At 43.7% G+C, this 60,948-nt stretch overlaps 4 protein-coding genes across 5 annotated transcripts; 2 read left to right on the forward strand and 2 right to left on the reverse strand.

The window, feature by feature from the left end:
• The first annotated feature begins 11,539 nt into the window (after window positions 1–11,539).
• fam20cb (FAM20C golgi associated secretory pathway kinase b) lies at window positions 11,540–40,184 on the forward strand. Its single transcript, XM_027032020.3, has 10 exons — window positions 11,540–12,875; window positions 13,914–14,089; window positions 16,332–16,410; window positions 33,517–33,609; window positions 35,556–35,671; window positions 36,492–36,672; window positions 37,233–37,342; window positions 37,457–37,538; window positions 37,682–37,741; window positions 38,165–40,184. Exons 1-10 carry the CDS (start codon window positions 12,346–12,348, stop codon window positions 38,427–38,429), a joined length of 1,692 nt encoding a protein of 563 aa, XP_026887821.2. The 5' UTR covers window positions 11,540–12,345; the 3' UTR covers window positions 38,430–40,184.
• A 1,477-nt stretch (window positions 40,185–41,661) lies between these two features.
• Window positions 41,662–44,822, forward strand: foxl3 (forkhead box L3). The gene is made up of 3 exons (XM_027032011.3): window positions 41,662–42,007; window positions 42,428–42,596; window positions 42,984–44,822. The coding sequence occupies exons 1-3, from the start codon at window positions 41,901–41,903 to the stop codon at window positions 43,404–43,406; spliced, it is 699 nt and encodes a 232-aa protein (XP_026887812.2). The 5' UTR covers window positions 41,662–41,900; the 3' UTR covers window positions 43,407–44,822.
• A 2,124-nt stretch (window positions 44,823–46,946) lies between these two features.
• On the reverse strand, window positions 46,947–57,553 carry tom1l2b (target of myb1 like 2 membrane trafficking protein b). Of its 2 annotated transcripts, XM_027032014.3 has the most exons (15): window positions 57,421–57,553; window positions 56,411–56,495; window positions 55,901–55,979; window positions 55,648–55,797; window positions 54,802–54,936; window positions 54,484–54,648; window positions 54,264–54,380; window positions 53,887–54,020; window positions 53,756–53,804; window positions 52,426–52,591; window positions 52,209–52,326; window positions 51,833–51,908; window positions 51,292–51,351; window positions 50,748–50,784; window positions 46,947–50,415 (listed from the first exon to the last, which is right to left on the reverse strand). In XM_027032014.3, exons 1-15 carry the CDS (start codon window positions 57,470–57,472, stop codon window positions 50,261–50,263), a joined length of 1,578 nt encoding a protein of 525 aa, XP_026887815.2. In that variant the 5' UTR covers window positions 57,473–57,553; the 3' UTR covers window positions 46,947–50,260. The 2 variants fall into 2 exon arrangements, with proteins under 2 accessions (XP_026887815.2, XP_081553738.1); XM_081697612.1 differs by lacking the exon at window positions 51,292–51,351 and having other exon boundaries at window positions 57,421–57,494.
• atpaf2 (ATP synthase mitochondrial F1 complex assembly factor 2) lies at window positions 57,421–60,463 on the reverse strand. The gene is made up of 8 exons (XM_027032018.3): window positions 60,004–60,463; window positions 59,847–59,891; window positions 59,575–59,723; window positions 59,391–59,488; window positions 59,095–59,175; window positions 58,899–59,011; window positions 58,508–58,623; window positions 57,421–58,170 (listed from the first exon to the last, which is right to left on the reverse strand). Exons 1-8 carry the CDS (start codon window positions 60,128–60,130, stop codon window positions 58,033–58,035), a joined length of 867 nt encoding a protein of 288 aa, XP_026887819.2. The 5' UTR covers window positions 60,131–60,463; the 3' UTR covers window positions 57,421–58,032.
• Between the last annotated feature and the right edge of the window lie 485 nt (window positions 60,464–60,948).

The following is a 60,948-nucleotide window of genomic DNA, read 5'->3' on the forward strand; positions in this document are numbered from 1 at the left end:
ATGGTTTAGTGTATATTGTCTGTATGTATTTAAACCAACGTTTGTGTGTGCTGTGTTGTCAGTCATTAAACCTAAACCTGTATACGTATGTGTATCGCTGCTTGTTAGTGTTTGTGTTTCACAATGTTTTATGAACTTTGTTTATACCGTTTGTGAGTGCCCATGTCTTCCGTGTTTCTCAATAAATGTCTATCACCGTCGAGGGAGTCTGAACGTTCTGCTCCTTGCCCTGTGGCACTCGGGCCGTTACAACTGTGAGTTTTACTATTATTATTTAAGGTGCTGAACTTGATTATATTTAACTTGAATGTACAGAAACAGAAATCATACATAGTACATATATGGATCTCAGAACAGGAACCAAATTTATGAAAGAAAAATGTATCCCAGATTTAGGATATTTTGACCCCATAATAATACAGATTTATTGTTTTGATTGATAAAATTATTTTCACTATTAAATACAGCTGAATGTATCATTTTAAATTCGATACTAAAGTGAACATATCACTAGCCTTATTATAAACTCATCATGGGGACCCACTCAGGAGGATAGCTCATAATTATGAACAAGAGCACATCCTTTTTAACGATAACCATCCCGTCAGTATCTTTGAATGCAGATGTGAGGTTACTAGGAAACCAAAGCTCTTTTCTGGTCTGGCACTGACAGTAAGCGTAAATGAGTTATAGATCCATTTCCTCTCTCTACACCAAATCACTGCAAGGTAATTGGGACGCTGGACCATAAAGAAGGAAACAGAAGTCATTGGTTCTTGCAAACTGGACAGTCCCCGCCCCCTGAACACTCCCCCCTGTTCTGAGACTAATACAGATATTATTTCAGCCTTGGTCCCATATTCTTCTCAATGAAATTATGATGTCCTCTACTCCAGCTCGGCTGAGTGAGAGAGAGAGGCGAAGATATGATGTGAAAGCTTTATTGATGTCTACAATTACTGGCCAGGCTCAGCTGTAGGCTTGGGTGGTGGTTAGAGGGCTTACGCAAGCTTTGGCACAACCCTGGACCAGCAGGGGAGAAGGATCATAACTTCCACTGCCAGCCTCATCTGATGGATGATTGGTGCAGATATCTCCAGAGCCCTCGCTACTCTGAGGGCCTCCTGCAATCCCGGGCCAAGCTGCACCTTCAGCACACCCAGGGTGACATCTTAGGACCTAGTCCACGCTAACGGGTAAACTGGAGAGTGGCGTTTCTGTGTTTTGCTACACTAGTGTTTTCATTCCCATTGAATGCCATTGTCCCATTAGTTCCCTATTCACGAGAAAAACACAGACACGAAGAAAAAGGTGAATGGTCTGACCTATGACTTCTATGTCATTCTTCATGTCCTTCAAAAGCTTCTGCTTCTTTGCCCGGACAGATAACAAAGTAATTTTTAAAATAAGGTCACATGACAGCTTTACATCTGTAGAGGTCACATGGCAAACTTTACAGCTTTTTCTAAAAGCTGCATTTTCGTTTATGCCACGTTTGTTTTACTACAACACCAAAGCTGCGTTTTCAGAATTACCCACTTTGTAGTTTATGTGTAGACACTTATCAAACTCCTGTTAGCAGTGTTACAATCAACACTATTTTGGCTATGTCCGCCATTGCACACAATCATGTAAACAAATGCTAAAATGTCACACACTTTGACATCAGATAAAGGAGACAACAGAGTACACTCTTTACGTTAAAAGGCTAAATGTTCCCCATCTACATGACAACACTATAACCGGCGTTTCTGAATGTATTCACCCTGGTAGGACTTTTGCAAAACGCAAAGGCAGTTTGCGTGTGGATGCATAGAAAAAACGCATAGGAAAAGCTATGTTTTTAAAAATAGCCGTGAATGTGTAAAAAGGCCTTAGGGTGGTGGTTTTAGCAGCTGCTGAGGTTCAGCTAAGCTATACATTAACCACTATCAGATACAGAGAGGACTGAGTGTCCAATGTCTTTTGAGCAAGTGCATAATAACATAATACCACTTTTGTGTGTGTTTTTACAGGAATGTAGCCGTCCTTGGGTAGTAAGCTCTGATTGCATTGTAGAAATAAAAAAAATAAAATAATAATAATAATAATAATAAATAAATAATTGAACATATTCATCTTAACTGCTCAGATCCCACCAGCTGTCCAAATGATCTGCTCTGAACTAGCAAACATGATAATTTCATATAGAGGATGTTTGCCATTTTTTTAACCTAAAACCTAAAATAATAATAATAATAATAATAAAATATATCTGCCCTTTCACGATTGGAGCTTCCCTATGTATGGAAAAGTGACCCCAGAATGCATAAAATTAGGTGAGCAAGTTTCCCTTGGATCATGTTCAATGTGAATGCACATTACAATGGGAAAATCGAGCACGGTTATTGGTATTCCAGCCAGGGCTGGTATTTGGAAAACTTTTGTGGAGAATGTGCAAAGAATGGTGAGACTACACAGAGAACAGTGTGATCAAGGAAAACCATCTAGCAAAAGGAGATCCTATCGACATAAACAACTCAATGAAAGGGGTCAGAGGGGGCTATCAAGAAGCATTCTGATGAACAGGTGATGCACAGTCAAGCAAACTGGGCAGAAAGTGGGCATAGATGTGCAAAAATTGGAGAAGTGGGAAAACAATGCCCGGTCAGGAGAATCGATATTTCTGTCACACCATGCTGATGTGAAGGTCAGGATTTGACACAAACAGTATTAATCAATGAGCCCTTCCTGTCAGGGGTCAACAGGTCAGGCTAGAGGAGGTGGAGTAAAGGTGGGGAGAATCTTCAGCATCTTCATCTTCATCTTCTTCACATTTATATAGTGCCTTTCTCAAACTCTTGGCACACCCTGGGTCCTCTGATACCTGTGGAGGCATGTTTGGAGAGTAGAGCTTATCTAAGCATTGTGGCTGACCAAGTTCTTCCCGTCATGGCAGCCGTTTACCCTCTGACAGAAGGTTACAGGACAGTGCGCCATGCTACGCGGGTGAGTTTTCCTTGCGTCCCTGGCCTTCACAGTCACAAGGCTTTACCTATACCTCTTTTACTGAAGTTCATATATACTGCATATATGTGTGTGTGTGTGTGTGTGTGCGCGTGCATATGGTAGGTCTTAATATCATATTTAAATGATGGAATTACTCAGGATTGCTGCAGTACATCTCATCTAAGCTTCTACACATTCCAAAGCTGTCAGTGATGTTCTGCTACCCATGATTACAGATAATGGACAACAGCGATTTTAATAAAGCATGGATTTAAAAAATACTGGACCTATCCTTTACGATTATATTAACTTAACCAATTACTTATGGCCCTCTGATCTTTAAAGAAGGACTCCAGAAACCTACAATGGGTTGTGATTTCTTTATGGTTTATGGAAAATACCCACAGTAAAGCTGACAATCTGCACTATAATGCCGCAGTTGTTGTTTCATTTCAAATCCAGTGTACCGAAATACAGTTAAAATAACAAGTTACTGTACAGTGTACCTAATGTTTCCCCCACAAGCTGGATAGAGTATATTTTGCTGAAAAACAAGTAAACAATGACATTTTCAAGGGCATGAGACCTTTAGTTTGTCATGTGATTTTGTAAAGGAAAAATGTTTATACGTGCGCCCTCATACTTGGGCTTGACACAGTGTCCCTCTGTTCTCTGGAAGAGTAAATATTTGCTCTATACCTTTTGGCCACACATTCGTTGAGCAGGCTGGCATACCTACTTCCTTTAGTGCTCATCTAATGATGTGGAAAAGAGAAGGAGTTTGTAGGGGTAGAGCCTAGTTAAAAAGCTCAGATTTTCCCCTGTGTAATTAAGACCAACCGATGTGTGTGTGTGTGTGTGTGTGTGTGTGTGTGTGTGTGTGTGTGTGTGTGTGTGTGTGTGTGTGTGTGTGTGCACGCATGTATGTGTGGATGCATTCTTGTTCCATTTGGGGACTGGTTGTCCCCACATAGATAGAATAACTGAGGCTAAGGTTATGGTTCATGTTGTGGTCATGGTTAGGTTTTAATGTTAGGATTATACTTACAGATTTGGGATTAGCAAATGTTCTTTATACATGAATGTACATCCCCATAAAGATAGATAAACATAACGCTGTGTGTGTGTGTGTGTGTGTGTGTGTGTGTGCGTGTGTGTGTGCGTGCGTGTGTAAGTGCGTGCGTGCATGCATGCGTGTGTGTGTGTGTGTGTGTGTGTGTGTGTGTGTGTGTGTGTGTGTGTGTGTGCGCACCTTTTCTCCTACAGTCATAATTGGACTATGATATTCTCTACCTTTAGGTGTGCAGTGTAATGAAGGGTCTTGTTAGGGCATGGTAAGGCGAGGTAAGACAAGGTGAAATCTCAGTGAAGAAGGGTGGGGCTGCACAGGACTTCTGAGAACTCATTTCTGCTCTGCGGTGCTGAAAACAGATTAAAAAATGGACAAAGAATGTTGTGACTATTTTACTGCCCTGCGAGGTAACACTCTAATTGAGTTTCTTCAGGGGACTGTCAGTGCTGGACTGCCTGTGTGGACAGTGTGACCTTTTTGGTCTTAACCCTTAGACAATTGCATTGTTGCTATATTAAAAGGAAAAGGTGTCTGATTCATGCAAATGGATGTGAAATAGACTTGCTGAAGAACGTTAGCTTTCTCTCGCATTGTTGAGGGTGTTCCAGCTGGAGAATATTAAACACAAGCATTGGTGCTGGTGTGAAGTTTGCCATCAGGAGGGACGCTTGACTTTGTGCAGTACAGCAAGCGATTAGCAAGTTCCATCCTCATCCCTTCCTCTTTCATGATGTGCCATGTTTTCAGAGTTTCTGGTTTTGCCCACTACCGTTTGCTTACAGCAAAGAGCTGTGACTCCGTGCCTTAATCACGACCTGCTCATCAGTTACACATCTCACAATGGCACAGGAGAAAGAAAGCTGCTCTGTTGTTTTAAGATGATCTGTGCTTGGCATCCACCAATGTCAATTATGTTTATGATTTTGTTGGTTCGTTAAAGGAATGAAACAAGAAATATTTTATTTGTCTTAAATTAAATTCCAACAAGAAGATAATCAAAGCTGTGGAAAAAAAAGACCGGAACCAATAATCAGAACAGACATTCATGTTGCATTTAAGTCCCGACTGTTTAGTATAGAATCTAGACTCTGAAAATCCTTACATTCCTTACAAGACAGCATAAACACTGAGTTGTCTTACCTGTGTAGTAATTGTGTGAACAGGGTTGATGTTTTTTTTGAAAGCTTATTTTGTAAAAGGCTGGATAACTTTCCTCTTTTCAACAGTGCTTTTGGGCTCACCCACATCAGCGCGGGCTCAGAGAAACAGGTCAGCATGACTCAGGCTAACCCAACATTTCTCATGACACTTGATAAGGCAGGCCGATGAGATGGGCCTACTGTCTGGGTTCAAAAAAACTTTTGTGCCGGGGGAAACCAGCAATGCCTCTTTGTTTAGCCCCAGGGAAAGCACCTAGCAGTGCAGGCAGAAAAGGTCAGCCGCCTGAAAGATGAAGGGAAACCTGGCTGACACCCTGTCGAAAGAAACCTGCTTTGTGATCTTAAGGTCATCAGAAGCTGAGAACTGCTTTTTGGCCATATGTATGAACGGTTTGCTCTTTTCCTGTGGTATCAACACATGCCTTTATTCAGAGGGAACACCCTGTCTTTTTTTGAGCAGGATAATGGATACACCCTCCCATTTGTGGATCTCTCTATCTGACTTCTAATTAATTCATGCTCCACTCGCACACTTATGGCAATAATAGGCAGAGGTGCTATATATAACTTCTTAAATATGCGTACAACTATTAGAACTATTAATTCGCCGCTGGAAAAAGACTTTCTTGGGTTTCCTGTTTTAAACAATTCACAGGCTTGCTGTAGACTTTAACAAGAAACCACTGTGTACCACAGATTTAGTCACAGGCCTTTGTGAGCTGTGTTAAAGTGACAAAAAAGCTGACATGCTGAGTCTAGCCCTTTCACTGAAACTTTTTAAAGGGGAACTATATTCTCCTGGTTTTTTTTCCTCTTCTTTTTTTGTTTGTGTTTGTCACATGGTCATGTACTGACGTGGTGGACGGGATTCGTCTCACCCGGGTGCGAGCAGGCCCCCACCGACGCAGCCCCTAACGATGGGTCACAGCGGCATCACACACAGGCATCCAACTGGTGGTAATGAAGGCCTTATGAAATGACTGCCTGCCACAGCTGAACCTAATAACCAACCGAGGCCACAAGGAGATAACTTTTTTTTTTTTTTGGGGGGGGGGGGGGGGGGGTGCTGTTGAATCATGAATCATGAGCAATGCAGGAATGAGGCAAAGATCTTAATAGCTGAGAAACTGGCACAGCGCAGGGATGTGCTGTTGGGGAGCTCTGGGTGGAACTCGACATCGCGTGTGCAAATAGCTATGCGCGATAATGACACTCTTCATTATCAGTGTGCAGCCTACAAAAAAGCTTAGAAGGAATTGCTGGAAATAACTTGAAATCTTCAGAGGTACCGATCGAGACTTATTTGGCTTGTGATTGATAAACACTGTAACGCCCCAGCTGCACGACTCAACTCCCGTGATGTCTTTCAGCTCTTTCGAAGTATTCCAAATCCCACAGCTCTGATTTCGTTAGAGAGGAGAGCGAGACAGTATTTCTGCAGCCTATTAAATGCAAAAAAACTCCAAGGGAGTGACCTTCCACCCAGAGCTGATTACTGACTCATCAGTGCGCTGAAATAGCAGGTGGTGGCAGATAAGACATTGAGGAGCCCCCACGCGCTGTAAGCTCAGACAGGAAGCCGCTCGACCTGATCATCTATGCTTGCTCATGCTATTGTGCTCAAGGAAAATGTGTGTGTATGCGCGTTTGTGTGTGTATATATATATTATGATCTTCTGCTGGGTGATTGTTATTGCTCTGAATGTTTTCCTGTAACCAGCAAGAGCAATTGGTCATTGAGTGATGATGATCCAGTAAAAGCACATAAGACCAGATGCATCATCAGACCTTCGTGTAAATAAGATCGCTGTTTATGTTGGTTTGATAAGCAGATTCGCTTCTCGAAACAAAAATCACTCTCATTGGCCCGAGCTGGTTCAGCCACACTCTTCCTTCAAAACAAGCCAAACCTCCTTGGCTGTCATTTTCAGGTTTGAATATATATATATAGCTCTTGAGTGAAATAACAAACTGCGGCGTGGATGACTGTTATTTAGGCATGGCAAGGGGGTCGTTACTATAATCAGTGCTGACCAGTCATCCCCAGAGATGCACATTAAAACCCACACACTGAAATAAACATAAGTCTAACGCAATGATCTGCACTAGAACCTTTCCACAGTTAGACCTCCCGCTCATTAAAGCTGTCCGCCTGGGGCTAATTATAGCATACTATAAGGCCTACGGGCTGAGTGGGCCGCAGCGTCTTATCGAGACACAAACATTGCACTTACTGTTTATACGACCCCTCGCATTTTGACGCTTGCTTGTCCAAACATATAGACTGTGGCATGTGGAAGGGTAGTTGCCAAACCACCGCTAAAAATGATAAAGGGTGAGAGAGGAACAGAGACAGAAAGAGGCGAAACACATCTTTTACAATGCAACCGCTGTGGCTTATTTTAGTTCTGGCCGCATGCACGCACGTGCGTGTGTGCACGTGTGTGTGTGTTTCATATGCCCAACCGCACTATCCCTCACATCCTGGTATGAATGTGCCCTTTTTTATATCAGTTAGATGGGACTGGTAAGTATACAGAAGGTGACTGCACATTGTTTGTTTGAGCCTTTATGCCAGCACTGACAGAAGAAACAGAGGCCACTTAAGTGTCAGTAGAAACTGCTACACATAGCCAGGTTTGGCATGTGCTACACAATTGTGCTACACAATTGCTAAACAATTGAGGGCCAATTTTGTCTCTAAACTAAAGCTTCTTCAGTGACATCAAAGAGGCAGAAAGGCGCCATGCGCAGTAAGGTCCAATCCCAGCAGTAATGTCCAAACCCAACAGTAAGGTCCAATCCCAGCAGTAAGGTCCAATCCCAGCAGTAAGGTCCAGTCCCAACAGTAGGTCCAATCCCAACAGTAAGGTCCAATCCCAGCCTTTTCAGTATTCTCTGCCTTTTTTCAACCCGGGTGTTGCTGATTTTGGCCTTTAATCTCAAAACCTCCACATTGCACTATTTTCTCATTAGATAATAAAAGCAGCATTTAGGGGATTACAGTGGAAAGCCGTGACTTAATTTCTAGGTTTAATTCAGTAACCGAACCTACACCACTCTGTCACCACCCGTGCATAGTGCAGCATGAATTTCTGGCCTTAATAATAAATAGATATGTCATAATAAATAGATATGTCAACCAATACTTTCACGCTCTCCCCTTATCTGTGTTTGTATCTCCATTTCCATCTCCAGGATAATCCCCTATCTTTGTCCACAGAACTGTATCTAATAGTGCTCCATAATACCTTGCAGAGACATACGGTAGTGGTCATAAATCTATTCTGGTTTATTTACAACCTCTGCTGTAGTCAGCGCTTTGAAAGGAGCAAATTCTCTGGTGCCTTTGCCATCTGTGGGCCTCTGAGATTGCTGCCATTTGGCTGGCCAACACCACGGAACATGGAACAGAGCAGGCCCAGTGGAACAGACCAGTACCGGTGGAACAGAGCAATACCAGCAGAACAATATAGGCCCAGCTGAAGAGTACCGAACTGGGGGATGACTGCACACCCAGGCTGGACTACAGGACAGGTGCTCAGAGGCCAGGCTGCTGCTAGGCAAACATGAATGAGCATTGCACTAGGAGCAAGGGTTTCTGTCTGGACTTCAGCTCTTTCCAGAGAAAGGTGGCGGTTATGCTAGCAGCAACGTTTGGTTTCTCAGGCAGAAAGAATAAATAGAAGGTTTATTAACACTGGGCAGGAAACAAGAGCTGGCATTGTATTCCTGGATGGTGAAACCTAACACTGTTGTAGATCAGTGGTCATTTATCAGGGCTGTCTTCAGGTGATCACCCTACCTACAAGCATGACATTGTGTCGGTGTGGCCTGCATCTTCACCAAACAACAAAGCCTCTCAAGACACCTGAAGCAAATGCACCACATTATTGTCCTCTGATTGAAGCTTTTCAGCATTCAAGAAAATGGAAACCTCAAGAAAATGGTAACTAGACATTGTGTTGACATTAGATCAGAATAATGCACATCATGCATAGCACTGTATGCTCAAATATTTTTACATTTATGAGTACAATATTTGCTGTTGCTGCAAATTATAAATATTATAGCAAGAGCTGCTTTCCAAAATGCCTCTAATGAAGTTTAATCTGTGCTATTTTCAGTATTCAGTCACTGCTACTGATTCTATAACAGCTGGGCTTTTGTTGGACAGGGTCATGGGTTGTCATCATTCTTTTCATAAATTTAACTTGTCATAATTTTTTTGTATAGTTGCAGCTGGTTTCTAGTACAATGCGCAAAAAAAAGGCAGTAGTGATATATATATATATATATGTGTGTGTGTATGTGTGTGTGTGTGTGTATGTATGTGTGTGTGTGTGTGTGTGTGTGTGTGTGTGTGTGTGTGTGTGTGTGTAAATATATATAAACACATACATACATACATATATACATACAGTACTGTGCAAATGTTTTAGGCAGGTGTGAAAAAATGCTGTAAACTAAGAATCCTTTCAAACATACAAATAATAATTGTTTATTTTTTTTATTTACAAAGTGCAAAGTGAGCAAACAGAAGAAAAACCTAAATCGAATCAATATTTGGTGTTACTACCTTTTGACTTCAAACCAGCATCAATTTGAATAGGTACACTTGCACAAAGTCAAGGATTTTGTAGGATTATAGTCAGGTGTATGATCAACGAATTATACCAAATAGGTGCTAATGATCACCAATTTCAGGATGGTAGACTCAGTGGTCGGCCAAGGAAACTTAATGTAGCAGATGAAAAACATGTCAAGCTTATTTCCCTTCAAAATCAGAAGATGTCCAGCAGTGCCATCAGCTCAGAACAGGCAGAAACCAGTGAGACCCAGGTACACCTATCTACTGTCTGGAGAAGTCTGGCCAGAAATGGTCTTCATGGAAGAGTTACAGCCAAAAAGCCATACCTTGGACATAGAAACAAGGTCAAGCGACTCAACTATGCATGAAAAAATAGCATCTGGGTGCAGAAAAATGGCAGCAGGTGTTCTGGATTGATGAGTTAAAATTTGAAATATTTGGCTGTAGTAGATGGCAGTTTGTTCGCCGAAGGGCTGGAGAGTGCTACAATAATGAATGTCCGCAGGCAACAGTGAAGTATGGTGGCGGTTTCTTGCAAGTTTGGAGCTGCATTTCTGCAAATGGAGTTGGAGATTTGGTCAGGATTAATGGTGTCCTCAATGCTGAGAAATACAGGCACAAATACAGATACTTATCCATCATGCAATACCATCAGGGAGGCGTATCAATGGCCCCAAATTTATTCTGCAGCAGGACAACGACCCCAAACATACAGCCAATGTCATTAAGAACTATCTTCATCTTAAAGAAGAACAAGAAGTCCTGGAAGTGATGGTATGGCCCCCACAGAGCCTTGATCTCAACATCATCCAGTCTGTCTCAGATTACATGAAGAGACAGAAGGATTTGAGGAAACCTACATCCACAGAAGATCTGTGGTTAGTTCTCCAAGATGTTTGGAACAACCTACCAGCTGTGTTCCTTCAAAAACTGTGCAAGTGTACCTAATTGAATAGAATTGATGCTGTTTTGAAGGCAAAGGTGGTCACACCAAATATTGATTTGATTTAGATTTCTCTTCTGTTTGTTCACTTCATTTTGTTAATTGATGAAAATAAACTATTAACACTTCCATTTATGAAAGGATTCTTAGTTTACAGCATTTTTTCACACCTGCCTAAAACTTTTCCACAGTGTGTGTGTGTGTGTGTGTGTGTGTGTGTGTGTGTGTAAGGGTATATGTTTTATATGCTTCTTTTTAAAACTTTAACTTTTCCTTTACATATATTTGTCCTAAATTAATTATTTTTTATATTAGCATATATGTGAGAGGTGCTTTTAACCTTCCAAATCCATGACAATGTACCAATATAGATTATACAGTTGATCATTATATTTGAAAAAAAAAAACAAACAAACAAAAAAACATCTTTTGCATATGCGCTTCTTTCATCTGCAGTTTGAAACCGTTTTACAGAAAGGACACGGTGCGGATGAGGGAGTCAGTCCAGCCACAGTATTCTCTAAATAGGATCGTCCTTTCCATCTGAAGGAGACATGCGAGAAACACCCTTGAACATGCACCTTTCCAGAAGAGGACGGATGCGAGACGCCCTCTTCTTGCACAATTTGGAGTTGCTGAAATGAAGAACCTTCGTCTGTATGAGTGCTGTTGTCGAAGCGTTTGCCAGTGCACAGAGCCAATCCCGTGTCCGTGACGCTGGAGCGAGGTTGGATTCAGAAGCTCTGCACCGCTACATCACACTTAACACACCCACCCAGCGCGCACGAGAGACCAGGCGCGTCTCCGGGCGCGTGTCAAGGTAACGTGGTTGTCATCGGACGGACACCCCTTAAGATCGCCAGCGCGGCTTTGCTTGTCGACGGCACGCCGAACCGACAGTCCTAAAATGTGAAACTTCCTTTACGCTCGGGGAGAGACGCAGCACTATCGTGTAACGTGCTGGGGTTGATTTTCGGCTCGCAAAGGCTTGAACGACGTCGCTCGGTTTTGGATGAAAAGAGCGACCCAACTCCGGGCAGCGCACGACAGAGACGACGCTCCTGCGCTACACAGGCGGAGGGACAACTGGCAACTACAAACGTGTCCTCCGTAAGCATCTTTAGAGGAACTGGGGTGTCGCGCATTGCAAAACATAGATCGCAAGAAAATGGACCGTTGCGTCTTCCGTGGATAATTTCTTGGTCTCTTGATACGTTTCAAAACTTCTCGATAACTGATGTACGGTAACATATTACTGTAGCCCATCGCTAGCCTAAAGCCCTCCGTCAGTGTCTCAGCTTACCGTGTCTCTCATTTCACCTGGCCGCTTTGCAGGAGTTGAGATGTTTTTCGCTCACCAGAGGGCTGGATTATTTTTGAAGGGATGTGTTGTTGAAATGGAACTGCTTTCTTGAGAAATTGCACACACACACTTAAACTGGCGCATGAAAACGGCGTCGTTCCGTGCGTACCGCTCCTGAGATTGGGCGCTCGCGTTGTGTACACCGTGTGCGATGTAGTGCGGGTGCTCACTTTTGTGCTGGTTCTTCCAAACAAATCTTCCGGTTTTATAGAACAGGATACCATAAAGATGATTCTCTTTCGAAAATTCCGTGTCTTAATTCTGATGGTGTTTCTTATTGCGTGCTCAATGCACATTATGATAGACTTGTTACCAAAGCTGGAACGGCGAAGCAACAGCGCTTGTTCTTGCTCTCACACACCCAGCGAGGAACCGCAGAACTGGGGTAAACATCGACCCAGGGCGGCATTAGAGACGGGTTGGCCTAATAAGCACACTCTCAGAATACTTCAAGACTTTAGCAACGAGCCCAGCTCGAATCTGTCCTCTCACTCCCTGGAAAAGATCTCCACTGCGGGGGGAAAAGCAGAGACGCTGAAAAGACTGGAGCGCTACGCAACGAAAGGAAATGACAAGAACCAAGTCATGCAGGAAGCCAGCCTCAGCAGGAACGGAGCTGACAAGGGCTCCAGGCTTCTGGCTCTGTTTGAACATCCTTTGTATAAGAGACCTTTGCCTACCCTGACTGACGAAGACACGTTATTCAACGTCAACACTGACATAAGATTTGACCCTAAAGCTGCTGACAACCAAGAATGGTCAGTCTCTCCCTCTCTCTCTCTCTCTCTCTCTCTCTCTCTCTCTCTCTTTCTCTCTCTCCTCTCTCTCTCTGTGTGTGTGTGTCTCTCTCTCTCTCTCTCTCTCTCTCTCTCTCTCTCTCTCTCTCTCTCTCTCTCTATATATATAAAACGTGTGTGTTTTAAGATTTTCTGTCAGCACAAACTGTTATGCCTGTTACAGTTGAAATATTTTGTGATTAATGCTAAATGCATGTATAACTATTTAGAAGTATGTATAGGCTAAATATTTTATAATTATCTGTAGTTTCTGTAATGGAGTAAATTAACTTAAATTAAGTTTTCAAAAAATAAATAAATCAAGTGTAATAAAGTATATATTATAATATAAGTACTATTTGACAATGTATTCCTAATAACACTGTCTACTATGATTACAGCATTCCAAGGATGACATGACAAAAATTAAGTGAAAACATTTTGTAAAACAAAATTAAGACAAAAGATTAACCAAAGGTTTTACAAGACTTGCCGCTCAGCTGGTAAAATGATAAGCTCTTAATTACTATGGCCTATCACTTAGTTTGAAAGTTTGACAGCTATGCTTAATTCAACTTTGAAGTGCTGTAGATTGTATGGTTTATCAGCATGTATTAAATGTGTGTGTGTGTGTGTGTGTGTATGTATGTCTGTTTCTGTGTTTGTTTGTGTGTGTGTATGTGGGTGTGTATGTATTTGTGTGTGTGTGCGTGTGTTTGTGTGTGTGTTTGTGTGTGTGCGTGTGTGTTTCTGTGTGTTTGTGTGTGTGTGTGTATGTATGTCTGTTTCTGTGTTTGTTTGTGTGTGTGTATGCGGGTGTGTATGTGTGTATGTATTTGTGTGTGTGTGCGTGTGTTTGTGTGTGTGTTTGTGTGTGTGCGCATGTGTTTCTGTGTGTGTGTGTGTGTGTGTGTGTGTGTATGTATGTGTGTATGTGTGTGTGCGTGCGTGCATGCGTGTGTGTGTGTGTGCGCCCTTGTGTGTGTGTGCGTGTGTGTGTGTGATGGGCTCATTCCACAGGCACGGAGAGGAGAAGGATGGAGAGAACGCTCCTACAGGAGGGCTCTCCTCTGACTCCTACCCCAACTGGCTGCGCTTCCACATCGGGATCAACCGCTACGAGCTGTACTCCAGACACAGCCCTGTCATCGATGCCATGCTTAAGGACCTGCTTACCCAGAGAATCACCAGTGTCGGTGAGTCACGCCCGATGCCGCATGTCTCTCTGTGACTTCAGGTGTGCTGCGAAAATACACAGTGGCATTGGAGCTTGACGTGTATTAGAAATGGGAATTTTTAACAATTATTTTTGTTTTAGTTGATCAGACATTGCTGAGATTTGCTTTATTTTCCATGTGGTTTTTGATGTCTGCAGATGTTCGTCAGTTATTGGGTTCCTTTATTTTAAATACCAAAGCCAAGCCATAAAACCCACAAAATCTAAACCTAGTACCCAGTAATGTCTTCTATAACCCAACCATGACTGTTGGGGTGCAGTGTGTATGGAGCCCACAAATGCTCTTGATTAGAACAGTTTATTGTTCACTACTTTATAGTACCCACAAAAAATATTGTAAAGCAATTAAATGAGCACAGTCAGACACAGGCAACCTGGCACTGTGGGAAACTGTAGCCATGTTCTTAATCAGACGCCATTTAGGTTTAATAGCCTGATGGTCCTATACAGTTACAAGAAATATAAATAAATGGAACCTTATTAAACAAACAACAAAAACAACATTTCAATTGTTTGTTTTATTATTTTTTATTGAAAATATGATTTTAAGATTTGATGTGATTGTCATTGATGGAAAAAGAGTGAACCTCCAGTAAAATATTACCTTTTAGAAGAGGGTTTGTCCTGTCATATAAAAGCACACATTTTTGGTTAGATGTTTTTCATGACAGAATTCTGTGGCAGTATGTATAATATGCTACAGTATGGCCCAATCAAGAGATTTTAGTGGAACAAATTTATTGAAGCTGATAAGACTGGAATGAGTTACATAAATATTTGGACTCCCATCAATCCACAGTCAAGCAGATAGTTTGGAAGAAAATGGAAGATGCTACTTGTGAACTGTGTCTAGGAGTGTGCATTCTGCAGAAATCGCTTCATATGCATGCTGTAGAATTCGTAAACAAGTGACAAAGTTCCCTAGAGTGACAGCTCAGGAACTGCAGGCGCCCATTTAATCTGTGTTCATGCGTCTACTCTAAGAAAAACACTGAAGAAGAGTCCTATTCAATTAGACTTTTTCACAGAGGAAATCACTGCTGTCCAAAATACAAACTTGGCTTGTCAAGTTTGCTAAAGTTCATCTTTGTGTTCCATATTACCACTGTAGTGATGTTCGGCGTGGACAGATTTATCAAAGCCAAATGTCTTGGTAAATATTCACAGTATTGCATTGGTAGGCCCTGCATCTAATATGCTGCATATCATCAAACATCAAGACCTCATCCCAGTTGTGAAGCTCTATGGAGGGACGGATGGTTCAGGGCTGCTCTGCTTCCTCAGGCCCTGGGTATCTGGCTGGCAATCATGCAGAGACAGATGTTCTCTGCACTAGATGATAAAAGTCTACAGCAGATTGTGCACAATGTCTGTCTGTGATGTAAAACACTAAAGATGTCGGGCCATGCATCATGACCTAAAACAGGTGTAAGCCAACAGCAGACGAGCTGAAACAGAAGAAATCTGGATTTTACAACGGCCGTGACAGGGTCTTACACCGCAGTCCTGTAATGTGCTGTGGAGGTGAGCTGACGCGGGCCGTTCAATCAAGACATCCCTAAATTATACATTCCCTAAATTATACAGTTCTGTGTAGAGTAATATGCCAGAATACCTCATATGTGCTGTAAAGGACTGAGTAGCAGACAGAGAAAGCTGAACTGGTTTACGTTATTTCTGGTAAAGTAAGTAACACTAGTAATATGGTTCCTAACATAAGGGTTCACATATTTTTTCCATCAGTGACCTTGGTTTTGTAAATCATTTTATTCAACAAAGATATGACACTAAAGTCATGTGTGCTCATGGGTAGATAAATTTAGTACTGATAACCAAATAAATGTTTTTTTTTTAAAGTACAGTTCAATCAGAAGTTTGGCTAATTCCTTTTCCTGCAGCTATATACTGAATGAGTCCATTTTTGTGAATAACCTATATGTGGTTGATTTCTGTGAAGCCATATGGGCTGTTCACTCCCAAAAGTGCAGTACGTACCTCCAAAAACACGCGTGTTGCTTCTCTGTCCCCTACCCCATGTCATCTGACATGAGTTATGCAGATTGCTGCTGCTGACTGCACCAATCAGCATGGAGGTTCACATGCATTTACATGCTAGGTGCATGTGCAGGAGTGCGCGCCACTGCTGAGAGCCGTGCGAGGCTTTTCTTGCTCTGGTTTCACGGCTCCTGTTTTCTTTGCAGCCATGAAATCCGGAGGCACCCAGCTGAAACTCATCTTGACCTTCCAGAACTACGGCCAGGCCCTCTTCAAACCCATGAAGTAAGTACCTTGGAAACTCCAGGCGCTGTGCACGCGGGCCTCCGGGTCTTCGGCGCAATTTCTAAATGCCACTCATGCGGCACAGCGTTTTTGCTCGCAAGAAATAGTCGATGCCGGTGTGTTTATCAGATGGCTTAGGACACACCAGACTGGTGGATTTTATGTTATTTTATGTTAGCCAGAAAGCCAATGTTAGAGTAGCCAGTGTGGCTTCGTTTGACATGGAGTTGTTACTTTCATGAGGCAGTGTGTGAGTTATACTCTTTGGGTTAAACAAATGCTTCTCACTGTTGGCAGACTAGCTCAGTCTGGTTTATCCTGCCACTCCAAATCTTTTTTGTCCCATAAAAAATGGTGTGACTGTTGTTCTGGGACGTATAATTATAGCCTTGTGGCTTCATTTATTTTGAATACATCTTTATAATACCCAGTCATATAATACAAAATGTGCTTGGATCTGGGCCGTTAATAGAGGATTTATGGTTGCCATCGCAGTGGATTACAGAGAGTGCTTGTTTTTAATCATAAATATAAGCTACAATGGGAGGGTCGCTGCTTGTAGATCTGACATCTCCCTCTGGGCAATAATAGTAGCCTCCATATCATTTTCAGAAGCTATATGTGGCAGCCACTAAATCATCTCTGTGTCGGATCCAGTGCCATGCTGCTTGTCTTTCTGCGATTGCTTGCACACAGTAGACAGTGCAGGTGGCCCTGGCCGGGGAACCAAGCATTGTTGTTGCCTTCCCTCACGCTGGTGTTGTCTCGCTGCATGTCTCGTATCTGGCGGTGTTTACTGCGCAGCTCCGTTTGGTTCCGGTGGGCCCAGCAGTATTGTGTGCCTGGCGTCCGCCTGGCTACCCGTCGGTGGTGTTAATGCACTGGCTCTTCGGGTTGAATGGACTAGTGTAACAATAGAGAATGGTGAATGAACATGTGAATGGATGCGTAGGGAGCACAGCGGTTCCGTGTACGTGGCTCGCCTGCCGTTTACACTCATGCACTCGGTGCACTCGCCCTTCTTCTCGGACATTCTGATATTTTCAGCCGAGACCACATTTCGGACAATGTTTGCGTGCTTTCCAAATGTATTCAGTTTGAAGCAAAACAGATGTGAAAAACAAACTGCAGCCTCCCATCTAAACATGGTTGTTACCAGTGAACTGGATTCATTCACCAGTTCAGTATGAATACACAGCAGGTTGCGTGTTGCATGCTGCAGTCTGAACATACAAGTGTCTGGGACCTGTGTGCTTCCATGGACGGAGGGTGGGACTTGTGCGTGGGAGGTATTTAGGACACATGAGAACAATGCTATTAGAGAGAAGGGTTCTGCATGCGCTCCATTCCTGCTATAATTAGCTTTGGCAAGCAAGACTCGCTCCCTGCTTTATTTTTAAGATGTGTAATTCCAAGATAACTCTGTCAAACATCTCCAAATGCACATTTTTGCATGCTTGGTTCAAAAGTTCAAGATGTTTTGCTTTAACTCAAGGGTCAGAGTGCAACTCTAGTGGGTGAGTCAGCTTGTTGTTGGACTCAGTATGGGCAGTGTGTCATTGCTTTTTTTTTTAATGACCACAGAGATGACCAGGCAGGGCCCCTGTCATTTCTGAATATCCTGTTTCTTGGTTAATTGAATCCAGAATTCTAACAACATGACCAAGGCACAGCCTACAGTTTGAAAAAGAAACATTGTGACCTCATGAGACCTCTGTACCACATTTCTTCAACCCTTCCGGTACAGCTAAGCCTCATTGCTACATATGTGGTTTAGTGAATCAAGTTTCCAGAAGATGATTCATGTCTGCGAGCCCATCTCTGCCGATGATAGTTCTTACCAATAGAGCTCGCTCTCAAGTAATTTCATAGTGAGCAGAAACTCCCCGGAAAGACATTAAGCTGTAGTGCTATTGTGTGGAATAGGTTCCTACAGGATCTATTTTTAGTTCTGATATTTTACTAGCAAAACAGGCCTGTCTAAAAAAACTTCTCATGCACGAAACGCTCTAACATAGACATACCTTTCGATAAACAGACAGAGCTGCAATTATAGAATTTTTCTCTTATGCCTGTGTTTTTCACATCTCTGAGATGCCAGATGACCAGCACACATCTTCAGCGTAACTCGCTTTCAGTTTGTCTGTGCACGAATCACGTCCTGCTCGGGCTTCGTCGAGCAATAATCGGTCAAAATTGCGCTTGATATTTGGTCACGGAGCCGCGCACGGCAGCCCGATTGGCGTTGACTGCGGACAAGAAGCAGCCGGCAGATTCCAGCCTGTTATCTCCCTCCAGCGGGAGCGCCATTGATGTCAGTCCTTTATGCGCCAGACTACAACAGCTCTGCCGGCTCTCGGAGGAGGCCGAGCGCTTCACCAGCGCTGACAATGATTCATACGTAATTAGCGCCTCCGCAGACGCACAACAAGAGATTTTGGACAAACACACTGCCACTGATTGCACCATTTTGACGAGTTGGTCTCAGTGTAGTGCTGCTTCTATGACAGCTGTAGCAAATCTCATAAAAGACTCCTCACAGAATAATGGGTTGTGCTCAGGTGTGTGCTGGTTTCACAGAAACAGGCCTGCGGATTTGGTTATCTGTAAGCCTGTTGGATTTGGCGTGTAAACAAAGTCCAGGCTGTCTAATACAGGCTGTAATTTAAAACTGAATAAGAAGCTTTCTGCTCAGATTGAGTCGAGCTGGAGCTGGTCATTGGCGTTGCTGCAGGGTCTTAGAGGCCTGGCCATTTTGGTGGCGCGCCTCTGCCAGCAGCCATTTCAGGCTGAGCTTTTGACAGAAAACACAATATTGTACGTGACATGCTGCAATAAGCTCAATGTATAAAATACCTCCCAGCCAGCAATAAGACTTTCCCACCAACTTCACCCCGTACAACCCAGGTGGGACTCGGTGAACATAGTCGGAATGTCTCGGTAGCGTGGATTTGTCTCACTGCTTGAATAGCTGCGTAGCTTCAGGTGAAGAACAGAAGGCATGAGTGGAACAAAAGGCTTTGTGCCGGGTTGCAGTCTTGGAGACGTGCGCTTGGCTAACGTGCTTCATAATGAATCAGGGTAAGAATGTCAGCTGAGCTGCAGAGTTATGTGCATTCCAGAGGTTAATAATGTGCGCAGGGACCACAGATTCCCTCCAGGAACTTTTTACGAGACACAGCCTTAAGGGCAAATTTGAGTGCTCCCTTAAATGTCATATACTGCATGACTTGATATGATAAGTTCTATCTGTAATTTCTTTGTTTACTGCTTACCTTGTCTGCAGCCGAAATTGGAATTTCGGGAGACGTTTGGGAGTCTTTCTCTGTCCTATAAACACAGTCAAAACTGTGTATAGTTTTACAAGGATGTGACAATGACATGTGAACCCTACACTGACGTGTGTTAGTGTCACCCTGAAACAAAGAGTCTGATCAAATCTGACACAGAATGCATGCCAGTGGAAACAGATTTGTATTATAACCTGTAGTTACTGTCAAGAGCATTCCTTGGGGAATAATCAGATGATAATCAGAAGCTAAAAATACTGCGCACATAATTGTTAAAATCTTTGATTGTCAGTCTTAATTATAACAGAGCAAGCGTGAGCTACAAGGGCATTTTTTCTCCCTCCACAGTGGGAAAAACTCCCTAATTGGCTCTTCATGTTTCAAGGTATTTGAAACATTGCACCGAACACGACTGATAATTGGTGAGCGACAGAAAGTGCAGCACCATAACTCTGTCAGCCACCGTCAGCGGGGAAAGCCACTAATGGCCCTGAACCAGGCTTTGGGAACATCTGGTGTGCAGCTTAGCTATAAGTGGGCACGGCTCTGTCCTTGCCTCTTCATTCCAGCCGCTGGATGGCTACCTGATTTGCCGCAGCAGCTGAACACATCTGATGAGGACGAGGACCGCTCCCCTCAGTGTGCGGCGCATTTTATTCTGCCCCACCCCCACTGCCCTTTGGGTCCGAGTTACTGAAAGGCTGTGTAGTCAAAGCAGATGACATATATGGTCTCTCCCCATCTTTGTTTGTCTTCTTTCTGTATTTGCCCTTTTAATTTCTCTCTCTGTCTTGCTCTCTCTCTCTCTCTCTCTCTCTCTCTCTCTCTCTCTCTCTCTCTCTCTCTCTCTCTCTGTGTGTGTTTGCTTTACTTTCACCTTCACCTTTCCCCCGTGCCCTGACTGAATTTCACAAGTTCACTACCGATATCTGTGTGTGATCAGTTGTTGCAGGGGAAGTTGCATCGCATAGTGTTTTCCTCCCATGCTGACACCCATCTGTTCCCTGTGCCCTGTTTTTCAGGCTTTACATACCCGATGGTTAATGAAAATCTCTTTTGTGTGGAGGATTGAAAGGATAAAGGCACCAGAGAAAGTAACATATGTCCTCTCTGTCGACTTGAAAAGAGATTAACATGTGATAGAGATGAGGCTAAAAACCTGTCCCTGAGTTTGCTGCTGCGTCTCTGCCAGAACTCAGGCCCGCGGGCTAAGAGTAACGGAGCGCAACAAGCTCACAGCAAAGTCATCGATCTGTTTGTTCAGGAAGGCAGAGCTGAGCAGAAGTGAGAAAACATTCGCCTGTTTGCTTTTACAGCATATGCAAATATGAGCTTTGGAATCTAATTTGCGGTTAAAGTAGGGCCCGAGTTTGGTGCCTAATCTCAAATCATGCAAAATAATGTGCATGTATTATATCAGGCACCACAATAGCCCTGCCAGACAGCTGCAGTATGGGGGGGGGGGGGGGGATGTGCACGTTTCACACAATTCCAGTGCAGCCTGCCGTGCACACCTTTACAGTGGCCTCAACCCAAGACCCTTTCAAAGAAGAAGTCAACCTCAACATCCCCATCTTTAATCCCCACCTAAATGAAAAAATACAGCCCAACCAAGACATGTAAGGGGCTTTTTTTTTTCACAGGGTCAGAAAGCCACTTTGTGAGTTAGAACTTGTCCTCAATTTTCTTATTGAATTGTTCTGAGCAGGGCGCGGTGCTTACTGTGCCCGAGAGAGTGGTTTGGTTTTGATCATATGAGAGATAGCATGTTTTTGTTAACCACAGACATTTTGTTTCCTACTGTAGACTGAGTTATAAACATTTGGAGTCATGAAGGGAGCTATTCAAGCAGGATTACAGTGCTTCAGGTACCTGCCGCCTCAGAAAAGCAAGTGCAAACACTCTTCAACACGTGCGCCCTTGTGTTCGCGTATTCAGATTCGGGAATGCTGAAGGCAGTGTTATGTAAAGATTTGCTGGTGTTACTTTTATACTGAATGACACACCCCATCCACATCACTTTCACTGCCACAATCAACCTAAGAGCTATTACGGCGATAGCGCTCAGATGGCCCTGGCCTAGAAAACGTTCCCAAATGATCTGCCGTTAAAGGACGGGAGCTGCCGTCGTAAAAGACATCGTCGACGATCCCACTTCACTTTCAAATAACCCCGAACATGATTTCTTCTGCTGATAAATTTCTTGAAGCATGCTTTCTGCTCCCTCCGTTGCGTATGGCTGCACCCGGGCGAAATCCTGAGTTCTTTCTGAAAGCATAGACGTTTCAGTCTGATAGAAAACAGCCCGTACGAGCAGAGTGGACCAAAAGCAGCAGCATAAATCTTCTTGATCCTTCAGGACGTGAGGCTAAGAGCCGCGCGCACGGCGTGTTGCTGGGCCGGGCAGCGAGGTGGCCTTGGGCTGCAGCTTCCAGAGCTCCAGGACTATGGGATTTCAGATGCTGCTTTCAGCACTCTGTTCCTCTACCCAGTCTTTTCTTCCATAATCTAGTAAAAGATAAACAAAGGCAAGCAGTCCTTGCCAAACTCTTCAGCCTGACTTATTTTTTCACAGGGAAGACTCGGAGCTTGGAGCCTCGCAAACAGGCTGTTTTTTCTTCTTCTTCTCCCTGTTCTTTGTGTTTCCACTTGGAACGTTATAAAAAGAGCTTATGCGCATAGCTGGAAAATGTGAACACTTCAGGCGGCACCAGTGCCAAGGGTGTAGTTGATCTGCCCTTTTTCCTCTTTGCAAAGTTTTTTTTCTTTTTTTTTTGCCCCAGCAATAAGGCATCACAGACTGTTCTCATAAATGTTTAACGGTATTGATAGCGCCGTTGCTCTCTCAGAGCGGATGCTTGCCGTCTCCCACCGCGTTCCGCTGCCACATTCTGCGTGCCGCTCTGTCACGCGGCCGTTGGCGTTCACTGTGGGCAGACCGCGAGAGAGGCTCTGTCCCAGCATCTCAGATTAGACCTGGGACCAAACCGACATGCAGCTGCTGTCTGCTCACTGGAGTGGGCCAGAGCTTTTGTGGATACGGCTGGTTTTCCGTCTGCTGCTGCCGCGGAATTGTGGAATAGGAGGGGCCTGATCTGGGATCAGTATCTGCCTGCTCTGATTCTGAGCACTGATTTTGAACAGTCCAGGATAAGCCACCTCAGCATAGTGTGAAAGTGCTGTGTTTTCCCAGCAGCCCCGGGGTTTTGCGGCGGCGCGCGTGCTAATATCAGGCATGCCTCTGTCTCTCTCTCGCTTTGGATGCACTTCTTCTACTACCCACCTGCTTGTTTAACAGATTTCATAACCACAGACTCGTTGAGTTTTCTACCAAGTAATGTATGAAGCAACATTTCCAGATTATGGTATCAGTGAATTATTGATATGAAAACACAGTGTATTGCTCTGTGTCACAGGAAATGTTGCTGTTATGTTAAAAGAATTTCCTGTAGTGCTATTTTATTGACCATGAGAGAAAACACTAGGATGTGTTTTTAGAACAGAATTTCACGTTACCTTAAATTATTTCAATGATTGAGACACTGCTTTTGCAATTAAGCATGGGGAAAATGAGAAAACATCTTGGCTACAGGTCAGGTCTTGCCAACAACAGCCAGACCAGACCCAAGCAGTATAATTACTCTAAGTGTTCCTGCAGTAAATCTGAATCCAGACATGAAAGAATTTAGTGAACATCTTTAATTATGCACACAGTGGAGACCAAATAAGTACTGTAGGACTGGGAGCTGCTTTATATAGAAAGAAGCTTTACATCTGGGAAATGTTTGATTTTTGGGAATTGGTAGCAACTAGCAAGTAATGATATCTGTGTACATCAAGAGGCACCACCAAAGTACAAACCTCAAAAATAACTCACTCAAAAGGCCCTGCTGGAAGTACAAATGACAACATGAGAGATCGAAGAGTCTCTCGTTATTTGAATGTGAAATTTAGCATTATGCCAGCTACCTGCGCTACCTGTTCTACCTGTGCTAAACATAACAGTCTATGTAAATGTTGTAGCTCTGGTCGAGCAGTGTGTTCGCAATGCCGGCACGCTTTATGTACACAGGCTAGCGATGGGCTGATCATTAGAGACAGTTAATGCAGGCAGCACCAGGAGATGTGATTGATGGGCACTTAGAGCAGAGCCCCTCTGCAGCCAATGTGTGTGTCGTTGGGGGTTTCCACGGTTGCTTCACGGGTCAGCCGGCGTTTACGCTGCGCGGGCAGAAATCTGATCGTTGTCCTCCTCTTTTTTTTTTGTTGCTCCCAAGTGCCTGGGGCTTGTCTGACGTTGGACAGAGGAGGCTTTGTGCTGCCGCTGTATTGTGCTGTTGGCCACTGTCTCCCATGTAATCGGGTCTTTATCTGCAGGAAATTCATACGATTGTTGGGGGGGGGGGATGTATTACCTTACAAGAGCAGCGGGGAATCGAAGGTCTTTAGGAGGTGAATTGAAGCACTATAGGAGAGGTGGAGGGTATGTGCTGTACCGTGGGAATTTGTGCATGGTTGGAAATACCAGAGTCATTATGAACAGAAGCACTGGACCACTGAACTACACTGTCAGCTGAGAGAGAGAGCGCGATGTTAAAAAGAAGCACTCATACTAGGGAGCATTTCTGTTTTAACATACTGGTATCTTATGTTAAAAATGTATGAATGATGATTATATTTTCTTTTTAAATGGATTCAATAATATATTTTTGCTTGAGCATCAAAGATAACACCTTGTTTTAATTCGTCTCCCCACTAGCAACATGAACAGTTTAAGTGGGCAGGTATTGCAGACATCAGGAAGGAAATCATGTAGCCAGGGAATGATATATTCCTGGAGGTGGTAATAACCTCATGGAACAGTGTGCCATGCAAGTGTTTTTGTAAGGGAGGGATACAGCAGGGATAGTGAAAACACTATATGCCATACTGCTATGAGGATATACCATCAAGTCTGGCAGGTCAAGGGCTGCATTCTCACATCGGAGTCTTCACCCCATCGGAGAACATCGTATGAGAGAGCAGCTCGCCCTAGCTCGCCTGAAGGAAGCGACGTTCCCCTCCTGGGCGGATGTTTCTTTCATCTTCATGGCTTCACCCACTCCCGGTGGGGCACAGACCATGGAACCAAAGCAGCTTCCAGCAGAGCGATGCATCACGGCCTCCCAGCGGAGAGGAAATGCCCGACGCTTTCCGCATGTCCGCAGCTGCCAACGCATGGCGCCGGCCGGACCTAGGTGACCTTTCAGTCATGGTGGAACCTCAGCAGGATGAGTGCCATGCTCAGAGCCCATTGTAGTGTATCAGCGATATTATATTTCTGTCACGCTCTGAAGGGCAAGCATTGTTTGATTGTGTCATTTATCAGTATCAAATACTTACAGATCCCACTATCATATCCGAATTTTTTTTTCTCCTCTGCGTAGTGGAACTGGGAACACGGCCTGTGCACGGCTCTTCCGTGGGCAGCACTCTCCTCAGAGCCTCGACCTGGCGGAACCCGCTGGGGTGGTAGACCTCCACAGCACGCACCAATCCCGTGTGAGCTCTGATCTCTCCACTCTGCCCCGACCAACTCCCTGTCTGACCTTCCCCGTGCCAAATGTGCCACTTTGCTGCGAATCTCCGTCCACCTTCCTGCGCTCCCTCCCGTTCACTTGTTTACCTGACCTGACCAGTCTTTGGATCCTGTCCATTAAGTCACACCAAGCTGCTCTGTAATATGAAGGAATGGCGTACCCCATGGCACCTTGACATTCTGACTGGCCCAGGTCGGCTGCTATGTTTGCTGCTTGGCTGCGGAATGCACTGGAATGGCACAAATTATGCAGTTTTTATTAGACGCTGGGCTTATCCTATTAAGGTAGGGGCCGAGACGGACTCGGGATATGAACGTGTGTAAAGGGAAAAAAGCTCTCGGAATGCCAAGTGGAGCTAATCCCTGCCCTCACAAAAGATAGGACACACTTTCCTCAAACATTCTCAAACACGTCATTCCAATATCACTCCAGTAATATTCCCAGGGTGCTCTCTAGATGCTTCATAATGCTGGTGTACAGGAAAATTGGATATTTCCCATCCTTGTACCGTCTGTGTACACTGGTGACACAACTGGACTGTAGGTATTCAGTCAATGTCGTAAGTCCTGGGAGAGCATACGCGCATACACACACACACACACACACACACACACACACACACATACATATCCTTGTATGGTTAGCCTGTGGACACTGGTGACAACTGGACTGTAGGTATTCAGTCAATGACGTAACTCCTGGGAGCACATGCGCACACACACACTGGTGACTATTGCTTATGGGAACACCACACACACACACACACACACACAGCCTTATGACCATCAGAGGGGTGGGATGCCAGACATTCCTAGTTTTGCCTTCTGTCCTTCTCCAAGGAGGGCCATATTGAAATAGAGGATGTAATCATTGAAAGCCTGCTCCCGAGCGGTCCAAACACACGTCATTGCTCAGCTTTGCCCTCCCAGCCCTGTGCCTTCCTCCTGCATTGCTTCAGTAGATGAAGATAGCTTAATGCTAAACCTGGAGATTCGCCTCAGAAAAAAAACAAACAAACAAAAAACAAACAAACAAAGGCTTATCGTTCAGGTAGTTCCCCTGCTGCTGTGTAAAGATGCGTGAGCTTTGTTTCAGCATTAGCAGTGATTTCAGAAGGCGTCAGCTGTTTGTGTGCACACCCCTCTTCCCCCAAGAGCTGCTGCTTCTGTTAGCATTAGCGTTAGCATTAGCTTTCTGAGCAGTTCTGCTTCTGCTTAACCCCTGCTGATAGATAAACGCTGTTTTGCTGTCTGAGGGGAAGCAGAGGCTGAGGAGAGACTATTAAGGTAGCCTACGTGCACTGAGTGCAGAATTCAAAATGGAAGATTCAGCCCTGCTAATTAGCAGTAATTGCTGTATAGGCAAAGCAATTTGCTTGTTTTTTGCTTTACCACTGTAAGTCGCCCTTTTTAAAGGCAAGGCTCTTAAATGGTCCTCAGAACTATGTAGTCTGAATGAGAAACGGTTCATATTTTTGTAATAGCTTCCAAACAGCAATCAAAAAGCATCCAAACACAAACAGCACTTTGGTGGGTCACGGTAACTGTGGCTATTACCTGTAAAATAGAGAAAATTGAGAGGAAATATGTACATTTTATCCTCAAAACCCAATCACACAGGTTTTAGGACTGCGTTGTGGGAGGTCCTGGAGCGTCACCTCAAGCTTGCTGTGTGCCTGCCAAAGGTTGCCGAGCATCAGACACTGCCTGATCGGGAATAGATCCTGTGGAGGCTGTTGCTATTTATAAAACAATCGACATCTATTTCTAAAGCAATCGAGAAAGGACGACTGGAGAGTGGAAAGGCCTTGTCTGACAGCTGATCAATGAGCCGTACCCATCGGTCCCTTGGCCCCGGTCTAATTGACAAAGGCGGCAGTTTTCTTTGTGCTGCAGTGGAGAGGTTGAGATGAAGTGGTCAAGTCAAATTATGCAGAAGTGTGTGAGTCTAAGCTTAAGCCCAAATGTGTGCAAACACGAAGCCAGGTTATTTAAAGCACGCTGGGTGCACTATCCTATTGTAGTAGCTTCTTGTTTCTGGTTGCTTTGTGTGCATTCTTCATTCAGTCAGAGGCTTGATTGATATTCGGTTAATGAGCCTTAATGACGTAGATTGGAAGAAATCATGGTTTCCCAGGATTGAATCCGTTCATCACAACCTTGCTCTTTTGATGTGTTTCTTGGCTACTACATGACTGCAGTCTATTTCAGGTCAGTCTTCCCTGACACTGAAAATGCCTTCTTGTTCAGAAAAATCAGTAAAACTCAAAGACAAGTATTGACTGTCCTAAACAGTCAGAGTGAATAATCTTGTCACCTCTCACCTCAGAGCGTTTTAGTCCCTCTTACACACCTGAGGCATCAGGTCAACATTCAGGCTCAAAGAATCCATGTGGTTAACCATATTTTAATTTTAAAAAAGCTTAAAAAAAAGATATTAAGCTACCATACTAATTCTCAAAAAAGGGCAAGATGCACATCCATATTTGTTTTTCTTTTTTTAAGAGTAAATGTGATTACTTTAAGAGAAGAACCAGTTTTTTTCACCGTTAATTCTCCATTGTCAGGAAGTCCAAGGCAGTACATGACATATGTTCCATACTAGGCTATTAAAATATTTTGGTATGGGTGTGGACATTGAGGTTCCAGTGATGAATTACAATCGCCACCCAAAATTGCCTGTGAGAGTGGGAGCAACCCAGCCCACATGGGGAGGGGCCACAGCGTCGTGCCCAGGCCAGGTAGGGGTGCGCCTGCCTCCCACCAGAGAGGCGGAGCCTTTTTTTTCTCTTTTTTTTTTTTTTGAGAAAATTTTAATTAAATGGAACAACTTCATTTGTCACAAAGGGAATAAAGAGAAATTATTACAAATTTCCAAGACAGAACAATTTTTCAGAACTAGCAAGAGGTTTGGTGATTGCCATCACCCGTGGGGGGTATCTGAGGGGATGTTCATACCCAGCCTCTACGGAAATTACCGCTACTTGTAATTCCAGGTGAAACTCCTTATTCGTTTATGAATGAAACTGAAGCAAACAAACTTGACCAAGTGGCTGACTTGTCTTAGAGTAAGCAGTCAATGTGTGTGCTAGTCCCAGAAACTCATGTTCTTAGGGCACACTGACACCTGAGGAAGAAGAGTAAATGGGGGGGGGGGGGGTACCAGTCAAGCCCAGTGCTCCAAGTGAACTCCAGTGCTTGATAAAGACCAGTGCGCCAGTGAACTCCAGTAGTTGAGTGAGACCAGTGATCTAGTGAACTCCAGTAGTCGAGTGAGACCAGTGCTCCAGTGAACTCCAGTAGTCGAGTGAGACCAGTGCTCCAGTGAACTCCAGTAGTCGAGTGAGACCAGTGCTCCAGTGAACTCCAGTAGAGTGAGACCAGTGCTCCAGTGAAACCCATGTGAAACCTGGTGCTCCAGTGAAACAAGTAACCTGACATGGACTGTCATGCTGTACGTGAGATCCCAGATGTGTTGTCGGATTGAGCCGAGTGCTGTGAAAACTGTCAGAGGTTATGAGAAAATGATGGATTCCTCGTCATGGTCTTTTGATCTGGCTGGCATATTTACAGGATGCCATTACCAGTGCAGGGGTCTGTGATAGATTAATGCAGCAGGATGTTTCAGCTGGTTTCATGTAAAGGAAGGAATCTGGGCGTTCTGAGTAGGGTAGGGTTGCGGCTGAACTGTCAGGCCTCTGTCATCTTGAGAGGGCCTCTTTAACACTGACGCCTCCTTCCTCTGATAGCAAGGGGAAATCGAACACGGCCTTTCCCACCTGATGCTCGTCACCGAGGCACATGTTCTGTTAACTGGATACTTTACTGTCCGCGCAGTCCGTCTACAGCTCAGCGAAAGCCATAGCCTGCAGAAGAGAGCACGCAATCTCGGAGCACGCAATCGCTTGTAACCCACCCCAGTATTGTCATGTTCGCACCAAGCCATTTCTCCCACACGTGCTGATTTAAAGCAAACATCTGGTCTCGTGTATCTGTGCCTCAGTCCCTGTTGTGGGAGGGTGATAGAGGGTCCCACACACTACTGCACAAACATCACCTTCACATTCCCCACCTGCCCCAGGCAGAGACAAACCAGCCAGAACTAGAGCCGGGACTCAGAGGCTGTAAAAAAAAACAAAAAACAAAAAACAAAGTTTTGTGACTGACCAGAGGGTGTGAGAGGAAAACGCACGAGTTACTCTGCGGAATGTTTACAGCATGAGTGAGGCTTCGTCCTCGCGGGCTCCCATAAAGCAAGCCCAAGGCCGCGGGATCGGCCCCTCCTCTCTCGCCGATAAACGGCTCTGCCAGCACAGTCAGACGCAGCACTAAATAGCCGCCGCTCCCGGCCGAGTCCAGCGTGGAAGGGGGGGAGGTGCCCTGGGCCTAGCCACTGAGAGCCCAGCAAGTGTTTAAACGTCGAATCAGAGGAAAGCGATAGCAGGTCATTGTCTGACGGGCTGTTTACGACGCCCCACCATCCCCCTCCCGGCGTGTCAAACAAAGCCGTGCGTTCAGAAGTGCGCCATTTTAAGCTGCTGCTATGTGCCAGATTTCCCTGGCTTTGCTTCTGAGGGCTCCTGGCCTCACAGAAGGGCGTGTGCGGAGCTGACGGAGAGCCAGGGTGGAGGCAGGGTGTGCTGAGGTCAGTAACACGAACTGCCTGCCGGCATGACATGTTATCTGTTATCACCAGCATGCCCATGAAAGCAGCTTTATTGTCCCAGAGGTGCCTCGCCCGGCACCTCCTCGACGAGGAGCTCCACGTTAGAAGTGAAGGTCACTCCTGCACACACCGCCCGCGCTTCAAACAACGCGCCCACTGGCTAATCAGACGGAAGTCAAAAAGTCCCCTGAGCTGCCCTGGTGGATGTGTCTGGAGAGACGTCAAAGGTCAGCGTGGGGCTCAACAGACCGCGCCTCCGAGGCTAACAGGCAGCGTTAAAGCTGCGCTGCCTGCCACAGCACTGCTCACTCGCTCGGGTGAGACGGCCATTAACCAGACTGGGAGAGTAAGCTCTCAGAACCCATAGAAGCACCACACGTGTGAGTGTGTTGTTTTTGCCATTATCGGTGACTAATGGTATTTACCCAGCGAGAAGCTGCTGTGGGATTCGTGTGGAGTGGACTGCCGCAGCCCTTTCTGCTCCGCCTGATTCATCAGTGAGGTTTTTTTTCTTTTACTTTGCAGATTTTCATGCGGTTTCGTCTTGTACCGAGCACACCATTTGTAACCCCACCCCCCTGCCTGCTGCGTTTCACCCATCTGCCTTTCCTTTAGTGCTTGCAAAGCAAGCAGACGACCCACTTTTATTTACTGCCGTGGTCCACCGCGCCTTCCCCGGGTGTGTGCGTGTGTGTTAGTGCCAATAACCCGTCTGCCTGGCGAGAGTAAACAATGCGCTCGCCCCCAAGCGCGGCGGGTCACGCGAGGTGCTGACTCAGCGTGGTGTGATCGCTCCAGAGATCCTGGGCTCAGCAGAGCAGGCCCACATCCCGACGGACCTCTACGCCTCTCCTCCTCACCTGCAGCACGCCTCAAGCTAGGGGACAGCGCACAAACCCACGCTACAGTAAGCGCAGGCCAGTGAGAGTCTGCTGGGCTGTCGCTCCGAACACGCGGTGTCCCTGTGATGTGCTCGCTGGAAGTAGAACAGAAAAGCAGCACCTCTCTCTCATACTCTCTCGCTCATTCGATCTTTCTCTCTTTCTTACTTCATCCTCCTATCCCTCCCTTTCTATCTCGCTCCCTCTAAGCGATCCCTCTCTCTCCTTCTCTCACATCCCATATCTGACTCTTCTTCTATATAACTATGTACTGATAACCCTGCCTCTCTCATGCACGCACGCACGCACGCCCATTTCTTGTTCTCAAAACATTTTATCTTTTTATAGTGTGCCATAGGCCATTGTTGCAAACATTTGGAGAAATTCCCTGGTCTCGGCCGAGCGCCGGGAGCTTCCGTGCGGATCAGGGCTGGGCTCGTCTGGGAGGCAGATTCGGATCTCGTGACAGCCCAGCTCGTATCTCTTTTCCTTTGTTATCATTCCTCGTCTGCCAGCGCAGTGCAGCGTTGGGTCCCTCAGGCCCCAACAGGCTTTTATGGGAATATATGAGCTCGTCTAACTCCATCTTAACAAGCCTGCCCCGGGAGCTGCTGCAGGGTGGGGGTGAGGGTGGATGGGATTAGGCTCTCCACCTCTGGAGTGTTCCAGGACCACATGCGTCATGGGGCAGTCACGCTGTAGCTGAGGTCTACATTATGAAAGCGGACTGTGGAGGCGGGGCTTTTCACAAGCCTTACTTGGTCACAGCTTTTGTAGTTGTTTGTACTTTCACACATCATCATCAAGAGATCCACTGCACTCTCTGTGCACGTACTTGACATTCAGGGAGTATGATAATATGTCAGGTGATCTTTTTCAAATTCCCTGCACCAAACCAAACCATTAGAGTTTAACACAGACCCAATCCACTCACTTCAGACTAAGCCTCTAAGGCTCACAAGCTCTTCATCAGGGAAGCGCCTACCTTCATCAGATTAAGATCACATATATCAGATTATATTCTACACAGATTAGTTTGACTCAGGAGAATTCAAATTTTTTTTTTTTTTTTTATCGCAAAATATCATGAGATGAAACGTTGATCAGTGCAACAGAGCTATAAATAATACAACAAACTCCTTTATGGAAAGCCATATGTAGCATGAGTCAGCCTTGGATGAGGCCCAGGATACAGTTTACATTTCCATACTCTGTTTCAAATATTCATTTCATTGGTTTTTTTGTCACTGTGTACATCCATAATATTCAGCGTCACACGATGGTGTATCATCTCCTATATGAAATAAGAATGGATTTCTGTAGCTTGTAAAGAGGTTGCCATTTTTTCTTACTCAAACGGATTATTTTCATGTCAACAGTGTTCTTGCTACATTTTATCTGCTGTTATCTATTTATGCTTGTACACAAACCAAATATATAACTCATGTGTAACCATTAAGGTAATTTCTGGCATTATCTTGGAATTTTCAAATCAATGTATCACTTTTTCATTTTATATTTGAATTTAGGAAAAAAACTGCGGCGAACTGCTAACATTAAAAAAAAAAATCAGTTTTCTCACACAATGTTACATGGCGTGTAACCCTGCCAGTTACATGTCAAACAAGAATCCAGTCTGTGCACTGAGCAAATTTGCTCCATGTGCAAGTGGGCCCTCTACTCCAGGCAGAAACCCACAGGTCGCATCATTCGCCCTCCCGCCTGAGCGGGTGTAGGGGGAGTGGAGGAATGTGGAGCTGGAGCGCCTTGCTGGCAGTCCCATGCTGGGTTTATTTAACAGCTGCCACATGTGTCGGCCTCGCGGCTGCGGCTGCAGCGATCGCCACCAGCTGAGGATGGCCCCGGGGGCTCCCGCCTCTGCCAAGACCCAGATTTGTGTTTCCGTTGCGGGGCTGGCATGGGGGATGGCATAGAGTTGAGAGGGGACCGGTTCAGGCCGGTTCCGGCCTGGTCGGCTACCTCGATGAGCTCCGCAGCACAGAGGTGGACTCGTGAAGTGGAATCGGCCCGCCTCACCTCCAGGAACATCTGGCCGTGAGAGAGGCAAGCTGAGTGAAGAGGGACTCTCAGCTCTGTGCCATTCAGACACCAGTGTCCAGGGAGCGGTAGGAATCTCGACTAGGTCTGGAATGAGCTCGGCTGGAAACATTTAAGCAGGAACGTATGAACTCATGATGTGAGGTATAAATAGCCTCTCGTGCTTTGGGAGGCCCTCACCATCAAATATTTCGCAAAGCTTCTCACTGCCTGCTGCACGTCAGTTTGTTCTGTCAGTTTCTTTGTGCGCTTTGTCCTCTACTGACCTACATGTATTGATTTTACACTGTGATGGATATTGTGGGATATTGATGGATATTGTCTGTGAGAGATTCAAAACCAACAGTCCCCGACTTGTAAGGTGTCAAGTATTTCTTGTTAATTCTTTCTCTTGACAAATGTTAAGATTTTGCCATAGGCTCAGATGAAAGGACAAGCTTTGCCGTGTGTCGCATTATCCCCCGTGTGTTCTGCTTTGAAATGTTCCGGATCACAGGACTCGAGAGGTAACAGAATCGATATGTCCTAAAAATGTGCCTGGACCCAGCGCAGGGAGTGGGAGGTGTGGGTGGGGCTTCGTGAGTGCTGTTGTTGACGAGTGGCACTAACATCAGATGGATGTTTGCTTCACAGGCAGACGCGCGAGCAAGAGACACCGCCAGACTTCTTCTACTTCTCAGATTTCGAGAGGCACAATGCCGAGATCGCTGCCTATCATCTCGACAGGTAAATGCTCCTCACCTGGCTCCATTTATGTCAGCCACTGAGGTGAAGAAAACTGAGCGTGTGTGTTGGTATCTATATGGGCAGGGTGTGCCTGGTGAGCTCTAACAGGTGTGAACATGGTTTGCTAATGTGAAGGTGTGTCTGTCTGGGATAGTAAGCTGACAGAAGCCCTCAGCGTAATTGTAATAAAACAGCAAACCCACAGAGGCTGTGGTGACTCATTCAAAAATAAATGCAGCTTCCTATGTGTAACACACACCAAGCTCTAACACACACCAAGCTCACTGCAAGACACTGACTATGAGCTGGCGGCTCTATACGTACAATCTCAGACAAAAGTTAGAGGAACAGCCTTCAATTCTTGTGTGACAGACACGGGTTTTTGTCACTGTCATGCTATTGCTGCTGTAAGAATTGGTGGTTCATCTTCATCTTGGAGTTTCACAATTAGTCAACCTCTCAGTGAGTCACAGACACAGATTAGCCAACCTCTCAGAGTCATAGACACAGATTAGCCAACATCACTGAGTGTCATAGACCCAGGTGGCTTATTTCCAGATCTAGTTTTCATCATCTCACATTTTTATTCTAGTAAATGGGTGTCAGTGACTGTGAGTGAGAAATGGAGCCGTCTTATCCAGCACAGCTTCCACCGTGTCCCCGCAGTGTTAGTGCAGGTGTGCGCTCAGCGCGGCCGCTCTGCTGGGGTACGGCGCTGTCTGCCCGGCCTGCCACACCTCCCTTCGCACATCTGGCCCTGGGCAGTCTCCCCTCAGTGCACACAGGCATGTGTGTGGGAAGCAAGAGGAAAACCAAGCAGATGATACATTAAAAAATAAATAAATAAATAAATAAACGCCCTCCATCTTCTAAATATACGCCGCTCTGGGTTGGCCCAGAAGTGGTAGGGCTCGCACGGGCAAGCCTCATGCTCCGCACCGGAGGAAGCACCGAGTTAACTCCCTCCGATTTTATGTGGCGGGGAGGAGAGAGAGAGAGAGAGAGAGAGAGAGAGAGAGAGAGAGAGAGAGGTGGAGAAGCGAGCGCCCTCTGGTGGCCGTTAATTTTCAGATGCGCTCCGGCCTCCCGCACAGCCGGAAGACGGATCCTGTCCGAGCGCGCCCACCCCCTGCTGCCTCAGTCGATGGGAGCCAGCAATTAGCAGCTTCCTGCCTGCTCAGCCAGGCCCCGTTAGATTTGCTCGCAGGATGGATTTTCGTTAAAGGTGCTGTGTCAGCTGAATGCTTCTGGGACGAAGCAGCATGTGCACGAGATGAGCACTGTGCATGCACGGGGACCGCCCATAACAGCAGGGTTCGCTGCGCACGCTCTCCCGACACACTGCAGTCACACACCTGCAACCCATGAGACGCTCTGTACAGCGAGACTGTGGTGCGACTACGCTCCTGAGGCTGTTTTAAAACTCTAAAAAAATATGCTTATTTATTTCTCAGGAGGAGGCATTTTCTTTATTTTGTTAAGAATGTTCCAACAGCTCCATTGGCTCGGTCCTTTCATAAGCATTCAGGAGATTATACAGTATGAATAGAGCTCCCTCTACTGGTAGCATCAAGCAACAACACCCCTTTTCAATACTTTTGTGGTGTAATATTTTAGTGATTTCGGCTCCGGGATCATTGCTAAACCGGTATTGTATCAATTTGACGTGTTTTAGTAATAATTTATGGATGAATGATTTTGTATTGCTGCACGCAATATCTGTGAACACTTTTTAAAGAGCTACCCAAGGAGGTTTCTATTTAAGGGCAGTCACCTGGATATGCTGTTGATAACTGAATAAGAACCTTTCATAAAAAACAACCAAACAGTTACTGCAGCGGTATGAGGTATGGCTGTTATTCTGCTTTGTACATCAGGCAGGCCTCAATGTAGGCACATTTTCTCCCACAAATGTTTTGTACAGAAAATTCTCTCATGTGTAACAGAATCCTGGACTTCCGCCGAGTCCCCCCGGTGGCTGGTAGGCTGGTGAACATGACCAAAGAGATCAGAGACGTGACCCGAGACAAGAAGCTGTGGAAAACCTTCTTCATCTCTCCAGGTGCTTTGCCGAGCCTTCGTTCCCCTCCGTGGTGTGTCGGAAGTTGGTGCGGGTCTCCTGCGGGGTCCTCCTCTCCTGGAGGCAGGCTTATCTCTCCTCGCGGACCACCCCCTCTTTTCACGCCTCCCCACAACAAGCCTCGCATCCCCATCTGGCCTCATTTAAATGGAGAGACTGACTTATTGTGTTATGACTGTTCTTTGTTGTTCGCCGGCAGCCATTTGTAGCATCTTTTATGAACGCCACCCCGTCTGCCCATTTAGCCAAAACCAGCTGATCTCCAGACTGAAGCTTGTTCCCACCACTAAACTGATAAAACCGCACAAGAAGCAATCAGGGAACATTTTCTTATCAGCACATTGGCAAACGCCACTCTTGTTTTTGGTGGGAATCCTTTTGGCAGATTGCTTTATGTTGTCTCAGGCAACAATCTCTTAAAAGGACCAAACCACAACCCCCCCGAAGACTCTATGGTCTATATCCACTGAGTGAACACCAGATGGTGCAGTTGGCTCTAGAGTCCGACGCTTATGCGCCGATGACTTGTTTAAATTAATCTGCACCAGAATAGCACGAGGTGTCCTGCACCAGCTAGCCAAGTCTTTCTAATGAAGCGGTGCTTGGACGGCTTGATGTCTGTCTACGTATGCTGTACTGACCTGTCAACAACGTTCTCCAACCCCCCCCACCCCACCCCACCTCACCTCACCCCACCTCACCTCATCTTTTTTCCCCAACCCATCTTTTTTCCTCCCCCCCCCCCATCTTTCCCCCCCCCCCCCCCCCCATCTTTTTCCCCCCTATCTTTTTTCCCCTGCAGCAAACAATATCTGTTTCTATGGCGAGTGCTCGTACTACTGCTCCACCGAGCACGCTCTATGCGGCAAGCCCGACCAGATCGAGGGCTCGCTGGCGGCGTTCCTGCCCGACCTGGCCCTAGTCAAGCGCAAGACCTGGAGGAACCCCTGGAGGCGCTCCTACCACAAACGCAAGAAAGCAGAGTGCGAACCCCCTCCGCAAACCCCTCTACCCACACTGCAGTTTCAGTGTCTTAGACATTCATACTTAGGACCTAGATAGGCCTTTTGTGGACAGTCTCGAGATTACCGTGCCACTCGGTGTTGGTTTCAAGTGAGGAAATGTTTGTTTTAGAGGTTAAACAATGGCTCAAATTCCCCTTGAAATGCCGGTCTTGTCGATGTGACAAGGCACACAGGGGGAGGAAGGGAAAATAATCCTGCATTGCGCTGCAGTCCCGTTCACAGACACCAGGTGGCAGGGACGAGCAACAATGCAGGACAACTGCGGCTGGCTAAGCAGTTGTAATGAGTTGCCAGGGCCACAAGAGGCGCCCTCACCCTGCTGAACGGGACGGCTCATGTGACATTTGTTCTCAGCCGAGCGTTTGAGTTGATAGTCCGATAAATTCTCTGGTTACAGTGATTCAGTGCTCTCTCCCACGTCAAAAAAGGGTGCTTGTGTTTTCTCATCCATTCCATAGATATGATGTTAGTTTTTTGTCTGAGTAATGAGTTATCTGTGTGTGTGTGTGTGTTCCCAGGTGGGAGGTGGATCCAGATTACTGTGAGGAGGTGAAGCAAACTCCCCCCTATGACAGCGGCACTCGTCTTCTGGACATCATGGATATGACCATCTTCGACTTCCTCATGGGTAACGTCAGCCTCCCACATGTGGCGCTCACAGTCCTGCCCGTTCTGTGTCTAACTGGAGTAACACTGCTGTCCTAGTCCTTCTGAGCATACGGCTTTTCTCCTTTTCTCACAGGGAACATGGATCGGCATCATTATGAGACATTTGAAAAGTTTGGAAATGATACCTTCATTATTCACCTCGACAACGGACGAGGGTGAGGCAAACGTTTCATTGTTTCAGAGAGTATTCAGTGCAAATTTGATAGCATTTGCTTATTTATTTATTATTAGTGTTCATTAATTTATTAAAGTATTATTCTGCTAATTTATTAAGATAAAATGTTCTCTTTAATTCCAGATTTGGCAAACATTCCCATGATGAAGTCTCGATTCTAGCACCTCTAAGTCAGTGCTGCAGGTTAGTCGTATGTGCTTTGTCTTAACAACGTTGTATTTACGTTATTCTGCGACACAAACAAACTTATAACTTGAACGTTTCAAAGGATAAACGTTTCACAGGATATATTTTTAAAGATAGCTTTAAAATAGATGACAAATGAATTCCAAGACAATGTTTGTTTCTGGCAAGAAGCGGTACTCAAAATCTAGTTGGTGTAGTCTAATGATTTTGAAATCCTCATATCTGGTAAAATGTTAAAATTTTCGTTTGGTTGTTTGGTTATGATTTTATAGATCTGACCAAAATAGATTTGGTCAGTACACCTACAAAACACAAGTGGTGTTTCCCTGACTCACGGCAGTTACAGTCAGGACAAGCGCGCCACCAGGGTGTTTGTGGGCGGTGCGTTGCTAAACATGATCCCGCTCTCCACCCACTCAGGGTGAAGAGGTCCACTCACCTGCGACTGCAGCTGCTGGCCAGGGAGGAGTACCAGCTGAGCGCTCTGATGGAGGAGTCTCTGCAGGGGGACGCGTTGGCCCCCATCCTCGTTGGGCCCCACCTGGAGGCCATGGACCGGCGCCTGCGCCTGGTGCTGCAGGTCCTGGCGGACTGCATGGAGAAGGAAGGCTACGACAGCGTGGTGGAGGACGACCTGGCCCCCGAAGGCACGGCCACAACGGCGCCTCCAGCCCCGCAGAGGTAGTAGGCCCGGGGCAGGGGTGGATCGGGCCACTCTGCCTGCGCTTCCTTCAAGCCCCGACGCACCGCACTGGACCACGAACATCCCGTGAACGGAGCTCTCGGTGACAGCTTTTCTGAATTCAGTGAATTCCTAAAGACTTCTTCCTCGGCCCGGCGGAGGGAGTGCGATGAGTGAAACGCAGACATGTGGACAAGATGCACAGCACCGTCCCAACATGTGGACGTGTGTCTTAATATAACAGAGACACTTTGCCCTTGATGTAATGGGCAGAAAAAACAAACAAACTGCATTTAACATATGTTTCTTTTGTTAATGACAATGAGCTCTGAATGGAGTGCAGGTTAGCTCCAACACGTGGACGTTGCTAGCTGCCCTGGCATTATTTATTGAGTTTCGTATTTATTTTCAAGTAAAGTGTTTGGCCCACTACGCATCACAGCACAGAGACGGATTCAGTAGTAAGTCCTTAATCCCACTGCAGTGTTTGTGATAGCATTTAGAAAAGTGACAGTTTTGTGTATTTTAAAACATTCCTGATATTTTGGATTCAAGGGAGTCCCACTTCAGTAGTAAAGATTAGTCACATGAACACAATCCCTTTACTCACCTGAAAGAATTTTTTAGAAATGTAACCATTTATTATTAGAGGGGTTGCCTAAAAGTGTGAATATTTTGTATGTTTATAGGTCAACCTGAGTTAACATACAGCATATACAGTAAAGTGAGTCCCCTGCAAGCATTAATGGGACCTTTTTGCCTTCAGAGCTGGGTTTGAACAAACAAAAAATGGTGGGATTTGTGGTGAGAAGGTTGCACCCACACGTCCCACATTCATCCGAGCCTCTCTGGGTTTGGGGACTAGCTTGACTTTGGCTGACTGAGCACATCAGTGGGTTTGGATAGTATATGCAGCACTTTCCTATCCAACAGTGACCATCATGGACATAAAATGCCTTTCACAAATCCCCAAGTTTAAGGAACTGGACTCACTGACTGTAGTCTAGAATGCGTGTCGGTCGGCAGCGTATGGAGGAAACCGAAGGTGCCACAGCAGCTCGGAGGTGAACGCTGACCGGAAGGTCAGTGCGCTCATGGAGCGGGAGGGAGGGTGGCTGGGACCATCTCTGCCCCGCATGAATGCACTAGCCAAACCGCACATTTGTTCATATAGAACAAGAGGCTTTTTTGTTGTTGTTGTTGTTAAAAAAACACTTGATGGTACTAACAGCTTATTTGCAAAGATTGTTTGCAATCCACTTACATTTTCCATATCCACTTTTATTTCATGTACCTTTTTTTTTTTTAATTCATTTGACATTATGTTATACTGTTGCATTTCCATTGCTGTTTCACATTTTATTTTATTTTATTTTATTTTGATTTTCAAAGGGAGGAATGAATGGGCACTAATGTACAAAGCTACCAATACTTTAAGCTGCACTAGAGCACATTTCGGTCACTGCTGAAACAGACCTGTATATATTACGTGAATCCATTGCTTGTGCAATTATAGAAATACTTGAACATTTGGGTTGTAAATGAAAGGGTTTTGGGGCCAAAGAGACGGCATTTAATTACCAAATTAAGATGCATTCTCTAAATATTGTTTTACAGTTTTCATATTGAGTTCCGTCAGAATTTTCACTCACATACACTTTAGAGATGTTCAGCACACATTCTTTGGTTCTTGTACCATTTCAATGGATGGATTTCTTTTCCGTGTCCAAGTGCAATAAATTGAACACTGCAGCACAACCTGTGTGCCATGATATTCTGTGACTGGCTTGAGGGTGTATCACATGATCACAGTTGTCACTGTTGTAAAAGTATTGTTGCATGACAGAAAGAAAAAAGCGATTGAGGTCTGTTTTTGTTTTTTATAGCTATAGATGGTTAAACGTTAAAGGTTTTTTATGGCTAGCAAATCATAACCACCAAGCAATTTAAAATATCTAGGGAATTTGTTTTTAAAATGGGTCATGATCTCCTGGGAGTCCATGGTTAAGATAGTGTTCTTAGTAAGATTATTTTCCAACAGCAGTTTATTTGACAGCAAAAGGCATAAAGTAATACATAGTCTGTAATGTTCGGCAAAAATAGTTGTTCATTTCTGCATTGTGTAAAAGAACCTTAGTTGCAGGCTATGTCATGTCTGGATAACGATTCACACAAAGAGGAAAAACTAGAGTAGTCACCATTTGAAACTGTTTATACAACTTAAAGTAGTGCACTGCTAAGTGATCGCCATTATAGACTCCCAGATTTCTTGAACACAAGCTAATTTGTTGTGGTAACCTGCACGTGCCCTTCGCTGCAGGGAACATGCATCTGACTTTAGAGACCACAACCGGAACAGCCCGTTCGCTCCACATGTGCAGGACGGAAGTTCGCTTGAGACAGACATCTTGGGAGACAGGGACCACTAATAGTGCCGCAGTAATCAGGGCGGCCGCAGACAGTCGCGCAGAGGAAACGGCGTCATGGGAGCGCACCAGGGCTCGAGCGCGACTCCTATCTGATCTCCCGCAGCCAACAGCGCATTGCGGAGTCACGCCGACTGACGCAGAGGCGCACAAGTGTTCCCTAAAAGCCCGGATTGCTTAGCGTTGTATTCAGTGCCCTTAAATAATATAGCTGTTTATATTGTAGAGGTTTTTAATCCAGCGAAAGCTCCTTCCCCCACATAACACACAGGCTCAGTCTCTGAATAAACGCCGTGCGTATGAATGGGAACTTTGACTGAAAAAATGATAAAGAGAATCCTCGTCCATGCTATAAACTCAAACTGTAATATATATTAAAAAGAGAATATGTAGGCGATTGGGAATATGCGTGGCCACGTCGCTCCTGCACTGCACTGGGCAAGATCACGGGCCACACACACACATCTCGCGCCGCGGGCTGTTTGCGCTCGGCAGCCGACGGTAGTCCAGTCCCTCATATGCTCTGTTAAATGTTCTTTTCAACACACATCCCCCATTTAGTCACGGAAATGCAATTTATGGCTATAATACAGTATTATAGATTACATCTGCAGAAGTCAATTTGTTGCCGAAAGATGTGTGATTCACAGCAAGCGGGGCCGCGCTGGGGAAACAAAAACAACCTCTGAATGATTCTCCGCGAGCATGTTTGTGAAGGTTCGTCCCTTGTCTGATTATTAGTAGGTAGATTAAGCTATAAAAAGAAACACTACGAAACAAAGCATCCAACTCCAAATAGGACGGGACCACCCAGTAGTTTACTGCTCACGCCCCGGGCTCAGACGTTCACAGGAGCTGGCCGAGTCATTTACGCTCATTCCCAGTACTAGAGCAAAGTGGGGAGTTCCTCTACACGGACCTTTGGCAAGCGGGAGGCCAGTACTTCTGCAGCTCATTTTAAAAGTGCACTTGTGTTTGTCAGTAGTAGCCTTTTCTTTACTTCATAATTGCAGGTCTTTTAAAAAGCTGTCACCCTGGACGTCAAACAATGTTTGACAATTCGCAGTATCCTTACAACTGTTTTAATTATGATGGAGATGGTTACCCGTCATGTGGCACTGATGAAGAGAAGAAAGTGTGCCGACCAGCATACAGGTATTTATTTTTGCTTTTTTACTGGTTAATAATAATAATAATAATAATAATTATTATTATTATTATTATTATTATTATTGTTGTTGTTGTTGTACTAAGACTGAAAAAAAAAGCACAGAAAAAGCTTCTAAAGTAATATTGTGCTTTCTAAAAAGCTTATTGGTTTCTTTCTACTTTCATGTTTTTTGCTCTTAGTACTGGTGGGAACAGTAAAAGTCTACTTATCATAATTAAATCCATCACATAGCCTCACCTAACAAAAACTGCAGATTATAATAATCTGGACTAATATATTCAACAGTGTGTAAGCATTGTAATAACTTAATAACTGTTTTCACACTAAGAGCTCTAGCATTAATAATTAGAATTCCACCATCTTTATTGTTTATTGCTGTCTTACTCTCTCTCTCTGTCCCCCAGTTATATTGCACTGATAGCCATGGCCATACAGCAGAGCCCGGAGAACAAAGTTACTCTATCCGGGATCTATGAATTCATCATGAAAAGATTCCCTTATTACAGATCCAATCAGAGGGCTTGGCAAAACTCCATCCGACATAATCTCTCCCTCAATAGCTGCTTTATAAAGGTAAGATTATTTGTCAAGGAAAGTGCCATCTGGAAAAATGCTTAATTTCTTTAAAACAACAACAACAACAACAACCAAAAAACCCTGCGTATATCCACACTGGAATTATCTCAAAGAGGCAAAAATAATTTTATTAAAGCAAATTTCAATTTTTTAGTTTTGGAGGGGAACTCTTAATACTACTGATATTTCTGCTCTTGTGTAATAAGGAACTTGTGTTTTATTAATTTTGAGCCCCTTTTCTCCTCTAGGCCTTTATACCCAGAACTAGCAGACACATGTGCATTCACAAATACCATTCTGAGCTACATTTTAAGTTCCACTGAAAACAGTTCTGCTTCTACACTTGTCTGGCCAAACATCTGTTGTCCTCTGCCCTTTTCAAAGGTGCCTCGCACCGAGGGAAACGAGAAAGGAAAAGGTAACTACTGGACGTTCGCCGCGGGCTGCGAGTCCATGCTGGACCTCTTTGAAAACGGCAACTTTCGTCGTCGCCGTCGCCGCAGGCGTAACATAAAGATGGGATTCCGGGAGTCGTCGGAGCCCTTCGGCCCTATGGACCCTGAGCAGAATGCACCGGTACGGCCGCTGGAGCCCGACTCGTTCTGCCCCGAGACGGCGAGCCACAGAGGCGACCAGGGGGGCCACACGCTCGGCAAGCCCGAGCCGGAGATCAAGTTCAGCATCGACTACATCCTGTCCACGGCAGACCCCTCGCCGGGGTTCAGACCACCGCACTGCGGATCTTCGGGGGCTGTGATCCACCACCTGGAACCGCAGCATATCAACCTGCACTTCTGGACCCTCTAACCTGCACACTGGCACACCCCCAGAAGGACATGGAGATGTGCAAATCAAGAGAACATGGCAGAACTTTTGAATGCCTGCCCCCAGCTTGCTGGGGACGGTTGTGTGACTGTGAAGAGCATGGGGTGCTCAGAGTTTCTTGCAGAGTAAATAATCTGAACACAATGTAGATATATACAGTACTGCCTGAAATATTGCTCATGTTAGGGTATGTTTAAGTGGAATGTTAGCTGCACAGTATGATCTGAACATGCGTGGACATATCAGTAAGTAAATGAGCAAATTACAAATATAATGTCCTAATTTATTTTTGTTGGAAACGTGCCATATTAGCTCAATCCTACTTCCTCTCTATACAGATGAACATGGCAGTCCTTTACATCTGACTACTGGAATAAATTTACAGGATTTGTTTCTGATCTGCGATAAAGGTATGCCTGTTACAATAGCCATGTTCCTAAAACCTGACACCTAAACCCCCCTTTTTGAGACACAGATTAGGCCTAGTCTTATATTATGCTGTCTTTACTGGAAATCTTTCAAAATCCTTTTTAGAACTAAGCTTAAGAAACTGGGTTGCAGAAGCTGAACCATAATTTCTGGAGTGTCAGTGTTTGATTTTTTTTTGTTTGAGTTTGCTCAGACAGCCGTGCTACCCGAGTGGCTACACTGTTTACACATGCTTCAGTGTTTACATCGTGTCTCATTTTGCCTCCAACACCCACTTGATCTATGCCAATGATTTATGAGCATGTATCTCTCAACAAGTATCTCTCCTGCTACTCTACGCTAGTTTTACTACATTCTAATTTATTTTCCTTTTATTGTTTGAGATCCTTTTTACTTAAACATTTCTTTAGGTCTTTTTGGAAATATCAGAACTGTATTTGTATGTTTTACCATGTATTATAGTACTTGTGAAAAATGACACACACTATATATTGCTTCCTTGTGCTCATTCATATTCCACAAGATAGACTTCAGTTTAACAACTGTCACTGTAAAAATGTTATTAAAAATGCATCAACAATATCAGTCAGTAGGATAGAAAAAAGTTAAATCACCTTTTTGTGCAATACCAGGATATACAGTATGTGTGTTATTGTAAATATAAATATACATTTTACTGTACAAGATATGCACATTTACTCAAATCTGCATACCTACTAAGAAGAAGAAGAAAAATGCACGGAGGCCTGATCATACCAATAAACAAATGAATGGTGAATGGTAAAACTATGTTAATTTGTAACTTGCACTGATCTTACATATAGTGTAAACTGTCCATAAAGCATCTTTTATTTCACCAATTTGTCAAAGTGTAAAATTATACTCTGTGAGCTTTAAACTAACATAATACATTGCATACAGGTAAAGTGCATTAACTGTAGAAATTAGCCTATTGAATACCTTTCACTGTCCAATAAACAGTTGATTAGAATATTACAATAATATTCTATTACAATAGAATATTACAATGAAAGTTCCAACAGTTCATATGAAAGCTTAAAGTATCTTTTTTTGTATATTAAGTTTATATTTCAGCAACTTGGCAATTAACATGCTGCCAATCAAGTACAGTCTAACCTTCTTCAGATCCTGCTAATCTCTCTGTCTGACCTTTTCCGTTCTTCTGAAACAGATGGAAACACTATTAGAATACATATCATTCATAAATGTGGGAGTTTAAAATGGAAGCCTGTTAACATTTATTTTTCTTCTAAGGTGTATCAATCATTGCTGGCTTTTGTGCTAGAAAGGGGACATTTTTCAATTTAACCTTTATATTATGGTGTGACTACATCAAGAAGGTTTCGACGCACTTAACATGAGTGGCATTTAATATAGTATTACACTTGCAAGGTTAGCAGGAGATGTGACCTTATTCAAATCCTGCTGCCACTACAACACCACTCCTGATGCAATTATAATTAAATGCCTTATGCCGGCTTGCAAATCCTCTGATCGATCATTGATATTAACGTTAATATCGCACTGCCCCCAAGCACATGTCTAACAGTAGAACTGTTATGGATCAGCAGGTTTCTATTAACAAAGCTGTTGATGTTGTGGGCTGTGGTGTGGATATATTTGGGTAAATTAACTTAGCATAAAGTGCTCCAAGGCCTTACAAAAACTAAAGGCTACAGAAAGACTAGAGCCATAAGTCTCTATATACTTATTTTGCTTTGTTCACAAAGTTAGCTTTGTGCCTGCAATGAACACACACACACACACACACACACACACACACACACACACACACACACACACACACACTATTATATATATATATATATATATATATATATATATATATTTAAATGTTTGAACCAAAGTTTGCTTATCTTCATTTGTCATTAGAAATCATAAATTAAAATTTTGGCTTTTTATAATACTTCAGTCTTCATGCTTTTTCCCAGAACTTCACTGCATTATAAGGCACCAACGTGGCATCGGTGAAATGAGGAGCTCAGGGCAAAGTAAACAGAACTGAAAGAGGAAATTGGGAAATCAGCGATGTGCAACAATAACAGCAACCAGATCATAAACACAAATAGCCAATTTGCTCCATTTTCCCCCTTTTGTTACCTTTTCCTCACATTTCATAATTGGATTTTTTTTTGTTCAGAAATAATTGTGAAAAAAATGACAGACAACTATGAGGAATACATATTTTTTAAATATGTTGTGTGTGTTTGTGTGTAAGAATGGCAATCCAATTACTCAGTTCCTGATTAACAATCATTTCCTTGAGGTCTGTTTTCACTGAAGATTAAGGATGCGGTATTCAATGAATAACTCTATGGTGGATATTTACATATCTGTCTGAATTATGTGGGGTTTTATGAGGATTATTTCAACAACTTGAGGCCAGTGCTGTTTAGGACATATGTCCATACAAACATATTACTAATGTTTTATCATCATCACAGACAAATTCACCAGGTTGTTGGTGATATTCTAAGCCATTTTATCATTGATTCAGGGCATCCATATATACTACTGTGATACCGTTTACATTGTAATCTAGTTTCAGATGCTTCTGCCTTACAGGTAAACTGAAACAGCATTTTTCTAAGCGACTTAAGGTGACAGCAGGGAATAAGAACAGACTGGCATGAGAGATCACCTTATATACAGATATGACGCATTGGCACAGTAGACAAGCAAAACAACGCAAAACCGAAGTCTAAACTACATAAAAAAACAACCAGGGAAGGATTTAGTCAGTCAATGATGTCATGTTGGAGACTGGGAAAAAAGTAAAGGATAGGGATGAATATATTCACAGTATAAACATTCATTTTTGCTGTCACTGTACGCAAAAATCTCTAACGTGCAAGTCTTACCAATTGAGCCCAACTCCCTTTCAATGCTGTAAAGCAGAAAGAGCTGAAAGTGATAAAAAGGTAAAATACTCATGACATGAATATTTAGCTTATGTACATCAACGATGAAGGCTATAGCCAACTTATTATTGAAAACTGCAATAAATTTACACACAGATGCACCCCGTGTACAGTTAATGAACACCGCCGATTTGATGAAAGGTCAATGTGGTATGTTTTATTGGAGATTAACACATGCATTAATCAAACAGTACAGAGTTCAACTTGAGGTATAACAAGCACACAAACCAGGACACTGGTAATATCCCCAAAATCAAGCTCAGTAGCAGTACTGACTGCTGGCGAGCAGACTACAGCTTCTGCATGCCTCACAGTCTCATGCTCGCCATGTGCCCAAAGTTTGGGTTCTTCCTGAACATGTTTTCTGGATGGAACTGCTCAGACAAACACACACACACACACCAAAATTCCAAACATGTATGGAATTGAAGGAAAAGTGCCGTTCCTATAAAACATGGAAAATGCATAAGATTGGTTTTTTTTTTTTTGTTGCTTTTTAATAAAGGAATCTAATCTGACCTCAGGTCTGACCACCACTGGTGATCATTTTAACCGTGTCTGAGAAACACAAACGCTTGAATTTAAAAAAGAAGTGATTATTAAACACATGAAGGCACAGCAGCCTCTAAATGGTGTACAGGGACAAAACAAAACAAACTCCATAAACTCAAGCAAGATAATCACACACTGAAATCTAAAAAACACAGAAATTGATTGCATTCCATTTTACTGTCCCAATACTGACATTATGAAACAAACAAAAAAAAAAAAGTTGAAATTCATTCATACATTCTCAAAATCATGTTTGCATCATGTGGATAACAATCCCAATCATATTCGATATGGAAAATATATCATCGTGTAGTGTAGAAGCTGAGTGTTTTCATCCGGCCCAAAATATCCAGTAATCAAGAATTGCACAAAGTTGAATTAGCTAAACATATTCATAAATCAGTACATCATCCAATTCCCTACCAGTATCTTAAAGGTAGATACAACAGATTCAAAGTGTTCAGTAGTTAAAGAAAACAACATTTAATAACTTCTTGAATGGATGAAGGTAGGTACCTTAAAAGCCAGTCCGGAATATTAGAGTAATTTCAGCATACGAGCTACCTACTAACAGCAAATGTGTAGTGTAAGCTTTAATAGTGATTTTAAAAAATGTATTTCTTCCTTCAAGATCCCTTAAAAATGACAACTTTTATTTCTTCAGTGGGTAAACATATCCTGCTTCCAAGTGGAAATTAGGAGTTTTATGCACCCACTGACTAATCAACATTTTTTAGAATTTTTCCACAAATTTGTACTCTTCCCACCGTCTCAGCTACTCTAAGGTCTTCACCTTATTCTCTTGGAAACAAAGTTACACGGGCCTCATCACTTCTGTTACTGCTGCAGGCAAAAGCCAATAGCTGGAACCAGAAGTTCTACATGTCCTACACACCTCCTTTGCCAGCTTGACAGCATCACCCTGCAGACAAAGGGTGTGGTTGACGCGTCAAACAAAATCCCAGAGCACCGCTCGCAACACAGCTGGCAACCGGATCCCTTTCTCTTTTCACTTGGGGAGAAACACACACGCGCAACCTCTTCCTTTTGCTACGCTGTAAATACATTAGGGTGACATTTCCATAGATCATAACCATCAAGCAAGCATCGTAGGACTAGTGCACCGCGTCGGAATGAACACTGCTCTGGACCCGAACCGTCACGTGCCATCTGCGAACATGCCAGCAGAACACAGGAAGCTGCACTGCTTTTGCAATGAGCAATTCAGCAATAATCAATATCCCTTTGACCTCCATCCACTCAAAGAATTCATCATCAGTTTCTAGTGTTTACAAACATGACGGGGACTCTTCTCGACACCGATGCTTACATCTACGTAGTGGAGCACCGACTCCGTCATCAAGTGAATTACTAAAGTTTGTTCGTCTTAGACATTTGGTCCATTAAAATGGCATGTAGCCAACTATGAGTCACATGTCAGAAAAGCACTATAAAAGATATAAAGTAGCACATTCAACAAACAGAGCAAGGTTCAAAGTTCAAATGTGCAAACATACGAGTACCAACTCTTAAACAAACGTTAGTCACCTTTACCTTAACTAAAGGACATCTGTTCATTAAGGCGAATCCATTTCACTCCCCAACAACAGTGAGCTTGACATCATTCCTGAATAAGTTGTGTAAGGGAAAATCCAATTTAAACTGCCTTGCAGTCACCATCAGGTTTCAAATGAACTCCATTTACTTGGAATACATCTCTCATAATAGGCAGCATTTAAACGAACGACAGCTACAACCTAAAAGACCAATAACTGTTTCAGTGCAAATTAGATTAAAATATACATATTAACATTAGATTTCTTTGTGATTCTCCAAGAGTTTTTACAGGTAAAATGATGGCTGGCCACGCTTAGTGTTTCTCAGAGATGTCTCAACCTCTTACTCAGGTTAACAGCCACAGACATGACATCCTTTGCCAAAACAATCACTTTTCTGTCCTTTATCCCTTCTCACCTTGCAGGACACCAAAACACAGCAGTGTTCAAGGCAGATGGAGACTAATTAACAGACACCCTTGTTTATGTACTGAATAATCACACACGTATGATGCAGACCTTGCATGTAAAAGAAAAAAAATGCTAATCCAAATTTTTTCACATATTGTATAATAGATTAAATGAAACCTGCTGAAATACAATAGCCCCTTCCTGAAAAAAAAAAAAAAAAAGGTGAAGACAACTCTACATCTTCCCTGTGGTACTAAGCCCTTCAGGTACATTACAATACATGAGAGATACTCAGCTAAAACAATGTAAGGTCAATTTATCTCACAAAAGTTAAGATTTTGTGGAGGTATTAGTGGCACCTGCCAAATGGAAACTTTAGAGTTGTACTAGCAGCAGCTAAAACAACACAAAGGCTGTTGCTAAATATCCAGTTCAAGAATCTAAAGACAACTCAAGAAAGAAAATAACATCTTCAAAGTTCTTTAAAGATTCTGGAAATTAGGGGTGGAAAAAAAAACGCTTTTGAAAAAGTGGTTAAAAAAAAGGAACCGCCTCCCTACTGTGTGCACAACAGGATCCTGGCAAGTTAAAACAAATTGCTGCCATGTGCTTCGGTAATGTTAATGAGGTATGACAATGACCTCTCACACGCACGCAGAGAAGGGGTGTGTTTCTGGGGCGAGGCATTTAACGAGAATGACAACTTTGCAACTTGTGAAAATGTCTAATATGAAAATGTCCGTCTTTAGGATACCTTCAAAAGCAAACAAACAAACAAAGCCAGTCTGTTTACATCCAAGAATACAAAATGCATAGGAGGCAGCCGCCATATGGTCGCTTGTGTGATAATGCAGGAAGCAGAAGAGAGGGAGGCCCGCGAGCCAGCTGACTCGGCGCAGGCAGGGCTGCTGGGGCGCTCAGGCTCCTACAAGGCAAACAGCGCGTCCTCGGGCCTGTCCGCCTTTTTTCCAGCACTTACAGAGGAGCTCACTGTGGTGGCAGGGTCTCCACTAGGGGGCGCCGGGAGGGTAGGGACCATATCGGCAGCTTTAGCCCTCTCCTCCAAAAACTTATCAAACTCTAAAAAAGCGAGAGAGTAAGAGCAATGTTGGCAACTGGGAAGGTGGTTCCTACGTACAGGCTACTGAATGAATGTTTTACGTTAAATATCACAGTTAGATATGCATGAACTGAACGCTTGCTATATTTCAGCTGTGGAGTTGCTTTTATCCAAAGCGACTTCCAATTATGAATGAATGCAACTTGAGCAACTGAGGGTTAAGGGTCTTACTACGGGGCTTGATAGTGGGACTTGAACTGGCAACCTTCTGACTACTAGTCGAGTGCCTAACTGATGAGCCACCACTAGCCCACAAAGCAGCCAGGCTGCTACACAATAAACGAACGTATACCTTCACTCGTCACACCATCTTCTCCTTCATCGCCTTTCTGTTAAAGAGAAGCAGAAACAAAGTAAAGAGACGTGCCAGAGGGATTGGAGGAAAGTAACAAAGCTTTTGGATCGCAGGATAAACCGTAAGCAGAGTGAAAACATCAGCAGGGTATTTTCAGAAAAACTTAAATTACGCTGTTCAGAATCCACACCCATTTCCAGTTAAACCAGCACTCCACTCAAGCAAAGATGTTAGGGACAGAGGTGAAAATGTGAACGTGAACGCTAAATTAGTGAGACTGACTTCTGAAAATTAGAATGTTAGAATATCCCTGAAAAGTAAAAGAATAAAGGTTTAGTCCATACAGAAAGTGACCATCCCAGGAAAGTCATTAATAGAACACCAGTTGTCTAAAAGAAAGTGCCAGACAGCATAGCCGTTAGGTTAAGAAAACGAACAAAAAACAAATGTGCTGTTAATTGAGCATATTTCTTTACAAGGAGGCCTGTTATGCAGAATCTAACAACCAAGAAGCAAAAAAGATTACAAAAACCAATCTCACCACATCGGTACAGAGCCATTCCTCAATGTCATCCATGACAGAGGACTGGGCAAGAGAAACCTTTGGACCAAAGCCACAGGCAGCAGCGAAAAGAAAAACAATGCCAGAAAACATAAAAACAAAACATAATACTCAACAGAAGATAGAAACTCATTAAGATCAAAATAAGAGCAAGCCCTGCTCCCAAATATTCAACAATCTCATATGCGCACACACACACACACACGCTTAAGAAAACAGTGCTGCAAAAAGGTTTTTAGGTAGGGCCCCAAGCATATTCACATCCAGGGGAAAACACCACACAGTAAATGAAGGCAAACATCTAGGCATGCTCAACCAGGTGTCAAACATTTTAAAAATCTAAAAAAGCCAACAAATCCCCTCACAGAATGACATCATGTGCTTGGGTTAAACGTCGTTACTACATTTCACCCCAATATTGGTTCTTTGTATTTGACTAAACATTAAAGATTAGAAACCCATCCTGAGAGAGAATGAAGGGGAAAGACAGGCCACTCCCACAGAAACGACTCACACTCACCCCTCCAGAGAGATTTTGCCTGAGATCGAGAGTAGGAGGCGCTTCACTTGCAGCCTGTGGGTTTTCCAACGGTGGACTAAAATTTGGTTTGGTATAGAACAAAACGACAATGAGCTACTGTGAATAAGGACTTAATTATATGAGTTACATTTATTTATTTTAATTATAACTTATTATATGAATTATTTATTTTTACCACTACTATGAAAGCTTTTACATAAGATGATATATTTACTTCCTGTATAATGTAACTAACATTTTTAAAAAGCAATAATGAAAATTACAATATAATGCGAAACCTTGCATACTATTCAGAACATTGACAGCTATTATAGGAAGCTCCTAAAGAAACACCGTTGTTATGAGCAGCTCCTACTTTTTGCGCTGGTCAGACAACGTGCCGGTCCTAGCCTGGGCAAACACGTCAAAGTCGTCCTGCGGCGGGCAGCTGTTCAGAGAACTCAGCGTACCGCTAACGTTGTCAGCACCCACATCTGAAAAACAACCCTGTCCAGTCAAACAACAGCTACTGCTAACACGAACGTCCCCGCGTGGGGGGTGCAGGCGTGCAGAGCAGGCACGGGTCCACTCACCCAGGCCGGCCAGCCTGGAGGAGAGCGTGGCAGGGGAGGCTGAGCGGGCGGCGGCCACAGAGGCCGGCAGGGCGGAGGGGGGCGTGGCGCTGATGCGGGGGCTGACCACTGCCGGAGATCCTGGGCCCAGGTCGATCAGGTTGTCCTCGGTAGCCTCGCTCAGGACCTGAAGACACACAATCATTTCACATGCACCAGCAAACAACCCGTCAACTCCCAGGGGGCCACGAAAGCAGCAGGAAGGTGCAAGTTGCCTTCTTACACCAATCAGAGGCCAGTTTTGCAAGTCCTTGTGTTACACAAAGATTAGTGTTGGAGTTTGACAAAATTGGCCCTGAACACCAGAATAAAAGAGCAACTGCAGCAAGAAGCAGATGAAGTGTTTTACCCAACTAAAATGGCAACCAGTCTTAAGCTCCACAAACTTACAACCCATCTACATATGCAGTGTGATCCCTTCACAAGAGGTCTAGCAACAAATAACAGGTATTAGTATTTTTTAGTAAAAATAAAATAAATTCACTAGTTTCACCAACCCATGGCACAAATACATGGCTAGTCATATGAATACACCAATACATTCTCTCTCATCACATCATGTTTAATTGGAGATGGTGAGAAAAGTGTGGAAGGGATCCAGCTGTCCAAGCACTGAAAACAAACATATAATGGGAATTTGAAGGCATTTCAGAACTTCCAAACAGAAATAATGAAACCTTTTGCTTGACGTTTACTGCCAAACAGTGCATGAACAAATAGGCCAAGATTTTTATAGCAAGAACTCCTTTTCAGGTGCGCGGGCCCTGAATCCATGTTTATCCCTCTGCACCCAAGGACGAGACAGGATGGGGGGGGGGGGGGTGAGCGGCGGTCTCAGGACTCGAGGAAGGGGATTGTAGCATGGGCATACAGAGGCTTTATCTGCACGACATGCCAAAAATGCAACATGTGAAATGCTGGGAACTGAGGGGGGTGGATACGCCACCATAACGACGAAGTATGATCACATGATTTTAATACTTGCCTCTCTCAGCTAGCAATTTGAAATAAGAAACAAACAAACAAAAAAAATGAACACAGAACAGAAAGACACCATAATGTCAGCATGCTGTCACAACTCAGTTCTATGCAGCGCAAAACATTTGCATTCCTCCAAACAAACGTAGAGGAGATACTATGCAAGCAATGAGAAGAAACAGGAGGAAAAGCGGCATGACCTGGACGCACAGCTTTCCCATGACCTCATTAAGGTTCATGTACAAAAGGTGAAGAGGCTGTGGAGTGACACTTTGCAAACAAAATGTCCATCTAACAACACGGTGCAACTCACCCCGTTATTGACACCATGACCAGCTCGACCAGACCGGAATCTCTCGTATCTAAATGCGGCAAAAGTTCCCGTTAATGATACAAGCAGCTTTTAAGAAAAGATCACTTTTGAGAGCAGACAGGAGGAAATACCTCTCATATCGCAGGAAGATGTTGTTGAGATCATCGTTGACATGCAGTAGCTCCTCAGTGACCTCCTCATTGGACACACGGGAGATCAGCTCCACTATCCTCTGTTGCATGGCCCGGCACGTCCTGTTCAGCTCCTTACCAGCACACACAAGGCTATGATCACACAGTGCTAATAACAATAACAGTCCTATCAGTGCTTATAGTGCCACTCTGATCCTAAAACACAGCAGCGTGGCGGGGGGGGGGGGGATTAAACTTGATCTTTGTTTGGGGAACAAGATGCTTTTATAGTAAAACCTTGAAAATGTATGCATTCCTCCGAGTGTACAGTGACAAGAAAAAACAAAACAAAAAACTAAAACCACAGAGTCACAGACCTGCAGGAGCTCGTGATCAGACGGGTCCTCTTGGCCAGGCACCATTTCTGTCAGCATCTCTGACATTACTTTAGTGTTCCCACGGACAATATCCAGCTCACTCCGCAGCCTGCAAATCTGATGAGCACATGTTCAGTGGTAAACAGCAGGTTGGACCCGACACCACCACCTAAGCACATGTAATAAGATCACATAACCCTGTCCAAGGGAAGCAGGTTACCTGTTCTGGAGTGGGGTTAATGGGCCCAGCCACGTGCAGGTTTGGGATCTGGGGGGGTGTGTGGGCCAGGGGAGCAGAGTAGGCAGGGACAGGGGCAGGGTTGGGCTGAGCTTTGGGCTGGGATGGAGCAGAGGGTTTGATATCCCCCTCGGGAGCGCCTTGCAACTGAGCAGAGCAGCAGAATGTGAGTAAGACCAAAGCACAGCAATTTTCTAAGAGCACACATCGGTAAATACACCAAAAGCTACCTCTTCAGCAAGGAGAAGGTGTGGCAAACACTGCACCTCAGCCAGTCTGCTGAACGCCAGTGTGTCTTACCCGCTGCGGAGTGTGGATTGGCGATAACGTCTCCAGGTCTGACCTTGGGAACTCTATGCCTTTCCTTTTCATTTCCTCATAGACGTGGACCACACCTGTCAAATCTGGACTGCTCCTGAAAGCATCGGCCCAAGCCTGAGACAGCGTGTTACCAGGGAGTCAACAAACCTTGCCGTTACTGGCCATAATTCACACAGACATTCATGAAAACAGTACAACAAAAAATTTATGCTGGTATCAAATTGCATGGAAAAGGCTGAACATGAGCAATAAAATGTACTGACAGTACAATACTAACAGCATTAACATTACTACACAATCATAACAGTAAAGTGAACAAGTTATAAGAGTAAAATTATACAAAGACAGATGACACTTATTAATCCTTACTCCACTGACACAGCTGAATGACATTTTATTGGCATTAAACTCCTCTTGAAAGAAAAAAACAAAAACAAAAAGACACGGTCTCTCTGGTAAATATAAAGAAAATGCACTGCCGTTTTTCTGACATTACCTCCTTAAAATTATTTATGATGTTCTGTTGTGTGAGAATCTTTATAAAGCTTTCAGCGCAGGCTGCAGTTCTATAAAGAGCAGGTAGGCTATTAGGGATAATTTCAAGATGCCCTAAGACACCTGAGCTGCTAGAAGTAACCGGATCCCACGGTGTGGTTTGGCCAGCACTCCTGGGCCAAAGTACTGCCTAGTTCCCCTTGACTATAGGGCTTCTCATTACCAAGACGCTCAACAAGCCATCCAACTCCTCTTCCCACAAGACTTTTCAGTTGTCATCTCTAATCATGTTTTCATTCTCCGTATATTTAAATGACGGTTGTAACGTACCTGAATGAGAGCCAGCACTTTGTCTTGCACTATGGCCGGAGGGTTATTTTTTGGAGATATGACCTTAACCAGAACGCCGTCGATAAAGTCACGATTGGTGACGAGGGCATGGAAACGATAACCACAGTTCTTCACACATGTCTCAAGGACCTGTGATGATGAAGGACGAGCAGACTGTAACACTGGGTAATCTGATTATACAAGACAGCAGTGAGATTAGGAAATAAATTTTTTATTAGATATATCTGCTTACTGTCAATGTGAGCATCACCTCCCTGTAATTCTTATTACCATTAAGTCTCTTTTTTACAGCCCTTATGGCATCCTTAGGTCTGTAATCAGAAAGAATAAATTAGACATTAGTGATGTTATCATTATATCTGGCGCTGGAGAACTGCACCATGGTACATCACTCATTAAAAGGTAATATACACTTTCCTTAACTGCTGGGTTGCCCAGTTATAGTTTCTTTTCTTCTGTTACATATTCGAAAGATATATCACCACTGACTTTTTTTTGCTACTAACAAAACAGACAATATTTATTATGGTGTGCAATTTATTTTATGCCATAGTGCATTGTGTGATGCAGGTCATTTTTAGTTTAAAAATGAAATGTTACCAACTATATCCCAATCCCAAATAACCGTAATTGTAATCTCATGAAAACGCTGGCATTTTCCATTTAGTAACAAGGACCCACAAATCTTGCTATTACAGATTACACATCACTAAAGTGTCGAGAAGCCTCCGTTATCTCTCACCCATCTTCTGTTTCGTTGATGATGTCACATATCTCCATATTTAAAGTCCAGTCTTCACTTTGTAAGGAGCCATCTGTAGCTTTTTCTTTAAAACAAACAAACAAAACATACTATTTACAAAATATTACACAAGAGACTGCAAAACCTGTTGTGTTGGTAATTTATGTGCATTCAAATGGAGCGAACACTCCCAGTTCAAGAGCAGCTGGATAGTGACCTGGCAGTTCTCTACGTTAAGTAGCTGGCTATCTTAGCTTAGCACTTTTTCAGAAAACGTTGCTTTTTTGTAGTTTATTCTGCCGTACATCGCGTAAACATGACGATACACGCAACACTTATGTGAAAAACTATGCAGATGACACTGATCTGTCACAAGGTAGTTCGCCATCTAGCTTGGTGGCCAGGTAAATAATTATCACGCTAGCTACATTAGCCAGCGCAGCTAGGTTAGCTGGCTAGCTACGTTTGATGAAATAGCGGGACATGCAAGCAACTTCACCAACTTTCTGGCAGCTCTCTATCTAGAATTTCATAAGCTGGAGGGAGAAAGCCCCTCTTCTATTTAAAACATTTCTTCTAATCACGACGGCTGACTTGGACTCCGTCATGTATTAAATTTAACCGTACATGTACCGTATTAGTCATCTGTACGCGTTAGCTAGCCAGCGGTAGCAACACAGACTCAAACTCAACAAAATTAGCCACATAGCTAAGATAGCAAGTAACAGGACACACCTAGAGCTTATTTTATTACTGCTCTTGTGGTCACCGACACAAGCTAGTTCACAAACCCACACGGAACCTTTACACAGACCTGTATACTACTTTATACTTGTTTATGCCAAAAATCAAATCGATTAGCGAGACAGCTATGGACTGACCAGCAAAGGGCCACACGTAGCTAACTAGCTAGGTAAACTGCTAATCGGCGAGGCTGCCAGACCAGTAAAGTCTTGTTATAAAAAGTAGACCAAACAAGATTGAATCAGTAATTGGCATTTAAAACATACCAATGCATTGTCCCACTGGAGTACTATATGGATTTCCTAGTAAGAACTCCATTTTGCCACGATTCCATCGACTACTAGTGAATTAGACAGTAAACATTCACGGCGCCTCTCAAACAGCTCCAGTGGAGGGCGTAAGGCTGGACTTCATATTTATTGGTCCAATTCGCTGCCTATCTCCAGATAGTCGTTCAAATCGGTTAATGAAAAAGCAGCAGCTGGCTGATTTATATGACAAACACTTTTAGTAGTCCGTTAGCCACGGGCATTGTATATTTAATGTTACACAAAAATGGGATAACAGAATTCACAATGACAACATTGAAATGAATTGCAGCTAAAACAGAAAAGAGGAAGTGCATTGGCTAACATTTTCTAGGTCAGATGTGTTTGTGTAAGCAGATTACTCACATCATAATCAGAGATAATGTCGTGACTTAAGTTATAGACCACTTAAGCAGTTCCAGAAATATTCTAAATGTAGGCTCCAAAATGAGTGATTTCATATGTCTGTATTACCGCAAACAGACTTTAAATGCAGGTGTCCAGGTCATGTTTTTCCTTGTCTGCTTTTATTATTCTGCATTTGACTTTAGCAGATGGCCACTGGTGCGTTTAGTCCTGCATGAGTTTCTTCTTCACCATGGAACTCTCAGAGGACAGATGCACAAACAGGGCACCTGCTGCTGTTCGGGACCGCATCTCGTACATGTCATAGTCATGAGCCCATTCAACGTTTCCCCAGCGCTGGATCTACAACAGAACAGACACACGGGTCACTGATAGGAGCAGCATGGACAGGCCAACAGTTTTGCAAGAGAGCACACCACTATGATCTTAAATGGACATTCCACTCAGACTGGAACAAAGAAAACTAGGTCAACAGAAAACAGAAAAGTGATGCCTCCCCAAATGATGAAAGATGCCTCAATATGCACCATGCTTGCATCTTTACGACCACAGCATATGTCGACTACATTGCCATATGATTACTTCAGTTGGGTCATTTAAATGTTTACTTTCATGGATCATAATTATTTAGAATGCTCATTATAAAGTGCACTGATGAATACCAACTAATTGCTCATACCTGGTATTCCTCCTCCAGTTGGGAGAGAAGAACTGCATGCTCCACAGTCAGATGTCTGTCAATCAAGCCAAAGGAGAGGACCAATGACTTTAGCTGGGTGATCACGTACTCCAGTCCTGCAGAAAGGTTTAAATATTCAGTGTATTGTTCAAATATATATATTTTTAAAAACAAACAAAATTCAGATAAAAGTATAATTCCTAGTTTGTAGGGATTTAGTAAAAAATCATAATGTGTTCTAATATTGGTTTGCCAGTGAGTTTACTTGATAAATTAATATATGAACCTAACTGGCATTACTGTTCATGAGTATAAAATACATCAGTATTCTGTCTTCAAAAACAAAAAACATCTCACAATGAATGACAAAAGTTAACATGTCACTCTATACCTGTCAAAGACCAGAAGTTATAAGAATTTAGGTGTTGGTAAAATGTTTCCTTAGTCTCCTCTGGGATTTTGGGGCCCATTATACTAGAGGATGAGCCGATGACAACATTGTACCTACAAATATAAATACTGATTAGCCATGATGAGTACAATCACACATACAGATGGACTTTTAATAACAAAGAGAAAAGTTTTACCTTTTTTCAATCCAGTCCATGACAGGGTCCCATTCATTTTTCTGAAGTTCTACAAGTCCTGGAGGTTCTTCTACTCTGTAGCTTTAGGAACACAGAGGTCTGATAACATTTGTCTCAAATGTCGTCTTCTGGCAAATGAATCACACTGTCATGGTAACAACTTGGCTGTCATTGAGTGCAAACTGACTGCTTACAGTTTTTTTGGTTGTTGTTGTTGGCCTTATTTACAGTATAATAAGAAAAGATCCACTGCAGGCTTTACAGTTTTTTTTCCATCAAAATGCTGTTCGCCTTACCAAATGGTGTCTGTGTCTAGATACTTTAGGGCAGCAGAGATCATCTGGTCCTTGCTACGCTGCGTTGGATTATCAAGGGCAGTGTAACACAGAGTGGTCTAGAAGAAGAACAAAACAGATAACCCCACAACTGTCTCTGTTATCCAGAGTCTATTAATTTCCACCTTTGTTCATATCATCCCACCAGATGCATAGTGTAGAACTTAAGTGTGTCCTTCTGAGCATCCCATTCTGTAGCAACAGCGATGGCAAGGGCCTCGTTTGGCAGAGTGAAGAGTTTGCCCCCAGGGGTCCTCAGCTTTCGCTTATCAAGGTTAATTTCAAAACGGCCGTCTGTAAATGAAAGCAGTGAACATTGTTCAAGGCACATAAGACCTAAGGGAGTTCCTACCTGACAAAACACTAGATCCTTGTCTACAAACCTAATTAAAAAGGCAAGAGTTAATAAATACTTACCTTCACCTTGAGAGATAGTCACATCCTCATAAAATTTCTTACGCTCTGCGGAAGGCAATGTTGCTAAGATTTTAGGACCGTACAAATTGAGATGCTGTAATAAAAGCAATACTTAGTAAATAAGAAATCAAAAGCCAATGTATTATGTTCATCATACCTTGTGCAGCGCTGCCGTATTTTGCTCTTTGCACGTGTGTTGATGAGCCAGAAGTCTCTATCTGACGGCCAGCAAGGCTTAAAAAAGCCCGACTAAAATGCCGATATTTGCACAAGTTGTGTAACATTGCGAATCTGAATGTGCCCCAAATTAGCAGAATGCAAAACAAATGTACATTAGCTAGCTAATCTAAGTTAGTGCAACAATTAATGAGTTAAATGCTAGCTAGGTTAGCTAGCTAATAATTAGAAGCCAAAAGGCAACGGGGAAATCAAACAAGCTAGCTAACAGCTAGTTACATTATTCCCGAGTGAGTGAGATATGTTTAGTTTCTTTAACACAACAGCGTTTATAAATGACACTGAAACCTGAAATATAATTACGTCCTAGAGAAAATTTTGCCGTTCATATCACATAACCTGACCTTTTTTCTCATTCATTCGTGAATCTAGAAACTCTATTTGGTAACCAATCTTTCAAAATAATAGTCCCTTCGTGGTTAAATTTTAAAATAATTGATATAGTGCCACCAGGGGGCAGCAAATTCCATGAGTCCTACGGTCTTGTCTAATGTCATGCGGTCGCTCTCGCCTATTCTAATGTCTTTAGCTGTAGAACGGATGTATTAGCATGTAAGAACATTACTAACTTTCCTACTAGCACACCTTAGAAAACGGTGTTTCCTAACACACACAAAAAAAGAAAAGAAAATACTGTCAGTGATAAATCATACTAAATCTAAACAAAGGCTTCTCATGTATTATTTATAAGTTCTGATGTCAGAAGAGAGCTGATTAATAGGTACATGAACTTTTGACCCTGTTTTTACAGTTATGAGAAGAAGCTTTGGAATTACTTGCATTTTGGCAAAAACAGCCTATAAAATGTAATCTGACAATCTTCTAAGTATAATAATAATAAAATACCAAAGCATTCATATATACA

This window comes from Electrophorus electricus, chromosome 15 (genome assembly GCF_041902795.1).
Source record: "Electrophorus electricus isolate QZ-2024a chromosome 15, ASM4190279v1, whole genome shotgun sequence".
In the NCBI taxonomy this organism is placed as follows: domain Eukaryota; kingdom Metazoa; phylum Chordata; class Actinopteri; order Gymnotiformes; family Gymnotidae; genus Electrophorus; species Electrophorus electricus.

What these genes read in the sequence shown, in the direction of transcription:
- atpaf2 (XM_027032018.3), bottom strand. Translation starts at nt 60,130, where the DNA reads ATGTTACACAACTTGTGCAAATATCGGCATTTTAGTCGGGCTTTTTTA. An exon ending in CTAGACACAGACACCATTTG is followed by an intron (nt 59,176 to 59,390) that starts GTAAGGCGAACA and finishes GTGTTCCTAAAG; the next exon opens with CTACAGAGTAGAAGAACCTC. An exon ending in AACTGGAGGAGGAATACCAG is followed by an intron (nt 58,171 to 58,507) that starts GTATGAGCAATT and finishes GTTCTGTTGTAG; the next exon opens with ATCCAGCGCTGGGGAAACGT.
- fam20cb (XM_027032020.3), top strand. Translation starts at nt 12,346, where the DNA reads ATGATTCTCTTTCGAAAATTCCGTGTCTTAATTCTGATGGTGTTTCTT. An exon ending in CCAGAGAATCACCAGTGTCG is followed by an intron (nt 14,090 to 16,331) that starts GTGAGTCACGCC and finishes TTTTCTTTGCAG; the next exon opens with CCATGAAATCCGGAGGCACC. An exon ending in GCTGCCTATCATCTCGACAG is followed by an intron (nt 33,610 to 35,555) that starts GTAAATGCTCCT and finishes CATGTGTAACAG; the next exon opens with AATCCTGGACTTCCGCCGAG.
- tom1l2b (XM_027032014.3), bottom strand. Translation starts at nt 57,472, where the DNA reads ATGGAGTTCTTACTAGGAAATCCATATAGTACTCCAGTGGGACAATGC. An exon ending in AAGTGCTGGCTCTCATTCAG is followed by an intron (nt 54,937 to 55,647) that starts GTACGTTACAAC and finishes ACGCTGTCTCAG; the next exon opens with GCTTGGGCCGATGCTTTCAG. An exon ending in CTGATCACGAGCTCCTGCAG is followed by an intron (nt 54,021 to 54,263) that starts GTCTGTGACTCT and finishes TGTGCTGGTAAG; the next exon opens with GAGCTGAACAGGACGTGCCG.
- foxl3 (XM_027032011.3), top strand. Translation starts at nt 41,901, where the DNA reads ATGTTTGACAATTCGCAGTATCCTTACAACTGTTTTAATTATGATGGA. An exon ending in GTGTGCCGACCAGCATACAG is followed by an intron (nt 42,008 to 42,427) that starts GTATTTATTTTT and finishes TCTGTCCCCCAG; the next exon opens with TTATATTGCACTGATAGCCA. An exon ending in TCAATAGCTGCTTTATAAAG is followed by an intron (nt 42,597 to 42,983) that starts GTAAGATTATTT and finishes CCCTTTTCAAAG; the next exon opens with GTGCCTCGCACCGAGGGAAA.